Source organism: Lygodium microphyllum, chromosome 6, assembly GCF_053477565.2.
Source record: "Lygodium microphyllum isolate KBCC chromosome 6, Lygodium_microphyllum_v1.1.10, whole genome shotgun sequence".
NCBI lineage: Eukaryota > Viridiplantae > Streptophyta > Polypodiopsida > Schizaeales > Lygodiaceae > Lygodium > Lygodium microphyllum.
In genome coordinates this window covers 20,395,978-20,468,066 of record NC_141140.1, presented here as the reverse complement: position 1 = coordinate 20,468,066, position 72,089 = coordinate 20,395,978, and the positions used below count along the sequence as shown (strand labels likewise).

General features: G+C 41.6%; 2 protein-coding genes across 2 annotated transcripts; both read left to right on the top strand.

Annotated features, from left to right (window-relative positions):
- The first annotated feature begins 32,976 nt into the window (after window positions 1-32,976).
- On the top strand, window positions 32,977-33,665 carry LOC148034357 (uncharacterized). Its single transcript, XM_087680658.1, has 3 exons — window positions 32,977-33,286; window positions 33,380-33,545; window positions 33,632-33,665. Exons 1-3 carry the CDS (start codon window positions 32,977-32,979, stop codon window positions 33,663-33,665), a joined length of 510 nt encoding a protein of 169 aa, XP_087536784.1.
- LOC148034356 (uncharacterized) lies at window positions 33,618-36,567 on the top strand. The gene is made up of 6 exons (XM_087680657.1): window positions 33,618-34,285; window positions 34,382-34,623; window positions 34,702-35,293; window positions 35,373-35,456; window positions 36,076-36,155; window positions 36,252-36,567. Exons 1-6 carry the CDS (start codon window positions 33,929-33,931, stop codon window positions 36,565-36,567), a joined length of 1,671 nt encoding a protein of 556 aa, XP_087536783.1. The 5' UTR covers window positions 33,618-33,928.
- Window positions 36,568-72,089: the final 35,522 nt, after the last annotated feature.

Here is a 72,089-nt window from a genome sequence, read left to right as displayed (position 1 = left end):
CAAGACCCAGAAGACGAAGACATAGTACCACCTGCTTATCTTAGGGTCAAACTCACCGCGAAAAGAGAGCATACTATTGATGCTCTGATTGATGAAGGAGCAGATTTTAATATCTTGACCTATGAGGCATGGATCCTACTAGGCCAACCAGAGCTCACACCGACTAATGCAACTCTTAGCCCTTACAGGGGACACCCACAAGCACTCATAATGAGGTGCAAAATCCTTGCGACAATTGAGACTGAAAGCTTGCCTATCCTATTTCATGTTCCTCCAAATAGTGCTAATTACGGTAAGGAAACCCTTCTAGGAAGACCCTTCAAAAGGGCGACCAAGTGTGAGGCCGACTATGTAGCACAGAGGATACACTTGACACTATCGGGTGTGAGGATAGTCACAACCTTTAGCAAGGGTGACCACATCAAACCTCGAGGGAAAGGCAAGGAAGTTGCTGACATAACAGTCAAGCCTGCTAACAAGAGCAAGGACTTGTTGGAAGAGTTGATAGAAGCACATGTCGAACAACGAGAACCAGTGAGAGTGAAGCCATGCCTGAAACAAGAAGGTCATGAGACAATGCCGAGGACGGGCTTTGGACTTAGAAATATTGTAGAAGACCCCAAAAGAAGCCCAAGCCTTATAGATGAAGGCATTGATAGAGAGCCAATACAATGCAGAGATGGATATCCAAAGCGTTGCTACATGCTCAAGGGTATTATGCATGTAACCGATGGATTTGGGTACCAAAACCCCTTGCTAAACCACCTCTATTAGCTGAAGGCCAGATTGCATCAAAAGCAATGAGGCACAGGAGGAAATCTAAGAGAAACTCTAGTCTCGAGGCAAGAAACCAAACAAGAGTGTTCGAAAGAAAAAGCCTTAGCCTAGCATGCTTAATAAGCAGATGTCATATGTAACCATTGAGTGTGTACAAAGACTATTAGTACTCAAGGAGATTTTGACTTCCCAGGAGGATAATGAGCACCAGAGTCACAATGCTGCTCGTGAGAAGGCTAATTGCTCAACAAAGCAAATAGCACAATCATCTAATAGCCTCAAGCAAATCATTCAGCCAGTGCCAATTCCACCTAAGAGCCCTAGATCTCCTAAACTCTCTTTTCCCAAACGGACACAAGAAGCACAACAACAGTCATCAAGGGCAGCTGCTCAATCCCAATCTCTAGCTCCATCTAAGCTTCCAAATGTCCAAGAGGTGGGACATGATACCATCCGTAGCTCTCGGCCCAAGGATATGCATGTGCAACCTAATGTGACTAGATCAACTCATGCTCGATCTACATAGGTGAATGCTCAAAGGGCAACAAAAGACACGACCACTTCCGATCGCCCTAGGGACTTGACATTGCAATCCACCAAGAGTAGCCAGCCCACTGGACTAGCCGCTACTACTTCCAATCAGGGATCACAACAGTCATAGCCCTTGGCCATGACAACGCCCCTGGCGGATCGTGTCCTTAGCACTACACCTGTGGAGGAGGTGCCGCAACCAGTTTCCTTGACAACTCCAGCACTTCCAAAGTACTTAAAGCCTAGGCTGGAGGAGTTGAACAAAAGGAAAGTGGCTGAAGAGCTAGACTCTCCAAAAGGAGAGGCAGTCGTACCCTCACAACCTAGCGAGGCTATTCAGCAGGCCACGGCTATGCCCCATGAGGACACACTAGAGAAAGAGAATGTTGAGGCCTAGCCAAGCACATCAAAGACTGACCTAGTTCAAGGTCCCGAGACTTCAAGAGATATACCTCAATTGCCTAAGAAAAAGAAGAGAAAAGAAAGAAAACGACAGCGGCAGTTGCAAGTGGTTGTAGATCCCAAAAAGATTGAAACCAAGAGTGCCGAAGAGCTGAGGAATAAAGCATCGAGTCCATCCACCAATGAACCCTTTGATGTCTCTCCTAATAATGGTGAAACCTCAGACACATCCATGTGCTCTGAAAAATCAAAGCAGCCGTTACTATCAATGGTTGCTTGCAACACTCAATCCACCAACAATCGAACTTGCATTGACCAATCAAGAGTGGATAAAATGTCACAATAGGGTGAAAATTTTATACCAGTCACATCCAAGGAGAACCATGACGCAATAACAAAGCCTCAGGAGAAACATGGAAACCCCGAGAGCATAAGAAATCCTAGCATCGATCAATCTTGCTCATCTAGGCATGAGCCCCCAGCTATGCTAAAGCCTAGGGAAACTCCTAGAACCTTGCATGAGATAGCAACCGAGCAAGCCCTCGTTGAACATAGAAGTGTCGTTGAATGCTTAACTGAGTTGGATGCTAAGCTCAAAGTATTCGCACGTGTCTATGTCCTGGCAGACATGGGCACATTCCCTAGGGAGAAGCTTGAAGAATACTTGCCATTTCCCCTATCCTGGGAAGAGCAAGAACATCTTAATGAGCACTATGACAGGCTCCTGCATGAACGCATACAACTCATCTTTGACGAGGAAGCCGATGAACCACGCTTAACTTTGCCAACCAAATCTCTTAGGGATAGAGCAACTAAAGCAACAATCAGAGGGTCGAAGTCAATTTGGTTGAAAACCGCGTTGCAATGGGGCCGAGCTAGGAGCCCAAATTATGACAGTCTCAGAGGAGCAATTGGCCAAATGGCGGGGTCTCAAAGAGACCCAACCTATGTGGCACCAACTTCCTTTCGAGTGCTAACTGCCATTTGGGGTACAGACTTACTAGCCAAGAGAACTCTTTGGTTGATAAGGTTCTCACTGAGGAGGAGTTACATGTTGCCAGTAGACTCAGACAAGGTTCCATGCTACTCGATGTTGCAAAATATCTATCGTTATTGAGTAAGCTTCCACGAGTACTAGATGTGTGTGCCACACTCCAGTACAATCCGAAGTTCTACAATTGGCTTTTATCCTCGTGAAGTGACATGGATTCGTAAATATGTATATAAATAAACAGTGAATTTTGTGTCCCTGTATAGACAATATCAATACACACAAGCAATGATAGTCAAGCGCAGGGAAAAGAGTTGGGTTTGACAGGCTATGCTCCTCAGATCCTCCTCTCACCACACATTTAGAAGCTATGTGACCATTCCCGCCTCCAGGTGGAGGGCATGCAACCCTCATTATTGTCATAGGAAGCCCTGATCAACATCTCTGATGGTGTAGATGGGGCACTGTCCCTTTCTATACACCTTTCCCCTTTTTCGGTCTATCCTTCCAGGGATGAGCCTTGCTACACTCCATGACAACCAGTCCACGCAACTTAGAATGAGCCAAGATCTGCTAATGGCTGAAGGCAAAATGAACATCATCATGAGGGCCATCCTTCTACAACAAACACTGCATGCCTCACCTCTCCCCTTCTCGTCATATGCGCTTGATAACCCACTGTATAATCCCTTCCATGCGAATAGTTTTATCCTACCTCAAAGTCTAATCCTTGGTTTGCATTTTGCAAGTCCCCCTATGATAGCCGACATGGAGCACCCAGGGCAGCTGGCTTGCAAGGACGCTGTCCGCCGTCGAAGGGAGCATGCATCACAAGCTCCTCCACCGGAACACTACGTACCTACCCTTAAAAGGTATGCAAAGAAACGAGGCCCCAAGCAACACCGCCCCGAACAGAGGTCAAAAACCCCCCAGCCAAGAGGACGAGAGCTCAAGGGAGCACACTCGGCGTGGCAACACCGGTTGTGTGGGTCCCCAATAGACACTCGGGCACCAGGTGCTCGAAAGAGGAGAGGGAAGCTCGGGACAAGCAGGAATTTGATGCATTGTTTAAAAGCATTCTAGAAACAGCTGCGGCCAGGGACTACACCATCCGGGTCATAGCTGACATCTTCCCTGCCCAACCTCACACGAGCCCCGCACCAGCAGAACCTTAGTTGCCCTCGACCACCCAGACTTGCCCCGCCTCGTACAAATAGAGTAGCCCCATGTTGTATAAAAGGCTTATCAAATGGTACCTGACCATGAATTTTTGTCTTTAAATGGTTAAGTGTTAACATGTTCTCCCATTGTACAAACTTTTCATATCTGCGTTTAATATATTTCACGTCTTTAGCAAAAGAAAAAGCTAATCAAGTGCAGGTGATAAGTATCTAAGTCAACACCACGGAATTCAGATAAGTGATGTCTCCTTGCGTTGCACTAGTTTATTATAGTTGCGGCATAGGCCGTGCATGTACTCTCATGAAGTGACAAGTGGATGTAGGATGACCCAAGTCTTTGTGCAAAAGTGTTCAATGCCCAAGTCACCGCAAGACCACCGACCCCACAAAGAGCCGCGACAAAGCCACGCTGTGCCCAAAGTAAAAATCACCTGTGCGAGTGCCCATGCCGCATGGCCCAAAGCATGATCTTAACCACTTCCTCTTTTTGGGTTACACTCTACACCGGGCACTCACGGCAGATGTTACCCCAGTTGTACCAATATCACACGTTCCAAAGAGGGTTGCAATATCTCATGTGTATCTCCCCATCTCAACAACTGCTTCTCTAACAACGAGGCTAGGATACACTCATCACTGTAATATCCATTTCCTGAGCCTTCAAAGCTTGACATTTCCCAACCCACTGAGAGGGTGATAGCCTCAACATATTGCAATGGTTGTACTTAGGCAAGTCCACTAAAAAAAAAGAAAGAAAGAAAGAAAGAAAAGAACAAGAAAAAGAAACGAAAAAGAAAACGGACAAGGAAAAAAGAAAAGAAAAGAAAAGAAAAGAACGAAAAGATACAAAACACCCACAATCACAGCACAGCACCTAGGGGTCCTCAAATTAGGTACGTCCAGTGACCTTGGTCGGCTGGCTCCGTCCCTAGTCCCCTAGCCCCTTAGTATCACCCACAATTGTTCAAGGCACATCAAGGGCAAGACATACCTAGGGAGCTTGTCTCGCCTATGGTTAGACCTGTCACCCTGACCCACTCGCACGATTCCCTCTTGCACTCTGCCTTAATACCATTGCAATAAATTGTGGTAAACACCACACGAATGGCCATGAAAAGTACACTGTCCTCATCAAGAAAGTCTAATAGCTCCTAGCTACCAAAAGTGCAGTGTCCCTGAGTTCAATTAGGCTGGGTCGTGCAATCACAACGCAAAGGATGTCTCATACACCTTCACGTGTACTTCTTCTCAACATGGACAACTTTGCTTCATCCACACATTGTTACAGGAAACCAGCCCACGATCTTCTAACTACATAATATCTAAGTATGCACGAGCACTCACATAATATTTGCATCGAAGTATATACACAGTTTGGGTCCTCAAGTGCAAAACAATACTCTCAGCTTGCTTAGAGTTTGACATGTCTCCCAAACTAATTGAACTATGTCTTGTGCATGATAGAGAATACTAGCACTACCCCTAGGGAGAGACCACCTATGAGAGGTTTTCAATCGCAGGTATTGAAGACTCCAACGACAGTGTCGTTTGCTCTTCATCGACACCCAACTCTAAATTCTTATCCTTTATCGTCCTGCAAGCCCGCCAAGAATCATCATGTGCCGAATCCCCAACAAACCAACACTTGTACTGGCCATCAGTGCAATCCCCAACAACAAATAGCCCTACCACCAACTCCAATGACCCTACCACCAGCTACCAAGGCCACCAACGTGCCCCCAATGACCTTCCTCCACACCACCACCAACACTCCTCCACGGCAGCCACCAATGTCCCTTCCACCCACGTCTTCAATGCATGCCAAAGCCTGCTACCTACGACAATGAGTGCCATGGGACTGGCACTCGTCTAGGAGGGGGGTAATGTTAATCGGTAGATGAACAAGGTGGAAAATCTGGAAAAGCTAAAGCAGAAGACAAAGGCCAAGGCAAAGTGAAAGGGAAGACAAAGACGCACAAGGAAAAGAGCAAGTCAATACTCTTGTAAAAGAGCACAAGCACATCATGATTTAATTTAAGGAGTGCCAAGCTCTCACCTGTGTAATTTGTAAATGTAGATGGGCGGTAGGAAGGAAGCTAGGAAGATAGGAGGACAATGGGAAAAAGGGCCTAGGCCATGGCCGGCCATGTAAAAAAGGGGATAAGGGGGTGATCGCCCAAAAGGAATTTAGGGTTTTGTATATAAAGTTGAAAAGTGAATGAGAAGCTAATTCTTGTGTGTGGCCAAAAGTGGGTCTCCTCTTCTTCTTCTTCTTCTTCTTCTTCTTGCTTGCTTGAGCTTGTGCTTGAGAGAGGGAGTGTGAGAGTGTGAGGGAGTGAGTGTGTGAGGGTGAGGGACCGAGGAGGAGAAGCTCTCCATCTTCTCCTCTCTTCTTCTCTTCTCTTCTCTTCTCTTGTCTGGCTCGCTGCTATGGAGCTTGGAGTGTGGAGCTTGAGGATGGAGCTTGCACTTGGATCATGGAGCTACCGGAGTGCGCGGGAGAGGAGGTAACTCGATCGTCATGGAGGTAAGTTCACTACACCCATAGATATGGATGGTGTGTCGGCTATGTGAGAGGTAGCCATTAGTGCTCGGCTTGGAACGCTTGAAACAATAAGCGATCCGTGGGTTTTGGCGGTTGAGTGAAAGCTCCCACAACAGGGCTGAATTGAAATATGTAGGATGGGCTGAAAAAGAACTGAAGACATATGGTTTGATAGCTGCAAATGAAGTATTTTAGGGCTATTTTTAGGGTTGGTTGATGTTGATACAGTTGCTGAAATTTTTGTGGCAATTAATGCTGAAAACAGGGAAAAAAAAGAGGTTATTTATGTTGACACTTTAGAGATGTATGACGCCATTCAAGAGTTTGCTGAGCATGAACATAAGAATATGGAAGAAGAAGAGGTAGAAGATGAAGACATTGACATAGCAAAGGATACTTCTTCTGACACTGCAAATCCATAAGACTTTGGAACATGTTGGAGGATGTGTAGGTTAGGAGGAGATGGATGTTGTGCCGCTATGCAGTCACAATGTGAAAAACACTAGAGTGCAGCTTTCTTGTTGATATAGAGAGCCAATGCCATATTAGTCATTAGTGTCATTGTTCGTAGTGTGGATGGTTCAAAAATACTAGATTTTTGGATAAGTTTAGCCAATTTTTTATAGTTTAGATATTATCTCTTGTAAAAATCCAAAAATTGTAGACAAATTCTAGAATAACATGACATGTAAAAGAAAGCAGGTAGCTTTCAACCATTTTGGGAGGATTTTATGTAAAAAGAAGGATTGGTGAAATCGACGATGCACGATCACAATTTTCACGTAGTGAACAACACTTCGAACTAGGAGATGAAGGAGTCATCTGGCAGAATTCTGGGCAAGTGTCCTACAATTTTACCCCCCTTTCAAAGCCATGGGAAGCATTAGATTGGCAGTTTGAGTAGCATAGATGAAGTTATTGTTTTATGCACGTTTTCTGTCTACATGAGATTTATATTCTCATACTATAGAAATAAATTGATAGGCTTCAACTATGTGAGTATTCTTCTACATCTTCTATTTCTTTAAGCCCCTTCTCTTTCGTCTACTCCTCTCCCTGAATCTCCCTTCACCTTATTATCTCTTACCCCCATGGTAGACTTTCAATCCCAAACCCTTCGACACCGTGAAAGTACTCAACAAGATGACACTTCTAATTTTGTGCAGGGCACTATAAATTTGCCTTCTTCACGCCCTCATGAACCCTTAGCACTCCCCTATAGAACCTTTTTCTTTGGGGATTATCAACAAAGGCATCATTCATATGAACATACTGCATGCCCTCAATAAGAACCTCTCTAGTAGGACGTCCGCTCCAAAAAAGTAGCCTCACGTTCCTTGAGGTAGACTCATAAAGCCTTAATCCATTCCTTCACAGAGGACAATGATAGAAAATACATGGGATACTTATGGTAGTAGATGCTCTTGTCCTACTTGACCAAGGAAATCTATTAGTGAGTTTGGGAATCTCCCAATTCCTATTTTTTGAATACTAAAAAGGTGGCACCCGGATAACGTGCCAATAAGTTTCTCAAAACCATGTGATGTGACCTATCATTTGAAAGCACTTGAAAAATGCAATCTATTGAGCTATAGAGCGCTCGATTTGGAGTTATGGTGTTCAAGTTATGATAAATCCAAATATTTAACCACATCTCCCAAACTTATGGGAAATCCCCATATTCCCCAATATGGTGTTAGGGGGGAGGGTTCACAATATCGAGACTCTCCCCTCGCATTGTGTTGGTCCTTGGTGCTTGTTTTGGGACGGGGGGACTACACAATGTGAGGGGGGAGGGTCAATATCTCGAGGCCTTATCCTCACATTGTGCTAGTCCTTGGTGGTTGTTTTGAGAGGGGGGATTGCACAATGCCAACAGGGGGTGGGGGGAGGAAGGGACCTCAAGATTTTGATACCCATCTCCTTGTATTATGCAGTTCCAATCCCTAGGGGATGGAGAGGGATGCAAGCTACTATACTAAAACAATAAAAGTACAAAAGAAGGTGCAACAAGGGTGGCATTTAAGATAGAGAGAGAGAATGTACTTTCAATCAAGCAACATGAGCCAAGGGGAGGGTGGGAGAGAGAGAGAGAGTAGGGCGATAAAGGGAGGGAGTGAATGAGTGCAATAGGGGGTGAATCTACTCTTGGCTTGGCTCTCTTTATAGCCTCGGGTATTGCATACATGGTAACTACATGCACATTCATTGCCGCACATGTGAGAAGCCTTAGTGGTGGACATGTGGTGCCTCACTCATTTCTTCATATGAAAAGGAACCATGGTGGCCAACACGTGGCATGCACCTTTAATTCTCACATGTGTGGGCCCACATTCTTGTTGATGTGGCATCAAGTGATGCCAGCACATGTAAGTGTCATATATAGCACAAAATTTGAGATTCGATTGATTTTTCACTTTGCACACTGCAAGCCTCTTGAACCTACATAGCTCTCGCTGCTCATCTACAGTGGTGAGTCTCTCCCTTTGCAAAGCTTGCACAACATTATATGGTTGTAATGAGCTAAAAGTGCACCTTCCCCTCGCATTATGCCAGCCCACATATTGCACAATGTGAGGGGAGGTGTGGAAAAATATCAACCCACTCCCCTTGTATTCTGCCGCGTCCATTCCCCACCTCCAATGGGAGCTAAACAACATGAGGGGGGACCCTCCCAATGTTGCAACCCCCCCGCCCTCACATTGTGCGGTCCTTCCCTATCGTGTCAAGAGTGGCACAATGCAAGGGGGGGGGGGCTCTCAATGTTGTGATTCCCTACCCTCGCATTGTGTGGTTTCCCCCGACGACTGGGAGTTACACAACACAAGGGCAAGGGCCTCCTAATGTTGCAACCCCTTGCTCTCACAATGTGTAGTTTCCACCAGCCTTGCACAATGCGCAGGGGGCGGCTATTTTTGGACCCCGCAGTTCTACAATCTTTGGGACCGCACAACACGAGGGGGGATCCTAATTTTGGGACCCCCCCTCCCCGCACAATGCAGAGGGGGAGGGGGCTCCTAATTTTGGGACCCCCCTTCCTCATGTTGTGTGGTTCAATCTCCTTTATCCCATTTCTCTAGGTTTTCATCATTTCCTCATTGGGAGTTTTAATATTATGTTGGTACTCTTTCGTAGGTATGGCTAGAACAAAGCAAACTCTGAGGGTTGTATCATCTAAAGACCCACACATTGCATAGTAGGGAGCATCCTCTAGATAGAATGTGCAAGACGATGCATCAATCCTTGGCCCAAGCTCATATAGTAGGGATTTGGTTCTAGGAAGAGGATGACCCCCTTGCAAACTAGAGCTCATCTTGTAAGTGTTACTAGTAGCATGCCTTGGTCCTTAAAGAGCTAAGGACAATCATGAGCCACCATGATTTTGCAATTCCAAAGATGGAATTAACTAGGATTGTTAAAGATATATGTGACATAAACAACCTAGACTTCCGCTGGCATACCTCACCATTAGATTGCATGCATGAAGTTGTCAATAACTTTATGGTAGGATTGTTTTAGGACTTCTACAATTTGGCAGCTCATGCCCACAGGGTGATAGTGATTCTTAGGCACTTCACATCCCTCATGTTACTCAGGTTGAGATACAACAAGTGATGGTCCCATAAGGCATTACGAATAGGAAGATGAAGGGAATTTTAGAGATCCCCCTCCTCAAAAAGAGCAAGGAGGTGAAGATGACTAATGTCACACCCTCACATTTCCACAACATGAGGCTAAATGCCTAGAAGGTTGCCTAGGAAGAAAGAGAGGCTCATGAGATGGAGGTTAAGGAGATAAAGGCTAGGTAGCAGAGGCTGAGAGAGAAACCGTGCAAAAAAGAGAGATGCATGTTAGCATGCATGAGGATAATCGTGAGGTGCTTGAGATGCTGGGTCCATTTTTTGAGGTTGTGCTTCCTCTAAGAAGTCCACACTAGCAATAGCTCAGTGCCATTGCTTTACAAGGAGGATATTTGAGTCCTCTCAGACCTTTAAGTGAAGGAGGTCAATGATTGTGTAATGATTGATGTAATCTTAAGGTATTGTGAAACTTTGATACTTTTGCATGTTTTCTCGTATACATATGGCCTAAATCTTACTATTTCTTTACTTTTGCAGCTTAATTCTTGTAAACCTTCCCTCTGATGTTCAAGAGAAGGTTTTCGTCATAGATTCTCTCCTATCGACAGTTTTGACCTAGGGAGAACATTGTATCTAGATGTGTGCCTATGATACCAAAATTACAATTTGGATCTTGTACAACATTTGGTTATGGCATACCATGAAAGGTAAAGGTCTTTTTGGCATGTTTGTTTTAAATTATCTCAAAAAAAATTTATCGCTAGAATCTTTAATTCTCTTTACCTCTTAGATCATCTCATTGGAGCATGATTGTTCATGATATTCCCACATGAAGAAGCTTTCTAGCCAACTCAATTGAAGGATACCATGATAATGTGAAGCAGTAAGTTCCATGAGAGGGAGAGGGGGCACTAACTGTGTTTTCCTTTACCAAAACAATTCTTTGGAAAATCTAGTAAAGGGCTTCGAGGTAGTGGCTCAAGACCACAAAATGTTGGACAACACAAGAATTATTCTTTGGAGAGTGTTGGAGTAGGGTGATGCCCATAGATGTGGTTGGAGAGTTTGGTACAATGCAAAACTGCTCATGGAACATTTAGTTGGGCAACAAATGGGCGATATGAGTTTCTTTTTGTTGACCAACATTTCATGGTTCAAGACCACGAAATGTTGGACAACACAATAATTATTCTTTGGAGAGTGCAGGAGTAGGGTGACGGCCATAGTTGTGGATGGAGAGTTTGGTACAATGCAAAACTACTCCTAGAACATTTAGTTGGGCAACAAATGGGCAATATGAGTTTAATTTTTGTTAATTTGACCCTGCATGGCCTTAATAATTATGTATTTAGTCTCGTTTCTACAATTTTATGCAAGAGGGTGAGTACTTAGCAACTTATACTGATGATGACATTCTTCTATTTAGAGTAGAGATTGTTGAAAATTTAATCAACTGTGTGCTTCTCATCAAAATCTCTCAATACCACTTGCGTGTGACCCTCCAGCTCCATGCCCAAAACCCTAAAGTTGGAACGCCATATTTCCATCCCAATGCCATTGACTTAGATGATTTGTACTCGATGACAACACCGACTATCTGGACACTCTAAATATATAGAGAGAATGCCAAAATTGTAAATATGCCAAAATTATAGTATTCAAATAAAATGTTTTCCTCTTGTACATAATCTAGAGCTTTCTTAATCAAATTGCCATAATTGGAAATAGAATTCAAATAGTTTTGTATCACTTTTTGTCCCTCTTATAATTTTGTATCTATATTTTCGTTTGTACTATTGGATAGGTTGAGGCAAGAGGAAAACTTGTTAGTGCGAATGTCCTTACATAAAGTGTTTCTCTCTTTTCTCTGGGGCACTTGCACATAAGATTCACCATGATTCATGTTATTTACAAATTTAAAAAATGTATCTTAGACAATGTACCACACTTTTGGATTACATATTCTATTTAGTTTGCAACCATTGCACTTGAACAAATAAGCAACATGGATATTTAGGTCCTCATTCATTTAGGTCCATTTGCACTTGATGTAAAGAGAAGTTTGCCCTTATGCTGAGCATCGTTTATAACATCATCACAGGAATATCAACATCATCTTATAAGTCTTGATCAATTGCCACGATCTTTCCATTCACATAATGCCATATGATGTAATATAAAGTTAGAATAAAATTTTATGATGCAATTATATATTTTCAAACAATAGATTTCCTTTCCGCTTTGGATATAATCCCACACACTTCTTTTATATCCCAACTCTGACCTAGGAAGTCCGTACATTTCTCCAATTTGCATATGAACATTGATGTTATTTTTCGAACTTCCTCATCATTAAAAATCCACAAAAGCATGTAATGGCATGAATATTGTGATCTTCACCTGTCAGCTAGCTAATTAGGCCATATATATCTTTGAATATCTACATAAATCTTTAATCTATAGGATTCACATGTTTTTGCTTTTGGGATTGGCCACTCTACACTATCCAAAGCTGTGAGTGAAAGAGGGATGAGAGATCCAAATCATGTTATGTTTAATGGTGCATTGTAAAATATGCCATTTAAAAAAACCCCATCCTTAGCCAATGACCTATTAGAGGTCGCTTTGTACAACTTCTCGCCAATAGAGCCATGAATGGCATCAAAGATTCCAAGTTTGCTTTCAATAAGTTGCTAGTCTTCAAGGTTTGATGGATATATATCTACAACCCTAAACAAACTTCAATAAATTCTTGAAACATAAAAACTTGGTTTCAAGTCTATTGAAAATTTTTGAATTTATAGTTTGGTCTATGGCGTGGCATGTCAATAGGCCACTTCTACAAATGCAGTTCTGAGTGTATATATGCATGCTATATAAGTACCTCCTTGATTTTTTTCCCTGATCCTCCAACCTTGAAATCCTTGACTCGCCCCTTGTAGGTGTCAATGAATTCATTTCCACATTATCTTCTCTTTGTTGTCTACAACATAATCCAACTATCAATAGAGATGGTAGTAGGAATCCACCTATTGTTGTCAAGATCACAATTGTTGTAGATTGTGATTGCTATGATAGAAGAGCAGGGACGCCAAGGACATGAGGCTTCCATTGACATAGAAGATGAAGCAAAAGAAGACATTGAGTGAAAAGAGAGAATAGAATAGAAAATCTTAAGGAAAAATGAAGGGATGGCACACACTTTGCTAAACTGTTGAGTTTTTTGGAAAAAAGGGAGGGATACTACACTAGAGGGAAAGGTTTTGGGTGTTTTACTCAAGAATTTCAAGAAAATTGCCAGAATACTGCAAGGTTGTGTAGGATTGATAAGAAATGTCTCCATCAACTATCTTTAATTGTGCCAATACCTCTTGTTTCTTGTGCCTCCATGAACTTATGCTCCAAATATACCTAAAAATACTTCTTTTAAAAAATCTATAAAAACAAGATAAAATACTTAAAAATTGAACAAAAACTCTATTTTTACCATAATGGTAGCTCTCCTCCTATTGGTTGAGAGGCTTTCTCTCTCTAAAACTAAAAGGCCCAAACTTGAGTCCAAATCTCCCTTAATACCCCAAAATTGATAATATCCATTGTGTTGATCCATTGTGTTGAACGACATCCCTGCCATCATTGCTAATAATACCACACTTGTGACTTTTTCTTAGCCCCCGTCTTTGCATGCTCCTCCTCCACCTAGCATGCCCCATGATGGCCATCTCCATCTCTAGAGATTGTCTCCAAGTAGGCCGAGGCCCTGCCAACAACTGGTATTGGGAGTATAAAAGGTGTTTTCTCCTTAAGTCCATAAAAGTTATGGTGTTCAAACAATTTCTCAATGAGAATTAATGTATTGTTGATGAGAATGAATTTCTTGATGAGTCCTATTAGAACTGTATTGGCTCTTTCTATTGTGCCTCTAGTTTTATGGTTCATCTGCATTAAAAGTTCAATGATTTTCAAGTGATTGGGCATCCCATAGTATTAAGAATGCAGATAAGTGTAAGCATCAATATGTTGTCTTGTTAGTGTTCTCCTAAATTTGATAACCTCCATTGTGCATTTGCCTATAGATAAAGGGCTATTGGGTATGGTTAATTTAGAGCACTTTTAGTAATATGCATTGCTAGAAGAATTCACTTCGTAATAAAGAATAGGCACTTCTCCTTCACAAAGGATCAATTGGGTTTTTGGCAATAGTAAGTGCAAGAAATGGAAGATTCTTAATGTCATTATTGTCCATCCATAATTTCCATTTCTCTTTGCTTTGGGCCTTCACAAATTCTATGTGGTTCAGCCTCCTCAACCATTGAGATTAGAATAACTTAAGCCACAATGCATTCAATAAGAGCATCATGGCATTTGGAGGATATTTGGGTACAACAAGTATGCAATTACATGAATTTTTAGATGTTTCAACTCTCATGTTTGAATCCTCATAACTAGAGGCCCATCTAGATAAGGGCCCTCTCAAACTACACTTTGTAACTAGCTAAACCTTTCCTTCCCCTTCTTGATATATACGACCCTGCCACGTTTTCGAATACTAGGTTGTGTGGATTGGACAAAACATCAAAGGTGGAGATTGGGCATGACTTTTGTGTCAAATGCAACAAATATATTAAAAGTATTCTTAAATAGATTTTCTTGGGGGAGTCATAAGGCCTTTGTACATTTTTTTGCAACTAAATAAAAGTCAATTTCTCGTGCAAGGTTCCAATGAGTAGGAGAACAATTTTGTTTTCGATTGTAAGGTTTCTAATTCAAGCTCTACATTCTATTCTTATTGTCACATGTTGAGCTCCAATGCAATTAAAAATTTTTTGAGCCCATTTTCATTCAACCATTGGGATGGGCAATTAAACACTTCATGCAATACAACGATATTATCACATCAAAGTGTTGCTAGTAGTAGGTTATTTTTTCACCTCCAAAGTAGGTTATTCCTAGTGCACAATCTATTTTCCATTAATGTGTCCTTATTTTGTGAGAGAATCCATGTAGACTTTGTGTGTATTGTTTATTGGTACTTAGTACACATATATCAATATTGTTTGTTTTTAATTGTTACATATATTAGTGCATCCATTGGTCGCATGGCTCCATGCACATGTAGTAGGTCATCACACAGACACATCCTATATTGGATGCCTCCAACTCCCGCACAAACATTGATATAATCTTACTCATTCCTTGTGACTCTTGATTTAGATATGTTTTTTTCATTTTGCAAAGCATCTAAAACGCGGTATTCATTTCAAATTTCTAGGTTGCATCTCCTTCTTAACATGGTCGCAAAGGCCATGCTAGGCATGTTGGACCCCATGCACCAATGGATGTGACAAGCTTGTCGGTAAGGGTGCTTTTTTTAATATTATAAACTAGGAATGTGAAAATTGTTTTTACGTTAATATATTTGCAATGGGTTCCCTTTTGGTAGAAAACTATCTAGAATAAATTTGTGCTTGACTTTTGTTTGCATTTTGTATTGAGTAGATGTATGGTTCTTCATAGGGCACCCACTATACACGAAGGTTACATTATTTGATGGATCACTTGCACATTAGTGTTGTGTTGACATCCTTTGTCCAAAAAGACATGTGAATTTCACTAGGAGAGCTAGGATGATTCAACACTTGGTAGTCAAGCATGGCTTACATATTGATATACCATGTAGAAAGATAGGCCACCCCATTGGGACCCATCATTCTCCTATTGTGGTACATGCTTGGCAACATCAAGTAGAAAATCACTTTGTTGATTTAGAAAGAAAGTTAAACCTAGCTAGGAAAAAGTATGTGAAGGCTCAACATGACAATCCAAGTTCATTATGGGGCTTGTTGGAAGATGAAGAGAGTATCATAGCAAGGGAGGAGTACATACACACATTTGTGATGAGAGCGATGGAAAAGTATGACTAAAAAATGGAACACCGCATTGAGAAAATGCGAAAGTGCATTGCAAAGGGCTACGAGAAGCATGTAAGTATAGCGAAAGTTTCTAATTATCATTGTTATCATAAATAATGCCTTATTTTGTAAGTATATTGAAAGTTTTTTATTATCATTGTTATCATAAATAATGCCATATTTTGTAACTTTCAAGTCATGACCATCTTTGTTTGCACACACTTGTTTGTCAATCTCTTTGTAGAAATGATCGTGCACACACGAGACAAAAGAGGTGCCACAAGTTCACATTGAGAATTAGACCATGGACAATGGTCTCCAATTGCAAAGTGATGAGAGCTGTAGATGGCATACTTCGTGTTGGACCATCGATCACTCACGAGGGTATTTATGTCTTTGGTATATTGTAAAGCATTAAGATTGCAAAAGGATGAAAGGCCATGCATTTTCAAAGTCAGCACGGTGTCTCTATATTAAAATTTCATGCAATTTTTGTTTGTGTGCATTGTAGGGTGAGGGGAAACACTTTCATGGTGCTACTTCTCTCACTACATGATAATCAAGTTTGGGTGGAGAGTGCCTTACCCTAATTAGCATCTCTTTTGCTCAAGAGTCCACACCATTCACATCACACTAAGTGTTTATGATTGGCACTAATACTGTTGATGTTCTAAAAAATGGTATTAGTCCAATAAAGACAAGAGGACAAAATCAATAAACTTCATGGTAAGTAGCTACTATTTTATGTGTACAATATAGATCCATATCATTGTTAATGGTTCGTAATATGTTTTATGTCACCATAAGAATGGAGCGGGGTTCCCATGTGGATTTCATGGTGAGCTACTCCAAGCTCCATGTGGGGGGTTTGATGTGAGCTTGGTGGATACACTCTTGTATAGTGAAGAGGTGTTAGTGATAATGATGAACTTATTTTCCATGTGTGTTAATCTTTGCAATGCCTGTCATATGTTTTGCCTAACACACATCTCTCATGGTATGCCCAACACACCTCCTTCATATATTGTTTTGGTTGTCTAAATTTATTTGCTTTCAATTGGATGCAGCACGTGCTCTCTACAAAATTCCTCCATGAAGTTTGCTTTGTGGATAGCTTGGAGTATCCTTACCTCAATATGATTGAGGAAAAGGATGACAAGATATCCTTGTGTAACTACTTTGAGGGGATTGATGTTAGTTAATCCAGATTTATTTGTTTGCTAGTGGTGCTTTGGTAAGAGTGTTGTTGCTATCATTACATGTTTGTTATGATGAAACATTTATTTTTATTGAGTAGATGATATTGCAGATGTCGTTGGTGCTTTTTTGTTGTATACAATCCACAAGTGAGGGAGGTCTATCGACTACCCAATTATCGAGGGGTCATCATGTTCCTAGACTCCCTAGGACATATTGATCCCATGGAGTGCCTGCCTACTTAGGAGGTAGCTTCTTGCGGTCTCTATTTATATTGGTATTTTTAAGTAGATAGAAATATTTAATGTTATTTTCTTATTGTGACGTGGCAATCATTTCATTGTGTAAGTATTGAGTAGACATTGAAAATGTTGGGGAGTTGCGTGTTCTAGATGAGCTAAAGCGCATTGATGTAAAGGTGGAACATCAAGTGACAAATATACTACCTAGCATCCATTGATAGTGGGATTTTGTAATCTTGTTGCTCTCCTCCATTTGCAAGGGCCCCAATAGCACAATGCCATGGATTATGGCTTCTTTTTCATGGCATACATGAAAGCCATCATTGAAGGTGGCATCATTGGAGAAACATAGTAGAACAAGGTAGGGACATTGTGAACAATCTTTTATGCAATCATCATTTTCTTTGTGTTTAGATTTCAATGCTTGATAATTTTTGACACTATCATTTGTAGATGAGCAGGGTTTGGATCGATAGCATCATTTGTTCATGCCATTAAAGATGATTTGCATTGTTGGGTGATGGACCTATTGAAGGTGTGATCATGTAGTTTGTTGTTGTATATGTTGAACTTCTTTATGTGGATCTAGCTTGCTTTATGGAATTATATTTTGAAACTTTATGCAAGTATGATATTTGCACTTGTAGAACTTGTTGTTTATATGTTAGTTTTTTGTGATGTCTCGCAAAAGTGATTGGTGATTATGGTATACATCTTATGGTTTTATCTCATAAAATTCATAAGAGTTGTGGTTTCATCTTGTATCCATTTTTCATGTCCTAAGGTAAATATAACCGCACATCAAAAAATGTTTCCTTTAGTTTTTTCTTGACTTTTTTAAAGGGTGTCAGCATAGATACTTAGAAAATGTATTGTACTAGCATGTTGGTGGTAGCTTGAAAAGTGTGATTAGTAGCCTTGTGTATTTAGAGACTATTGAGAACTGATGCCAAAAATTCACTACAATTGACTGAGAACATCAGGTGTTAAATCTAAAGTGAAAACTTCTAACTTTATTCCAAGGAATAGAAGGCAACATACATTGATATTGTTTCCTTAGAGATATTATGGTATACATCTTTTGTTATACCTTGAGATTGTTGTTTGTTGTAGAGATGTTATGGTAAAAATATTTTGTCATACATCTTGTGGCTTCATCTCGTGAAATGAGTAAGAGTTGCGGTTTCGTCTCGTGGACCTATGAATTTTTCATGTTATCGTTTCACTTCGTGAAATGCCTCTAGAACTATATGAAACCATAACATTCAAAATGACAATCTAGCTTGATGAACATAAGCTCAAACTTAAACATAATATGAAATACATGAGATTCGCCATTTTTCTTATATATTGAGGCAACATTAATCTTAACCGATCATATGTGCCCCAATATTATACATATTGTGGCTTCATCTCATGAAATAAGATTTGTGGGTTTTTTCTTGTGGACCTATGAATTTTTCATGTTATCCTTTCACTTCATAAAATGCTTCTAAAACTATATGAAACTAGAACATTCAAAATGACAATCTAACTTTATGAACATAATCTCAACCTTAAACATAAGTTGAAATACATGAGATTCACCATTTTTCTTATACATTGAAGCAACATTAATCTTAACCTATTATACGTGCCTCCACCAACATCTCTTAGCCTGAATATAATACAACTTTTCTAGTCCCTAACAATTGAGATTGCTTGATTTTTAAATATCCAAATTAGGTATAGAATATCAATATCCTAACTCTAGCTGCAAGTACATGTGTAAGCACCTACCCATTGGAAAATGTAGAAGCAAATTGATGCTCCTCATTCTCATCAATATAGGTACAATCAGAAGTAGCACAAGTACCATTGTATGTCTCCTCACAGATTTGCACCATTTTTCCAATCACGATGGATGCTAATGGACAACAAGCATATCTCGCTTTGAGGGGAAGCAAGGCATGGCATGTATGGCAAGTAAACACGACCATAGGGTCCATTAAGAATGTTTTGGTGCAATAATGAGGGCAATATATGTGAGGTTTCATGTTGAACCTCACATGGACCTTAGCACACCTATGATACTAGGGAAATTTGGTTGTGATGAAGACCCCAAGCCTCCTATAGACCAATGCGAGAGTCCTTACCATGGCCTTAGCATGGTTTGAGTAACCTTTTTCTAGATCTAGCAAATTCCATCTTTCATAGGCATATCAATCTTCGATGGAGTGAATAGATAAGAGAGCATTTTGCACTTTCTAATTGTCGCATGCAAGCCTCCCTCTGAACATAGTTGTACTAGGGAATCTTGTCCTCAATCCTCTTGAGGAGGGCTCTAAAATCCTCTATAGAATACGTAAGTTTACTAATCTCCATATTGTCATCAGAGCATGATCTCTCCAAAATTCGATCCTCAGTATCACAAGAAGCAAATGGTGTGACAGTAAATGACCACACATCATCAATAATGGGAAAAACTTAGTGGAGGTGAGGAAAATGACTTGTCAGGATAAGCCTCAAGCCATTCAAGTGCTTGCAAGTAGCACCCCAATCAACACAATCACAATAATTTGATTGTATATGTTGGGGGTAAAGGCACCTCTGCCTAGCCGCCCGTGTACTACTACACTGACAATACCCGCCATTGCACAATGCAGGTGGCAATTGCCCGTCACCGTCACTTTATTCTTTATTCTTTTAGTGAAAATTTGAATAAAGGAAAGTCCAGTCACACATTGTGACTATTGGAGTTCCCATTTGTGCGTCCCTCTTTTCTTGCTCTTACTCTCTGCCATAGCTCACTTCCAAGAAAGCTTCGATCCTTCTCACCTTTCAACTAGTATCAGAGCTTTGGATTAGAGCTTGATCATGGAGCTTGGCCCAGCATTACTTCAGCCTGGATTGAAGACCTACAGCTTGGAGCTTCAATGCCAGCCATGGCTTCTTCCCCCCGAGGTAAGATTTCATCTCCCACCTCTCTCCGGCCCTCATAGACTCTTTGCAGGTGTTTCTTGGCTTCATTGGGCATCTTGTATGCCCCCATTTTCCCCCTTATCCTCAGCATAGCTAGCAGGCTCCACAGTTAGCTCATGTTTTTTTTGCGCTTGTTTCAAAATCTGGCTCAAAAATCCCATTTTTTCTCATATCTCGAGTATCCGAAACCCGATTTAGGCAAGGTAAGAGTCTAACTTGGGATTCAGGCATGCTTTGGATGTGATAGCAATATCAGATCTGCCAAATTCTGATCAATTCTGATCACAACATTTTCTATAACAGATTTGAGTTGATTTACAACAAGAAAATGTCATGCTCTTAGCATATGTGATGCTCCCGAGGCTTGGTATTTGATGCCCAGATACTTTGGGGATGTTTGCCCAATGTTTTGAGATGCTTTGGGACTTGGTTTGAGCTTCCATAGCTCAATTTATGCAGGGATTTACTACTATACATTGTTTGGGCAACAACAAGGTTTTATCAGGGACTGCTTATGCATAATGCTCTTTGTTGACATTCGGGTGTCCTGTTGAATGTATTGATGCTTGGTCATCATGGTTTATGCTCGGATATGCTATTTGAGAGCTATTGAGCCTTGATTTGGATGTGGATACTTTGTTGTTGGTTGGGATTTATGCTACCTTGGTCGACAAGTTATTTTACCTCTAATTTGGTTATGCATATTGGTTTCGGGCTATGTCTTTGGGATATGCAATGAAGTATTGACCTTCGAGGTACGACATCAAACTTGTCTTTGGTTTTGGATCTTCATTTGAGCTTGAACTCAGCTTTGGAATGCATTTGATGCTCCGTCTTGGATGTACATATGGCATGTATGTTACCTATGTCTGGCCAGTCTTGACATGCTTGGCCTATGCCACTACTACATGCTCGTTACATTGTTTGGAGCCGATTGCTACTAGTGCCTTGTCTTGGCATGCATCTGGCTTCCTGGAACTTACTTGGGATATTTCTTGGCTTGCCAAAGTTGTATTTGGGATACAGTTGATGTCTATGGATGCTCTAATTGGAGGCTACAGAGCCAATATGCTCATGATGTCTTATTGATGTCTAGCCTTGGATCTTTCATCACTAGTGCTCTCATATGCCCTTCTTGAGCTTCTTGGCTTGATCCATACAGCTTTTGTGCCATTGGGAGAATCGTTGGATGTTTGACAAACATTGAGCAGGTGGTTTATGTTATTGAGCTTTGAGTCTTTTGAGGTTGGGATCTTTTTCACTTGGATATTGCATGGTTGATATGCCATGGTCCGCATATATGTACTTGGGCTGATTTGGGCTTTGTACTTACTGAGCATACACCTCTTTGTGTCAGGTCTTGCTAGTGTTGTGTGTACATTTTTTCCTATTACACAAGGGGTATGCCGGCTTACTGACAGATTCGTTTGACATGCTTGGGTGTTTGGTCAATGTCCATACGACTGTCATATGCTCATTTATGCCCGCTTGATGCTGGTTATGCTTTGACAGTTAGTGGTTGACTCAGTGCATTGATTTTGCCTACAGTTTGCTCTCATTGTACCTGGATGTGATTTATTACAGCAAGCAGTTATATATGGACTGATGTGGAATTTTCATGCTGAATCATCCCGATTTTATGTAGTTTTGATGGTACTTGGTGGGAAGCATCATTAGCTATCATTTTGTGGTCATTTTTCCTTAGTTTTGGTGGTATCTTTGGTTTTTTACAACACAAAACAGCAAGGAGTTTTGAACTGTTTGCACTGTTTTGGACTACATTATGGGTTCTTCCTCCACTGATAGTGCTATCTTCAACATCACTGAGCTTGATGGTACGAATTATGCCTATTGGAAGAGCCAATTTTGGCAGGTATTGGTACAAAAATCGCAAATAAAGCCACTAAGGATGCATCGTGAGCAACCTGAAACTATGACTGATGACGAATGGGATGAGCTTGATGAGTTATGCAAGTCCACCCTCATCTCGTCTCTCACTGAACGGGTGCATTACAATGTGGTTGAGAAAATAGAGTGCTTGGCAACTTTGGGATAAAATTACGAACCTCTATGATAAGAAAAGTCCAACAAGTTAGATGTATTGGCTGAAGCAGCTTATACACCTACACATGAAGGAGAATATGACAATGTTTGCTCATTTGAGCCAGTTCCATGCTATTCTCAAGAACTTGACTTCGCAGGGTTTTACCTTTAATGATGAGGTTACTCCATTGTTTTTTCTTGGGACTCTAAGTGAGTCATGGGATGTATTCCGCATTGCCTTATGTGCTCCTACTACTATTTTGAACTTGCTTGATGTAGAGAGTGCTCTTCTACAGGAAGAGATCAACCATAAGAACTTGGATGCCTCTCGTGTGTCGCATGCTTTGACTGTTAGAGGCAGAGATGGTAATGGTAAGAATGACCGTGGGAATGGCCGTGGCAGAGACTCGCAGTAGTCTAGGTCTAAGTCACGTGGTAAGTCGCACAATAAGTCTCATGAGAGAAATGCTAATGTGACATGTCATCATTGCGACAAGAAGGGTCATATATGCCCACAGTGTCATGAGTTGTGCAATGAGAAGCGCAAAGAGAAGGGGAAAGACAAAGTACATGAAAAGTCCTCTGATCTCGCAGCATTATGCCTGCGAAATCCAGTGTGAAAATCAAGGAGATAAATGCCATGCAGACTGATGATTCCAATGGGAAGTACATACTTGTAGCTAGTTCTTGTGATGCTACATCATTGACCGATGTTCACTTTATGTATGCGCAATGCTGGCTTTTGGATTGTGGTGCTTCATTTCATGTTACACCATGCCGTGAGTGGTTCCACTCCTACCACAGTCTCTGGTTCAGTTCACTTGGGTGATGATAGGTCACTTGCTATTGTTGGCATTGGGGATGTACGGCTGCAATTCTCTATTGGTAGTACTTTTCTGTTACAGGATGTACATCATGTACCTGCGCTTACACGCAGTCTTATGTCTGTAGGGCAGCTTGATGATACTGGGTTCCATGTTTCATTTGGGAATTTTGCCTGAAAGATCACCCGTAGCAGACTTGTGCTTACTAGAGGTGCCAAAGCTGGCAGCCTCTATTCTCTTGTAGTTGATGGATCCTCTGTTGACCATGTTTTGTCAGTGGGTTCCATCCCACATGTATCTCTTTGGCATGCCTTTTTGGGCCATATGTCCTTGAAGGGAATGAAAATGCTTTCTTGTTTGCAGCACTTACTGCCCCTTGACTATGCATGTTTTGATTCATGTGAGCATTGTCTTTATGGGAGACAAACTAGGAATACACATAAGAAGTCTAGTAGGACACGCATGAGTGAGCCCCTGGCATTGGTACATTCGAATGTCTGTGGGCCCATATCCTGTCACTCTATGGGTGGTATTTTGTGACATTCATTGATAATTTTTCACGTAAAGTCTGGGCTTACTGGGTTCACTATATATATATTCTCTATATAACGTGTGTTCATGGCCTATTTATAAATATCCTAATTTTGTGAAATTTTTTTGAATAAAAAAACCATTTTTTATTCAATCTATAAGTAACCCCTTTATATGACACCCTTCTGTATGCAAAAAATGTATAAATATGGTGTTTTAAAAACCCCTTATTTTGAACTCATGTTATATATACATATATTCATGAGTGACCCCCCCGAGGGCTTACCCCATTAAGCTTATGTCTGATGTCTTTGCTGTATTTCAGAGATGGCTTGCATTTATTGAAAACTAGAATGGGCATAGGCTGAAATGCCTTAGGACTAACAATGGAGGAGAATATGTATCACATGCTTTTGAGTAACTATGTGATGAGAGGGGTATTAAGCATCAATTGACCGCCCCCTATACCCCACTGAGCGGATGAATAGAACTATCCAAGAGCATGTACGCAGTATTCTTAGCCGTGCAGGCTTACCACAGAGCTTTTGGGCTGAGACAGTTAGTACAGCTGTGCATATCATAAATAGATCACCTTTTAGTGGTTTGGATTTCTAGGTTGCAGAGGAGGTATGGACTGGGAAACCTCCATCTTATGCACATCTACATGTCTTTGGATATGAGGCATTCTGCCATGTGCCCAAAGACAAGCGTACTAAGTTGGATCCTAAGAGTGTCAAATGCATTTTCCTTGGCTATGGAGATGTAGGCGAGATGGGTTACCACCTCTAAGATGATCCGCAAGCACGAAAAGTCATCTGCAACCATGATGTAGTCTTCCATGAAGACAATATGCATAGGCAGCCTGAGAAAGTGGTAGAGATACGTAGGGTTATATTCTAGGAGGAGCCACGTGCTCCTGTACAACCAGTTGGACAGACTGCAATAGCAGTTGGTACACATGGCCAAGGTGTTGGACTGGTCTCGCAGAGCCTGTCTAGAGATGATTTTCTAGAGATAGACATCCACCTAATAGATTTGAGCCCTCGATGCATTATATCTTGGTTACAGATGCATGAGAGCCTCTCACCTATGATGAGGCTATGCGCAGGGGTGACAATCACTCCTTGGAGAGGGCTATGCATTCTGAGATAGACTCCATGCACAAGAATATGACTTGGGATTTGGTTGCACTGCCTCAAGGCAAGAAGGATTTTCCATGCAAATGGGTGTACAAGCTAAAAAGTAACCCTGGAAACCCCAAGCTAGCTTATAAGGCAAGACTTGTCACTAAGGGTTTTAAACAGGAGCATGGAGTTCACTTTGATGAAGTATTTTCTCCTGTGGTCAAGATGACCACCCTACACTTGGTTTTGGCCCTTAGTCACACAACCTGACTTGGACTTGTACTAGATGGATGTCAAGACTGCATTCTTGCATGGGGATTTGCATGATGAGATATACATAGAGCACCCTAAGGGCTTTGCAAAACCTAGCAGGGAGCACCTAGTGTGAAAGTTGAAAAAAAGTATTTATGGCTTGAAGTAGGCACCTAGGGAGTGGTATCATAAGTTTGATGCCTTAATGCAGTCATAGGGCTATAGCAGAAGTGCTATGGATCTGTCTTTACACGAAGAAATCCCGTGATGGCTCATTGTTTATTTTGGTACTTTATGTAGATGATATGCTAATAGCAAGGAAAGCTCATGATGAGCTGGATGCTCTTAAATTTCAGCTAAAGAAGAGCTTCGAGATGAAGGATTTGGGACAGGTCTCTCACATCCTTGGTATATGCATTAAGCGTGACAGGCATCTGGGACTACTCTACCTCTCACAGAGGGAGTACATTCATAAAGTCCTTGAGCGCTTCTGCATGCAAGACGCAAAGCTTATTAGCTATCCATTATCTTCTTATATGAAGGTTTCACAGGCCGATTGTCCGTAGAGAGATGAGCAGAAGGCCGAGATGGTCAAGATCCCTTATGCATCAACCATGGGCAGTTTGATGTATGCCATGATAGCCGCTAGTCTAGATATTTCCTTTGCAGTTTGGTGTTATGGCACGCTATATGGCTACAGGTGGCAAAAAGCATTGGGATACCGTAAAGGGTTATCATGAGATACCTGAAGGGCACAACATATATGTGTATTTGCTATGGTAGCCAAGATACAAGAGTTGTGGGCTACACAGACTCCGATTATGTAGGACATGCAGATAGTAGGAAGTCCACTTCCGGTTATCTCTTTACCTATGCTGGAGGTGTTTCTTAGATGTCTAGGGTTTAGAAGTGTACAGCTCTCTCTACCACTGAGACCGAGTATGTTGCGGCCACTAAGGCTTGTAAGGAGGCCATATGGTTGGGCCATTTGGTTCACGACCTTGGGATTGATACTATACCTACACTACATTCGGATTCTACGAGTGCTATTCAGCTAGCCAAGAATCCGGTCTTCCATGCAAAGATGAAAAACATTGAGGTGAGCTATCACTTCATACGTGGGGTCGTGAAAGACATGTCTGTTGACCTTGTCAAGATCTCCACAGACAAAAATCCTAAAAATCTGCTCACGAAAAGCCTCACTACTAAGCGCTTTGCCTTTCTCAGGAGATTGATGGGCGTTGGATGAGATGACGTTTTTTCCTCATCCTGTTGTACATGTGTTCATTGTACTGTATTTTCTTTTTCTTTTCACTCCTCACTAGGGCAAATTCACCTTTAAGTGGGAGGTTTTTGGGGGTAAAGACGACTCTACCTAGTCATTTGTGTATTACTACACTGATAATACCTGCCACTGCACACTGTAGGTGGCAGACACCCATCATCATCACTTTATTATTTATTCTTTTAGTGACATTTTGAATAAAGGAAGACCCGGTCACACATTGTGACTGTTGGAGTTCCCATTTGTGTCTCGCTCTCTTCTTGCTCTTGCTCTTCGTCATAGCTCACTTCCAAGCAAGCTTCGATCCTTCTCACCTTTCAGCATACTCACATGATACCACTTATCTTGGTTTGTCATGCTAGCCATTTTGAAGAGCATGGTTTCTTTTGCTTGGAGAGATGATGGATCCAATTCATACCGCTGAAATATCTTCTCCTTTGTTTACAATCTAGCTATATGACTCTTACTTGATCTGTAGATGTTAAAGCGCTTGGAGTCAACTACTCAAATGTAACCATGTTCAAATGATTGATACAAACTAAGAAACAAAATACTCAAATTTGAAAATGAATGGCGTTCCCTATCTCTTGCTTTTGTTTCAAAAACTGGAGTGCAGTTCCTCCCATTCTAGACCTTGAAGATGAGTCTCCCACAAGGACATGAAGCAGATCAAGTATAGATCTATTGATCCTACCATCAAGAAGAGTGTATTTGATGTATTGCTATAATCTCTCAATCAGACTAGTTGTGTCAACGTTACCATGTGAAAACATGCGACCAAAATTTGGCCATCTTCTATGCCACATACAAGTATGAAAACACTATCCATTATTTATATAACACACCACATTCAGATGGGAAGAATAACACTATACCATTTGTTGAAACATCTCCTCAAATTGCAAGTCTATCAAGTAGTGCATAAGATTAGACAAGGATGCGTAAACACCATCACACTTATTTGCAAGACCTTGACTCACAAGAAGTTGGAAACCAATCATTGCCAAAGTCATTTTAGACACACATAAAGTAACATTAAACATGAAATATAATGCTATGCATTGTGTACTTGCAGGAGAAGAACCTCAACCCAATCCTTTTTTGTATGAAAGAAACATAAGATAACATGACATGCAATTTGATACCTATCACCACCGATGAAGTCAACGGTCCAACAATGATGAGCATCATTTGCAATGACCATGGAAAGTGCTTATAGCTCCTGTTGAGACTTGTCAATCACAATAGAAGAAAACACCACACCCCACCCATTCTAGAGAGCACCGGCAATTGCATTGTGATTTGTAATGCCACAATCTCCTGGTTGGAATTGCTGTCACTTGTGCACAACATAAACCAAATAGGGATGTCCATTCCATGTTGGTTTGGTAAAACAGCTACATAAAGCGGAAGATCAAACACATTGGTCTTATATGTGCCATCAATTGCCTAGGCATTATTGTTAGAGAACCTCCTACTCATTTCTAATATCCACTCATCTTAGATAACTAGTACAAATGGTCTATTATTGTCCTCTTTGCACGTGGATTATAAGGTGAACAATACAACACCTATAGGAACAAAAAACAGTTTACCATATAAATGTAGTGATATCTATAATACCCAAATATGGATAGTATTATGATGAATACCTTGTTTTTGGTCTCATCGACAAAGAGCCTCAAGTACATCGCACTCTAGTCATCCTTGCAAAGTTTACGTACAAGTAGTGATACCATTGGCTTTCATAAGAGAAGATACCTTCATTTTGTATTTGATATGGCAATGTTTGCACTTTCTTTAGAATCAAGAGAAACGTGAAGGTGGCATAATCCAATGGAGATGCTTTTTTTCGTATAAAATTTATCTTTGGTTAGGCTCATCTTTGCAACATGCCGACACATTCCAGCATCAAACAAATCATCCTTGCAGCAATCAATAGGACATGCATGCACTAGTAAATGATACAAATCAGCTCACGAACTTGGTACACGGCCCTCATGTAGAGCATGTACTCGTACAATACAGTAACCTCTTTGCGATCATCTTTGTACTCAACTTGCACCTTGAACGGGAAACCACATTTTTTGGACGTTCTCAATCTATGAATTTGAGAGCCCTTTCAAGCTATGCTACCACCATGATGGCATGCATATTCCACTATCATCTTGGAAGTGCCATGCTTTTTGGTCAAATGAAGCATGCCCAGTCTAACTTTGTATTCAATCATTCTCTCTTCAAGCTTTGGTCTCCACATGAGATCTATTTGACACAAGCTCCAATATGGGTGTTCTTTCCACCCCTTTGATAGGAAATAGAAAGGAGCCATTAGAGGCATAAGACTTTGTAGACACATTGCAAGCACAAGCATTGATGAGCTCTTTCACATAAGAAAGAGGAATGACATCCTTTCTCATGTCAGTACACCACTTGCATTTGATAGAGTCAATTATCATATTGATACCGTCATGGGAACCTATAATCATGTTTATATGGTTTGCAAGCACAATGCTCTCCCAATCTTCCAAACATGCAATATGCAATGATGGTTCAAATTTCAAGGCTAACATCCAACATCATTTTTGCATCGGATGCAAAGACTTTTTTTTTATCCTTCTCCACTTCTTCAAGTCAAGCAACTCCCTTTTGTTGTGTTGTTTGAGTACCTCTCGTGTGATGGCTTTCTTCCCGTTCAAATCACTTAGCATTAAGCTATAGCCCTCTCTATCAAAGGAGTACTTTGAAGATGTAAAATTGAGTGGGCTTGGTGCAATGCCGCCATGCTCTTGTGATGATATAGATCCATTTGACAAACTTTCATCCATGTTGAGATCCTTAATCTTGAGATCACTCTCAATAGTCCGTAACCATTGATTATACAAGCATATGTTCCCAAAAAATCATGAAAATGGCACATTGCATCTATTGGAAATATAATGGAAAGAGAAATACCTTAATGCGAAAGCCATAGATACCGAATCATGATGATTTTTGCCCCAATAGATTGGGTGTGGTTCAAATAAGAAACTTGGAGCTTTGATGGAGACATTCACCCAACATGATGTACATACAAAGATTTTTTGCAAGCAATACTAAGAGCATTTTTGGTGCAAATAGTTTATGGTGGCTTTGAATCATAGTTCTTGGTAGTGTTTATTTAATCTAGTTGGGTTTACTTTTTCTCTAAGGCTATCCACAACCCATGATTATTGGGAGTCCATGTAGGTGTATTTAATGTGGATGTGGACCCCACAAAATTTGAGCTACCATCTGACGCCTTTCTTGGTCTCATTGGGGCCCATACAACATATGGACATAAAAAACCGATAGCCCACCCTTTTCCCAATCAGTTAGGTTTACATACTAGGTTGGGTTTACCAAATTGGGATGGGTTTACTTTGTCATAAAGTAGCGATAACAATTAGATCCTACGATTGCACACATTTGTAGCCATTGATCTCGACTCCTCGAGGGTCTTAAAGACCTAGGGGAGATTGTGTTGAGGAGAGGCAAAAGAGAGAGAGAGAGAGAGAGAGAGAGAGAAAGATCACACTTAATTTAGAGCCATATGACACAAAGTGGTCATGGTGGAGAGAGAAATCATTTAATATTCAAGTGTATTTCATATCTTCTCAAGTTTGTTAAAAGTTACATGTTTGCCATGTAGGTTTAGATGTAGGTTTGGTATTTCTTTCCATTATAGTTGTATATAGATATATAGATATACATTGAAAAGCTTTACTCAAAATAAAACCTTAAAAGGTTTAGGGCTACCTAGATTAAACTCCTAGCTCCATTTCAACAAGGTGTCAATTGAATTTATGAGCCTCCCCTAGTTGAAGCATTCAAGGCCAAGAGGTAATACTTGTAAGGGCGAAGTTGGATGGTCTAAGATGTGCACCTAACCTTTTAAGGCCAAGATGTAATAATTACTTGGGACATATTGGATGGTCTAGGATGTGCACCTAACTTACCTAATTATCATTTAGACTTAGAGCTCAACAAAGTCGAAGGACCTTCCACCATGAAAGCAAGAACCAAAATACTTGGCCAATTAAATCTCGGTATACACAAGTAAAACATAGGATACTAGTAGAATCACTATGCTTGGGTTCCTTCCCAAGACCGAAGCACCTCTCAACCAATCAATGATTACTATGAGATGAAACGAAAGCTCTTAATCAACCCAAGTCGGGCATACACACCGAATTCTTTCAATGGAATCAATACAATAATTTTGGAGAGAAACGTGTACAATTTAAGCGTACGCACCCAGGACAATACCTCTAAATCTTTTATTCGCTTGGCTCAGCATATTCATGAATATTGTGCATGAGTACCAAGCATCCCTAGTTCAATGTAAGTCAGTTCCACTGCATGGAGCCATGAGGATAGACTAACTCAATTATCTGCTTCATATGGTCTCAACATTTTGGGAATATACATAACGACACTCGTTCGCAGAGTCTGCAAGCTTTTGCCTTCAAACTTTTACTCGCATGTTCATCAGGTAGACTGTGCAAAATAGCCATAGATGCAAGTTTGCCAGGTTGGGTAGAGAATGCGACTTCCTTCTCATATGTGCACCGCCAATACGAGCAGGGGAACGAACGAACTTTCTTGTCAGTCGCATAACAGTACAAAATGGGTGTAGAGCAAACCGAAAAGTACAGATTACTGCCAAAGAGAGAGGACGAAGAAATGAGAAACAACCTTTCCTTGTAACATATAAGCCATCGAATAACTAGAAGGGTAGAGGGAAGATGAGATGCGCGTTAAGAGGAGGTCTGCATGAGTGGATGATACAGGCTCTGAATGTGAGGGTGAGAAGGGCTGAGCTGGGGGCAAAATACAGCTGGTAGATAGAGCTGACAGGAGGTCTGCATGAGTGGATGACACAGGCTGTGAATGTGAGGGTGACAGGTGCTGAGCTGGGGGCAAAATGCAGCTGGTAGATAGAGCTGCAAGGAAGTTGGCGAGAGAGAGAGAGAGAGAGAGAGAGAGAGAGAGAATGTGTGTGTGTGTGTGTGTGTGTGTGTGTGTGTGTGGGAGGCAGAGTGAGCTTTGTCGGTAGAATAATCAGAGGCCGGAGAAGGCGAAGCCGAGCATGGAGGCGAGGCAGGAGACAGCGGTAGCCAGGGTGGAGAAGGGAGAGGGAAGGGAGGAGGTGGCGCCGACGCTCTGGAGGAGGGCCAGCAGGCTGCCCGCAGCCACGTGGCTGCTCATGAGGGACGCCGCCCACGACCCGGCCACCACCCCGCCTACCCCGAAACCCACTGCATGCACCACCGCCGGCAACACCGACGTCGCCGCCATTGCCATCACAGCCATCCCCGCCCACGCCAGCACTGCCACGGCCCTCATGAGTACGCAGCCCCCTCTCTCTCTCTCTCTCTTCCTCTTTCTCTTCCTCTTCCTCGTGCCCTCTTTTATCCAAGGCTACTGCGGTCCGCCCCTACCGATAGGCCACCTATCCATAGCCTCCTCCCCCGGGCCTCCCTTCCGCCGCTATCCCGCAGGCTGCCAGCCCCGTGTCTATGGTAAGGGGGGGTCTTTAAGGAGGGGAGAGTGGTGATCGACGGCCCCCTTTTTGCCCCCATCACATCCGATCATCTGGGCCGTCGATCACGTTGACTGCGAGATATTCGAATGGATATTGGTCTTGTCGCCCAAGTGCCCGGCTCCGCGCGTGCCTTGCTCCAAATGTGCCCGGCCCCGAGCGTGCCCGGCCTCGAAAGTGCTCTGTTCCTGGGGTGCCCGGCCCCGTGCGTGCCCGGTCTCGGAAGTGCCCAGGGTCTTTGAGAACCCAGACCAGCTTCTGCTTTCAGTCACTCAGACAGACTGACAGACAGAGAGCCAAAGGTGCTCCAAAGACTCGCAAGTCAAGCAACCCTTGACAAGATTCCAGGACACTGGTTCCATGAATTCATCCTCCGTTTCATATCTCTTCATGTACTCCTCCCACTCGCGTATAGCTGCCCTATAATAGCTTGAGCAGAGTCTTTGCATTTGAACAGAGAATAAGGCCTTGCACAGTATGTCTGATCACACGAGAGAACAGGGACACTGACTCTATAAGCACAGGGAGCGGCTGATCATAGCAATTTCTTGCACCAGAGGAATATCTACCACATGTTTAATCATAACAGAAAATAGGGCCACTGGTTCTAAGCACAGAGAGTGTCTGATCTTAACAATTTCTTGCATCGAGGGAAGATTTTGGCCATTGGCATTTTCACTTATAATCGGGCAATTGAGATTTCAACTGTTGGCAGTTAACAGCGGCAGCAAGCCATGCACATGGCATCAGCACCCCCCCAAACACCCCAAGCACGCTCACCAATGAAGCTCCAATCACAAGGGCAACAATCACCATCTCCTAAGCAAGCCATGCATGTGGCCTCACCATCTCCCGACGTACCCCAAGTCCCCTCGCCAAGGAAGCTTCGATCGCAAGGGCAGCAATCACCATCTCCCAAGCAAGCCATGCATGTGGCGTCACCATCTCCCGATGTACCCCAAGTCCCCTTGCCAAGGAAGCTCCGATCGCAAGGGCAAGAAGCCATGCACGTGGCATCAACATCTCCTCAGCGAGCCATGCATGCAGCATCACCATCCCCCGAGACACCCCAAGTGCCATTGCCAAGGAAGCTCCGATCGCAAGGGGAACAAGGCATGCACGTGCCATCACCACTCTCCCCTCAGCCAGCCATGCATGTGGCATCGCCATCTCCTGAGACACCCCACGTGCCCTCACCAAGGAAGCTCCGCTCTGGCAAGTTTGTTCTTGTGCACAAATTTGTGGTGCCGCCGGCTCCCAGAAAGCAAGCAAAGGCGCAACAATCTCCAACCAAGAAACAACTGCCATTTGTTCACATCAATCGGATGCTTTCAAGGGAGTTCACTTGTAAGTTTTTATTTTTCGCATATAAGTGGTTTCAATTTATTTTTGCACCGAGGTTTAATTGCATTGCCTAAACAACAGTTAACCACGATGCAGGTACGGAAGAGCCTGCAGACGATCTTGCCCAGGAAGAGGATCCTGTCCTTGACAGGCCTTCGGCTGATCTTGCCGATGAGGAAGATCAAGCCGCTGCCAGGTCTGCCGATGATATTCGTGATGAAGAACATCAAGTCCCTGCTGCTGACTCGTTGGCCGGTTCGGGGTTAGCACCAAGTGAGTACATTGCATGCCCATTTGGGATGATTTTAAAAACGTATACTATGGATTTCTTGTTGTTCTTGTCTGCAGATCAGAAACTCGCGTCAGAAAATATTGTGTATGAATGCTGTCATCAAGTCAGATTGAATTCTGAACATTGTTGTTGTGCCATTTGATGCTTTGCCAGGCGAAACGACGACAAGTGCAGACACACATGGCATTGACCGAGGTGGTCCTAGAGCACGCCCTGGGCCTGTGCACCCCACGGATGATGGTATCGTCCGAGCCTTTGAGATTGTCTTTGACAAGAATGGTCGATTGGCTCGCCGGTGCACTTGTGACCAGTTCTGCAGCAAGCGCACACACTTCTACTATCGACGCTCAGCCATGGAGGAACATTTAAAAGCTTCGCATGGCCTGAACATTGCAGTCCCTGCTGGAGGTAGAATAGGGCCTACTGATGCACGTGTATACGGCACCCACACGGAGTACGAGGAGCATCGTAGCCGCCAGAGATTCGAGGATGTGGAATTCAAGTGGCAGAAAAATAGAAAAAAGCATGAGACTGATTCAATGGTCAAAGGATGGAGGATATACAGTGAGTTGCCAGATTCTCAGAGGATGGGAGGTCCGGAGCAATGGGTGGACGCGTATGTGGCAGAACAGATGAAAAGATACGATGCAAAGAAGGATGATCACATAAAGAGGATCCGTGCTCGCATTGCCGTAGGATTCGATAGATATGTAAGTGTATCTCTGTTCTTCAGTTTTTCTGCAGTTGACTTTGCTGGTTTCCATTGATTTTTCTGCAGTCGACTTACTTTTCTGCGTTGCCAACAGCGGAGGACTGCAAGCACAGATGTTGGGGGCCCAGCTCGGACGCAGTCATCGCACCATGCACAGTCGATAGACGCCGCAGATCAGGAGGATGCTGCTGCAGAATACATTGTTGCGGACACACCCATAGAGCTCTTATCGCCAGAGGGGCCTTCATTGTCGATCGCATCTTACGACATTACTGTTTTGCCTGGTCGTGTGCTATATGCATTTTCTGATGGTGACAGGGACACACGCAGGATCATGTTCGTATACAATTGATTCTTCTTGTGGATACCTATTTGTCTGCTTCTTTGATTTAACACTTTGATTATATTGTGCAGATATCGATTCAAGTCAACACGCCTCCAACTGGAGTTGCCAGTACAGGGGGACTTCTTTGAACAATTGAAAGATCCCGCACAGCAGGCCAGCACCTTGGACATGAACTTCTTTGCGCTGTGGATGGAGTTCAGCCTACAGGAGGAAATAAGCTGCAAATTCTGGATTGTTGATCCCTTGTGGGTTGGCTTGGCAGGCACTGCATCTACAAAGTCGAGCTTGGCCAACTTTATGTCTCCGATTGATGAGCTATGTGACATTGTTTTTTTACCCTTGGTCATGAGCGGTCATTGGACATTGTTTGTGTGCTTCAACTGTTCGGGGCATGGGGTGACTCAGTTGCATCAGAAGCCGGGGCTGCTATTCTTGGATCCTATGAACAAGCCACCCACTCCATTGATGTGTGAGATGGTTAAGCTGGCCGTGGAGCAGATATGGGCTGCGGAGCGTCGCCATGAAACCATACTAAGCAACCCTCCTGTGCAGGCGGTGATACCGTGCCAACCGAACGCCGTTGATTGCGGGTATTATGTGATGCATTGCATGCGCCTGCTAGTGGAGACTTGCTTGCAGGGAGTGGTTACGGCATCTTTTGTGAGTATATTTAGTACATGCACTAATATGGATTGATTTAGGTCGGCTCAATCTAATCTGAATCCTTGTCTTCATGCAGCTGACAAAGCGATGGTTCGAGCATGATGATGTTGTGCAGATGAGGACGACCTTGAGTCAGTGGGTTTCTCGCGTGGCTGGCAATGTCTGAGTGGGTGTTGATCTCCAGCCATAGTTTCATGGGATGTTTTTGAACTGTGGACCTGGGGATGGGTAGAATGCATTGTACATGTTAGGCCATTCTGGCGAGGCTCTTGTAAAGACTTCATGTTTGCATCAACAGCAGTTGACTGTGCATCCGCTTTCTCTTGAGGCGGATCAATTTTGGCTTTGTAAACTGTCAGCTTCCATTGACACGTTCATGTGGCTTGTAAACTGTTGACACTCATTAAGAAGATTACATATTTCTATTTGCAGCTTTGATGTCTACCCTGAGTTAATTTTGCAATTCATGGTAAATTTTGACTACGCCATTTGGGGCTGTGACACATCTATGCAAAAGTGGTCTCCATTTGAAAAAGGTGCTAGCATACGTATGTTAATAGGTTAAAACAACACGTTGTAAACATGATCCAATCTTTTAACTAAGAGTCTACCAAAATGGCAACAAGTATGAAACGTGTTTGGCAAATAGGAAATATACAACTGTTCAGGGCACCAAAATAGACATCATGCTTAATAAATGGATATCCTAGCTCTCGCATGGCCAGAGGAGGACCTTTCAGAAAAAGTTTTGTTTGTAAAATCATGATCTTCAATAACAGGAATCATCTCATGCCAAACAATTACTTTTGCAGGCAACTTTATGGTACTTAGGAATTGAAAGTTTAAAAGCCTATGCTGAGTAGATGTCTCATGAGTCGAGATTTAGCAAAATATTCAAGCACCTCAACCTACCTAATATTGCAAGCAGTACACACTTACATGGTGCCTTTGACAGTGTCAATCAACAGAATCCTTGTCAACAGCCTTTGACAGTGTCAATCAACAGAATCCTTGTCAAACAGGCTCACAGATTACCACAGGATCTTCCCAATTTGTTCCCTGTCTACAAAGAGACTTTAAAGCTAATGGACACAGCAGTTTTAATTAGGGGCAACCTAACACCACAAGGATATGGCAGGAAGGACATTGACAGAGTAGCAGCACCCATGATGCATAAAGTCTGGCATGCATCACTGAAACTGGAAGACAACAAACCGCCAAGCAAGTGTCTCTGTGAATTTATGGCTAGCTCAGAATTTAGTCTGAAATAGTACTTGTTTCTAGATCAACTACAGGTGTTATAGGCGATATCAAGCTGGAGCAGCCAGATAGATGCTAGGAACAGTAGCTCAATGATGGAAGCATAGGGACCATTTCCTATAGGTGTATCTTGTTTCAAACCTTACAATTTTTCTCATGTATGCAGTGTTTTGTCTTGCCTGCTATTTGTTTTGCCCCTACCCAGCAAAATAGGGAAAGAGCAATAAGCACATATATATTAAACAAATACACGCATGCTGACTTGTCTCAGAAAATCCACCAACACCAATCCAAATTATAAGCAAGAATCTATAAAATCACTTGTAAGAATCAATTGCTCATATATATGTTGTCATTCGACATGTTCACAAAGACAATCAAAGTTCAAATCACCTGTAAGAACCAATTAGCCATATATAGATGTTGTCATTCCACATGTACACAAATAGTCAAAGTTCAAGCTTGAATCACATGCATATTATATCCGAAATCCAAAGTTTTATGGCTAACATGTCATGAAAAATAACTCCACTGTCAAACCAAAAATTTAGACTGAAATGTAAAATAGTAAAACTCTGGAATCCCAATAGACAATCATCTTGTGTTCTTGAATTCTGACATTGTGTTCTTAAAAGCATATTTTGACAATCGGGAAAGAATTTCTGCCTTTAAGCTTTTCATTAAATGTAGAAACACTCCAGTGCATAGAGATCGACCCACAGAATATATTAAAAGATCGAAATAGACCCAAAGCCCTTCCTCAGTATCATGCTGACAAAATAGCAAGGCTTTGAAAAAATTGTGAGGCATGATACAACACTATGCTACATAGAGCTGTCAAGCAATCTGAATGCAGAAAAACAGGCTGCTGACTCACACACACAGGAGCAGCCAGCTTTAAGAAGGGCAATCAGCACTTTTGAGATTTACAAAACCAAGGCAGCAGAAACAGAAGGAATCTTAAAAGTAATTTTGGAGTTACTGTATACCAAGTCCAGCAATATATTCATAGCAACCACCTTAGCATTGCCGAATGGTTTATCTCAGCTTCCACTAAAACCATGCATAGGAGTGGACTCGAAGGAGTCTCAAGGACCCTCCCAGAAGTTCATGAGGCAGTTGAGGTCCTTCAAATTGATCAAAATCGCTTACAATAAATTTGAGAGCTCTCTAAAGGTGCAGTACTCTTGAAGTTCAAAAACAGTCAGCAGAAAATGACCTGACCATAAACATAACACTCATACTTTGATAATATTAGACTAAGATTAAATGGAGTTTTGCAAGGGGTTAACCACCAGGTTATATTAAGCAATCACCAAAGATGTGATAGATTGACATGCATTTGTGAATTCCAACATATTTGATGATCATGTGTACACTCTGTTGTGTGTCAACCCACAAACTTCACCCCTTGTCTCTAGCTTGGACTGCTAAACTTTTTTGCAGTACATGCACATATCCCAAAAGAACCTAATGTCTTAATCTTAAAATATATTTTTACTCCTGTAGGCCTTGCCTAGGTTTGAAAAGGATGCATACAAATCCAAGAGAAGCCACAAACATAGCAGCGCCACTAAAAGCATCCACAAACAGCCTCTCTGCCATAAGCATTGAGAATATATAAGCTTCTGGCAAGAGTCCCAGTAAACACTATACCGCTATCATGCATAAGACATAGACCAAGCAACAAGTACCATCAAAAGTAACTTGGCATCCAACTTTGGCGATGCTAAACAGAAGCTAGATTTTTCTTTACCAGTGTGACATAAAGCACATGCAAATACATCACCAAAGACTGACGCAAGTCTGACCTTTCCAATGCCTTTGACAACTGAGAGACATCATTGGTACATGTGACCGAACCCCCATTAGGTGTACATTTTAAGAATATAAATTGGACATACCATGATGTAATGTGCTTCACTGCTTAGAAGCAACACTATCAAAATACTTGGTAGACACGGTATCAGTGGTAGACATAACACATCATAACCAAAGGGATCATAATGATTTGCCATTTTTGATCAATCATTGCATTGAGTTCAGCACCAAGAGCAGGTCCACCATATTTTTGACATGTCCTTGCAGCAGTCGGCTAGTTTTGGTAATTTCCAGCTATTTATGTCTGGCCCAATATATTGGCAGATACATTGTCTTGCAAATTTCAGCACTCTCCGACATCCAGTGGCACTCCTCCCTCGTCCGGTGCTTCTCTCTGTCATCAGCTTCATCCAGTGCCCTCGCTCTGTTGATAAACACGGATGTAGAGCTAGTTAACTATGGTGGATGCAAATCAAACACACGATACATTATCAAAAATGAGAGATTGTAACTCAAGTGAATTAGGTTCCAAGATAGATTAGCTTGGACTCATAAACACAATCTTGAGTGAATTAGGTTCCAAGATGGCAGCCATGGAACCTTGGCCTCGAGCTCAGAAATCTCGAAGATTTTGGTCTCTCCTTGGTCCTCGGGAGTCCCTCTTGAACATTGCTCGAGATTTCAGCCATTAAGAAGAACGGGAAGAAGATCACAAGCAAGGTTTGAAAGCATGCACTTGTGGGCAGCCATGGCTATGGAGTAGGACCTCCAGAGAGCAAGAACCCTCATGAGGAGGTCCTGAACCATCCTGCCCCAAGCTTGATTTCACCCTTTCTTGAGGAAGCATACCCATTTTGGAGCCATGGAGCATTCGGGATCAAATGGAGCTCTCATGGAGGACTGAGGTGGCATCAGTGAGACTGCCTTCTTCTCCAAAGACTCAAGGTAACTGACTCTTGGCTCTCATTCTCTCCGTTTAAGCCTCTTGTTGAATCCCATCCAATTTTTTGAGAGAATGTATGAGTCCGAGTAGATAATAGGAGACCCAGACCTTGAATGCATGCTGATTCTCATGTCCCAGTCATTTCTCTTTGATCTTATAGTGCTGAAATGGATTTTACTCATGCTGAAGCTTCATTGTGATTATATTTTGCTTACCCATAACCCGTTTGGCTTTTTGTGAATTGGCTGAGCCAAGAAGTGAAAAAAAATCCATCAAAGAAGTGACCCCCCTTGCCATCAAAGATCCTGAAGGGGTGCACAACCAGGCCCGGGGGGAACTTTGCCCACCTCCCGGTGATCCGGAGCCCAAAGAATTATTGCAGGTGCAGGTACATTTGATGGAATAGCCCGAACGCTGATCACTTGAGCTTACAAACCCTTACATGCATTGGTAATGCCATAAACCGCTTGCTAATGTATGGTGGATGCAATGCAAGAAGGGTAGGGAATGCAATATGGAACTGGTCTAAGCAATAAGCTATGGATGCAAAGAATGTATGGCTTTATGGGGCATTGAGAGCCACCATTGAGGCCCTACATGTCTGGGATAAGACCCTCACCATTGGGATAAATAATGCTTCTTGAGGGAGCCTTTGCAGGATATTACAGACAGCCAGTCCTACACAGTCAGCCCACAAGAATTGATTACAGCAAAGCCTCTTTGTGTGATTGAGCACAAGCTCTATAGCTTGACTCGAAGAGGGCATTTTCCCCTTCGATCCAAGCTAAAAATCTCCACATTCCGCCCTACGGTTTGAGAGATACACTCAGTTTTGTACCCAGAGGTACTGTGGGACAGGCAGCAGTCCTACACAGTCAGCCCACAAAAAGTGATTACAGCAAAGCCTTGATCATTTACTGTCGGAGATATTTTTACATAGACTCATAGAGGGGATCGAGGGCTTTCATTTGAATCAGAAAGTTTGGCAATCGGAGTTCCCTAGCTCAAGTTATCATCATTTCTGTAACAGGGGGTCTGGTAGACTGCACTTGGGATGACAGGCCACAAGGGTAAAGCAAAGGCCAAGGAGGAATTTCAGCGTGAAATAAGGGACTCCCATGCCTCAATGAACGATCCTAGCTATGCCCAGGAGGATTGTGAAGACTTATTTGAAGAAGGTGCCCCCGAGATAGATCGCTTATCTCTGCTCAACCAAACCCTATGCCAACATGAGACCCATCATGCTGATCGACATAGAGAGATGGAGCAACGCCACAGGGAGATGGAAACCCGCCAAGATCAGTGTCATTCCGAGATGATGGCCAAGATGGACTGACTCATAGAGCACATGGGCGCCCTCATTCCCGCCATTGCCCCCCCCCTCGGATCGACCCAAGGAGTATGTCTCTCCCCGTGACGCTAATCGCCCTCCCCCCTTGGAGACCGGGCATAGCTCACAAGGTCCTGGTGGTACCCATGGCATTTCCCATAGCACTTGATCAAATGGCAAGGCCTACCAATAGAGGAAGCCTCTTGGTGCCCAGCATCTATATTGGACGAATTCCCACACCTCAAGGAGGCTATGTTGGCTGGCACCTCACCATGACCCCTGTTTTGGGCTGCAGTTTGCATCTGGACAGCCACCTGTTTTGTACCAGATTTGGTCTTGATCCACTCTCAGCCCCATCCTCCATACATGGCCAGAAATTATACCTCGAGGGCTCCATTCCGACACCTTACTTGCCCCGATCGGAGTTCCCTAGTGGAAGTTATGGCTGTTTTTCTCCAGCCATACCATCTGGGACTGCACGCTAGAAATTCCTGGACAACCCTTTATTTTGTACCAGTTTTGGTCCTGACCTGATTGCAGCCCTGCCCCAGCCACATGGGCTGAAAGTACATCTCATGGGCTCCGTAAAGACACCTCAATTGTCCCATTCGGAGTTGCCCATACAAAGTTATGGCCGATTTCCTACAGCACAATCTTACAATCCATGACTACATCCCTTGTTTTTTAGGACAAAAACTTTATGAGACGGGATGGTTTGTAATGAACGGGGATCACAGGAATATCTTGTTCAGTGGAGGATAAACCCCGCTACCTTGTTCAGTGGAGGACAAAGCTAAGGTTTGGACAAAGTTATCTTCTCTCTACAAGCTGAAGACCTTTGCCCACCGTATTACCACAGAAAAGAAGCTCTAAATGCTTCCCGTCGATAATCTGCAGTTGAAGACTTGTGTTATTTTTTCAAAGGAGCAGGAGGGGGTGAAGATGATCTGCAGTTGAAGACTTGTGTTATTTTTTCAAACAGGCTAAATGCCATTGTAAACTGAAGGTATGCATTGAGTGATTGCCTACTCTATGGGTCAAGCTGCAGGTTGTGGCTTGTTTAGAGCCTTGTGAAGGAGGTATTAAGCACTAGTGTGTGCTCCATCAGCATCAACCTCAGCAAATCGAGCTGCTAGAGCAGAGGTCAGATTTGTGTGAACTGCGCATGTTTGCTCCTATGAGTTGTTGGGCTGCACTTCATCAAATGCAACACATCTGAAAAAAAGAACAGATCAGTTGCTGGAGCAGAGGACAGATCAGAGTGGGCAGATCTGAAAAAAAGGCCAGCACTGCTGTATACACAGCATACATGGTATATGCAACACATTGAAGAGCTTTGGAAGCTCTCTGACAAGCCCAGAAGTACTCTTGGAGCATAGGTATATGCTGGAGGTCATATGTACCTGTTGTGATCCACTGCAAGCTGATTTTGGTAACTGAAATGCTCAGATGTGGAGCATTTCAGACAGGCTGAAAACTGTCATTTGACATGGACAGCAAGCATTTGTTATTTACTGAAGCATACTGTGACATTTGGTGACATCTATGAGATGTATGTACTGACATATGTATGTCAGAATGTTCATGGGTTGAGAAAAGCATTAAGTGCCATTGAATGCTGAAATTTTTGAAGCTAAAGCAAATGCAATCTCGTCTTTTGGCGTATGACTTTGCTCATTAGAGATAGACAGTCTATGGTCACTACACAGTCATGCATTGACCTTGTCATACTGGAGCACATGTATGGTTTGGTTTGAAGACACTTTGAAGTGGTTTGAAGCTGGTTATGCTGGTGTTTGGTTGATTGCAGCCTGCAAACAAAACTGTTGATACTTGTACTTGCTGATTATGCACTGTTTTGTCCTGCTATGCTCATGTCTCGAGTGACATATGTACTTGCAATCATCTGAGAAGACTTGGGACATATATGACATGTGTGCATGTTGCTTTTGGCATCAAAAGTGTCGCTGTTAATCACAGTTTACAGGTTTAGACTGCATGTTTTTGGACCCTGGCAGTGGATCTGCAGGAGTTCAATCTGAAGCAAGTACACGGCATATGTATTGACAGTTATTTCTACGAGCTGGACAACTTGATTGTGGACTATTTTGGGCTGATACTGGGCTGAAATTTACTGGGTTTTTACTGCATTTAATTGTAGAAAATTGTCATCAACTGTAGTGGACTGAACTTAGTCGGTCGGACTTATTGACTTGCAGGGAGTCAGGCATTTGACATACAGGCTGTTGCATCATGGCTAATGCACATGGGACTGATAATATCACGCAAATAGTTGGAGAAAAGCTAGACAACAAAAACTTTGCATTATGGAAATTCAGAAGGAAAAATTTTTCTGGTTGGCAGAGGATACTGGGACTTAAGCACAGGAGATGAAGCAGCTCCTGAATTGCCTGAAGCAAATGCAACAAATGAACAGAAGAAAGCTCACAGGTTATGGACTGAAAGAGCATGTAAGGTACGGCATTGGTTTTCACTATGTATATCTGATGCTATGGCTATTCAAATCATTGGCTGTGAGTCTCCGAAGGATGCTTGGGATATACTGATGAGATATTATGGAACCATGACACATGCACGGAAGATCCAGTTGAAACAACAGTTCAATAATATGTGTAGGAATGGCAGGAGCATCCAGGTGTATACCACGGAGATTAAGACCATAGCTGATCAACTTGCTACTATTGGCTCAAGTGTATCAGAAGATGATGTGATTGCTGTTGCAGTAAACGAGAGGATGTGCCAACTTTGCGAATGGGAGCCGGAGAGCAATTACAGACCTTTTCAGTATGGGATCAGAGCCAATCCCAGCCACGTCCACCCCTCCAAAGAGCAATTACAGACCACAACGAAGAGAGCCGCTCTAAATAGAAACCACAACAACAAAGAATGGGTTGCACTACATTCTTTTAAGCATGGGTGCCAGGAAGAGATGGAGATCGGAAACCTTTTACCAAGTAAGCTGAAAGCTGGACACTGTACAATTTCCCTCAAATATGCAAATTCTCAGTATCAAATTCCATTGCCGAGCATTGAGAAACTTGCATTGCATAAACTCTTGTAACAACAATCCAAAAGACTGGAACTGAGATGGCCAATGTACTATAGCGATACTAGAAAACACAGCTGACCCATCATTTTCTGCAAAGCTGTGTGCTCTGACCATGGTACTGAGTGATAGAACAACATCCTCTGTAAGGACATGTGAGACATCAATGTCATCCAAGGCAAAGAAACCAATAAGGACATGTGGGCAATCAACGAGGACGTGTGGGCAATCAATGCCATGCAAGGTAACGAAATCAGGAGAGCCTAGGCATCTCTCTCCACAAGATGGAAATTGGACTAAGGAAAGTCGAACGCTTTTGTAAATACTTTCCAACAAACCTTGGAAGCACCAAATCCTGTCACCAAGAATATGCACAGACCAGTCAAGATCTCTGAGACCAATAAGGCCTCCATTTGAGGTGAATGGTTTCATGTTTTCCTTTACAGCATCAAAGACAGCCATTCCCTCCATTTCTGCGATGTCTGCCAAGCACCATGGTCCTGCTTGGAGAGTACTGCAAGCATTGCACACAGATTCCAGAGTGTGAGTGTAGCATTCCATGTCCATTGGAAGGCTGCTTATCACCTTCTCAATAAGCTCCATTAGAAGAAGACCACATCAATCTGGACCCAAGAGAGTTCTGCGAGAACAAGACTAACAATCAAATGAGCTATGCTGCCATCTCTTATGCTGAGAACCGTCAGCACCACCCTCACAGAAACCTGACGATGGTGCCTCGCAATCTGATCAGACAAAGCCACGTCTTCGATCACAGAAACCAAACAAAGTCATCACAATCCTTTGCAAGTTCAATATATGAACAGCCCAATGGCCATCCACACACCCAAAGAATCATCTGCAAAGTTTCTATGTCAAAGAGTCCCTTCCCACCTCTAACTGTCTCCCTCCCCCACACTCAGTACATTTTATCTCGTTTCTCAATCTTGTTTTCCCTCAAAAATATGCATACAGTAGCCTTGGGGTCTGCATAGTTGCCTTTCTGCTTTTCATTAGATATCAGAATAATCAACTGCTGTAGACTGTGTCACGTTGACATGATTATCACGCAATGCCAAACAGAATATGCATACAATATGCAGTTGATTATCTCGTTTGTCAGTCTTGTTTTCCCTAAAAAATATGCATACAATAGCCTTGGGGTCTGCATAGTTGCCTTTCTGCTTTTCATTAGATATCAGAATAATCAACTGCTATATACCAGAGGTAGCCATGGAGCTGAGAGAAGACTTGGCCACAGATTGCCCCAGTATCAACTTTGCAAGAGTGAGCACCCATATATAGACAAATTCACATTTTGAACTTTGATCAGACCTACAAGCAAACAATTGGTGAAGAGCAATCAACTATTCAACAGCTTGGGGGTGTGACAATCAGAAGACCCACGTATCATCATCATTATCATCTCTCAGCAAAGTTCCCCACCAAATGCAAACGATTGCAGAGTTTTCAGAATCAGACAACAACCACAGGCCAGAAAGGCATACTAGACCTGGCACTTGCAGCCAGCTGAAATGCATGCCGTAAAAACATCAACAAAGGATATGACAAAAAGCTGTGGACTCAATGGACATCCCTGCCGCCTTAGAGATCTGTGTCCACAGAGTCCATATAGTCTGCCACAAAGAAACAAACTGACATGTTCGTCCTCAGACAAAAGTTGGGACACAGCAAGCAGTGTGTGGCCCAAGGAGCCGTGCTCTCTACTTAGAGGCCATAGCGGGGGACCAACCTGCATCTGGAGGCCCTAATTGCCTCCACTGAGCTGTCACCTGACATTTGAACAAGAAAGCTCCTTTCCCCCCCTTCAGTTGGATACGCAATGTCTGCAATTGTTCCATCCCACAACATTGCATCGCCATGGAATGCAGTGATTGTAAGACCAGTCAATGTGCTACGAGCAATCTCTGCATTGCAATCTCTAGCACCCAAAGGCAGCATTGCATCACATGTTTTGCAAGCAAATGTGGACCGGCAGTCAATGATTAATGTTTTGCTACAACAATGTGGACACTGAATACGATCTTGCTGAGGAAACCTGATTCGTTTACGGCCTCGTTGATGTTTTTTTGGCAGTCGGCCTGTCTGATTCCTTGGGCGCTTAGGTGAGATTCCAATTTTCGGATCAACATCACTCTTCTTTGCACCATGCCCGAGTCTTGTCTCCGTCACATTTGCTTGGATCTGCCGAATACTTCCCCCGGATGGCATCTCAGTGGTTCCAGGGGCAAGCAATCCAGCTATATGGCTCTGCAATGCTTTCATGTTTTCAATACAGCCCCTAACATCAGCAGCAGACAAAGAGGTTGCTACGTCCTCAAGTCTTTCCAAACTCCGACGTAGCTCGCTGATTTCAGCCTGCAGACATGCATCTTTCTGCGATTCCATGATATCCACGTCAGCATCAACATCTTCATGCACCCCAACTGCTGGCAATGCTCCTCGCATGGACATAACATGGTCAACCACAGGAAGAGCATCGCGAAGATGTGAGAATTTGGTATGTAAAATTTGTCTTAACCCAAGTAAGTGCTTGCATTCTGTGGTCTGGTCAGGGCAGTCACAGTAACTTGCTTGCACGGAAACATTGTACCAAATGTCCGAGTTTGACTCGCTTAAAACCTTGAACAGCATGGACTCCTCACTAACCACTAGGACAGTAGATGGGTCAAGTTCGAAGCGCTTGCATATACGGTATCCCCCTTGCAAGCGCTTTGCATGGTCTTTGGATGCCCCTCTGTGTGCATATCTGCCCGACTCTGCAATCCCCTGCTTCATCTTGAACCATTCAAGAGCGGTTCCACCCATCCTTGTGCCCGTCTGACTATCACCAACCAATGCATGCACAAGCTCAGTTATGGATCGATTGATCCTTCCATCTAGCAAGGTGTACTTAATGTACTGCCACAATCGCTCTACCAAGTTTGTCGTGTCAACGTTTCCATGGTAAAACAATCGCCCAAATTTGGGCCACATATATCGCCACTGGGAGCTTCTACCACACCAACCATGAGAAATGTAGCTTGTGACATCTGGAAACTGTGAGTACTCGCGCATGGTTGCATCAAACAATGTGTCAAAGTCTTTCTCACTTGTGCAATGCATTAATTGACTCATTCTCTGGTACAGGCAGTTTCTATCAGCGCTTCCAACCTTTGGCAACAAGTTTTCTACCCAAGCTTTCTTGACATGAAACCAGCATAGTAAAATTCTGCATGCTACCAGCTGTCTTTCAGCATCATGGGACTGCCAGCAGTGTGGATCTTCAGCAATGACATTAAGAAGGGCAGAGTACTCTGTAGGAGACTTGTCGATAACAATAGCCGCTGGTCTCACGTGATCCATTCTTGCGAATACAGCTTTGATGGTTACTGTTAGTGCAGCAATCTCCTGTGCAGTCCCCGGATCAGCCGAACACAGCATGAGCCATAGAGGAATCCCATGCCCAATATGGTTTGGTGCGACGGCTGCGTACAACGGAAGACCAAACATATTGGTTTTGAAAGTGCTATCTAGAGCCCATGCATTGTTAGGAGACAGACGCTTGCACATTTCCAACATCCACTCGTCTTGCAGTATCAAAATAAATGGTTGCTTTGCCACATTTTCAGCAGTTGGATCATATGGCTGCACATACAACACCTTGCCAGCCTCCTTCAACTTATATGCCTCGTGCATCATTGAAACCCAATCATTGTCAGACACCTGACTTCCCATCCGCAACTTGTATGCCAGTTGAGCAACCTCTTTTGGTATCATAAAGAATCTATGTCTTGCCCTATCCAAAAGAGGAACTCTGGACATCTGCCATGTTTCTTTCTTTGAGCTCATTTTTGCTACGTGTTTAACTGAACCCACGTCAAACAAATCATCCACACAACAACGCATTACATTCTCGTGCACGGGTAGATTGTATCTGTCACTACGAGTACCCGGCTGATGCCCTTTGTGATCTGCGTATAGAAATATTGTAGCCCTGTCAAGCGCTGTTTTGTAAACCACATTCACGCGAAAGGGACAGCCACATCGCTTGGATTGTTTAGGTCTTCGCACAGTTGTGCCTCTTCTGTTGGGCTTACCGCTACGATGGCAATCGTACCGTTCATACCTGACATCCGGGCAGCTTCTCTTCCATGGCCTGCCCTTTCTTAGCCGACTATTGTGCTTGATCTGAATTTCTGCCAACACTTCTTGCACCTCGTCTATCCGACACTGAAATGTCTCAGTCGCATTCTCTTGGGCCAGCAAAGTATGTTTAAACTCTTCAGCAGATACACGGCGCACTTTTTGACAAGCACAAGCAAGCACCAGGGCAGTCACATAGCCTGTTGGAATCCCATGATGCAAGATATCTGTACACCAATGCTTTTTCAAAAAGCTCAGAGTTTCAGCCAAGCTCCTATGACATCCGTGATCTCTATCAAAGTGAGCATCCCAAACAATATTAGACCATTCTTCGACCCATGCAATGTAAAGCTTGTCTTTTGACTTCAAGCACAAACGGCCGTTCGCAGCAATGCATACATTCTCTTTTATTTTTCGCCATCTTCGTATATCAATGCTCTTGTATGGACATGCATGCCTCAAGCTCTCGATGGTTGCATGATTTGTGCCAGTAATATCCTGAGTCATTGTCTCATACAGCGGCCTTGTAAAGGCTAAATATTTGGATGACAGGAAATCTTGCGCGTTAGGCACATTTGTGTGTGGCCATTTGCGGTTATCACTTGAAGCATCATGGTCGTTTGTGAAGGAGTTGTTCTCTCCATTGGATTCCTCGCTGCTTTCAGAAACAGAAACAGAATCAGCATCTGAGGAGTATACATCTAAAGACATGCAATCTTCTCCACTGCTGTCAATGATGTCTGCTGGAATTTGATCCTCTCCAAAAGCATATGCCATGGAGCCTGCCATTTGCAAGGAATGTGTTTACTTAGCAGGGGGGTTGCCTTCTTTGCAGAACGCTTGATTCTATGCATCGCCAATCAGACCTTATCCATTCTGTGCATCCAGATCAAGCACGAATTCCGTTGCACTAATCCATTGCCATGCAAACATTCAAAAGTACCTTATCCAGTCAGTGCATCCAGATCAAGTACGAATTCAGTTGCATTTTGCATTTAAATGTACCTTATCCCTTCAGTGCATACAGAACAAGCACGATTTCAGTTGCATTCTCCATCCAGATCACACACGAATCCAAATCAAGGCATGAATTCTCCGTGCATGTCGCATATTGGGTGCTTCGAAGGTGGTGCAGGCATTCAAATGTACCTTGTTCATTCATTCAGTGCATCCAAATCAAGGCACGAATTCTCCATGCATGTTGGGTGCTTCGAAGGTGGTGCGAGCTTTCAAATATACCTTATCCATTCATTCAGTGCATCGAGCTGGATCAAGTACGAATTCAGTTAACTGCATTCTCCATCTCTGTAGATCAAGCACGAATCTAGCTGGATCAAGCTTGGCACGATTTCTCCATGCATATCGCGCACGTACTGGGTTGCTTCAAAGGTGGTGCAAGCCCGGTTTTTTCATTCGAATTTAAACTCTGTTCCCTTTTTTAAAAAAATAAAAAAGCAGGGTCGGGCACCCCAGGATCCGGGCACTTCCGAGACCGGGCACGCTCGGGGCCGGGCACCCCAGGATCCGGGCACTTTCGAGGCCGGGCACGCTCGGGGCCGGGCACATTTGGAGCCGGGCACATTTTGGGCCGGGCACATTCGGAGCCGGGCACTTGGGCGACAAGACAGATATCTCGCAGTCAACGTGATCGACGGCCCAGATGATCGGATGTGATGGGGGCAAAAAGGGGGCCGTCGATCACCACTCTCCCCTCCTTAAAGACCCCCCCTTACCATAGACACGAGGGGCTGCCAGGAATGCGCGGCTTCCAAAGTTCCACTCTCTACAGTGATGGCTGTGTTCAGAAGGAAATCTAAAGATTGGATTGCTCATTGGGTAAAGGGCCCAATACCGGGACCCTTCCGAAAGCAAAACTTACCCTAATCGAGTGACAATTGTTGTCGTGTATGCAATGGCGTTTATATCCTTCATTGTTGGTGATACACGTAATAGTCCCCCTAGAAACAAGCTTCTTATTTTTTTTGTGAATCGCATACTGCTATAGAAGTGGTGACAAAACTATAGAAGTGGTGGTCAACCTGCTCCTGCATTATGTGTTTCAAGCCAAGATTATTCAAGACTTTGATAACTTTTGGACCCTATTTGACACTGAGAAGAATGTTGTACGCAAGATTAGTATCACCATCCAACATAACCACTAGACCGATGCCTCTTGAAACTCTTCATCACCTTGAGTTCGCAAAGTACACTTACTCATTGATGACACACCTCTGGAGGTAGTCTTAAACCAAGTCCAAATGTGCATCTCCCTTACCACATTTGAACAGGAGCCTCAAATGATCAAGAATTGCACAAGTACTTGCTATCATACTTAGAGGAGCTAGCATAGTCTAAAGAAATTATGTCAGTGTTAACTTTGAGTATTCCATGATATGTCTACATTATCAATGCTGTTGCATCTCATCCCAATGGCATCCGCTTCAAATGACGGAATCTAACCTGCATAGTCACACATGTAAAGAAAAGCCATTTATTAGCATATCACCCGCATATCAAAGGGTGCAACTCATCGTACCATAGCAAATATTGCCATTTCACAAGCTATTTTGGCACCTTTACACATTTTTCATATTGTAAATGACCACATTTAGGCATAATCACAAATTAACATGATCAATTTGAATATATAACAAAAAATGTGAACGATTAGATTTAGGCAAACTCCTTCACAAGTTAACATGACCAATTTGAATATAGAAAAAAAAAAGAAACACTATGTAGTCTTGCATGGGTTTCCTAGTTGGCATGGTATTAGCATACACAACACAAGTGAGGACCATAACTGTAGGCATCTCCTTTGTTCACATAGGCAAGCCACTCCCTATGCGCTTGCCTTGTAGCTCCAATTGCTCATCTACGCTACAAGGAAAGATTTTAACATGATACCTAGGGGAAACTACAAGGATAGTGCCTATCAAATGCTCACTTTTGCAACTATAAAACTAGCTCATATTCTCCTTCCACCTCCTTAGCAATGACCATATCAATCTACAATAGAAAAATGACCACATTTTAGCACCTCATAGAAAAGATGGAGTGTTGAGGCCTTAATGGTACACTATTAACCTTAGTCTACACATTGTAGGTGTAAGGTTGTTTGTAATATTCATGTGGCATGTAAGTTGCAAGATGGATCTCTTGAGAGCACAACATGATGTTGGTGTGTGTGTGGGCTGACTATGTGGAATTCCACAAAGAATCGAAGATCATTCTTATCACATTCTATCATGGTTTTTCCAATGGTCTTCTATTCTTTGTGGTTTATGGTTCAGATTTATAGGTTTCCAATCCTTGATTGTGTGATGTATTTGTTTCTGAGTAATGATATGTCTTTGTGTAGTGCTTGCTATGTGTTAGATTTGATACCAGGAGGCATATTCCACGGTGGATTCCATAAAACTAGAGGCATATTCCATAGTGGATTTCGTGAGGTTTTTCGATGGATTCTGTAAAACTATATGTATTTGCGGAGGCTTGTACACAAGGTGGATTCCTTCTGCGAGAAATTGACGGGGACGCCTAACCTTTTCGGGCATCATATTAATTTAATGTGCACGTGGGTGATTCCACAAAATACATATCAAATTAATAGATGTTTATGAGTTTAGAGTGTACACTCAAATTAAATTAAGGTTAGGACAGTGTTCCAACCTATTTTAATTATTTGTAGCTGAAGACTGTTAGGTATTCACTATTGTTTGTTTATTTTATTTATAAACAATTGTGAATGCTTTAGTTGATGTGTAGAGCAAGTAGTGGTGGCTTTAGATAGCACTAGACGTTAGTGTAAGTCCAAGCGTAAATTTCATAATTATGATTAGTTATCTTAAGTATAGTATATAATATTATGTATTTATATGATACTGTATTATTAAAATTATTACTCTATTGGTAAGTTATAAGTTTAAACTTCTTTAGTAATAATTAGATCATTGTTCTTAATACTATTAATTTATTTATTTTTAATATAGATTATTTTAGAATATGAGATTTAAGATATGCTTTTATTGAAATAAGCTTTCTTTATGGAATACCTTGCTATTTTCTTAATGTGGTTAAGTTTAGAAGGCTTTTCTAGCTTTCTTTATAAAAGCAACAGAATCATGCGCAAAACAGGAGAAGCGGGTGAAAACTGAGTTTTTTCGTTTCTCCCTCATCTAGAATTGAAATTCATAGCTTCAAGAGTCGTTTTGGGGGTTTTGGCATGCCTCGGACGTGATGGTGATATCAGAACGTCAAGATTCAGAGCACAAATTTTTTTGCAGCAACTATAGTATGTTACACGATACCTCTTGACTCTTAAAACTCTGTATTTCAATTTATATTTACACTTTCTTTGTAATTATATGTAAGATATGAATGCAAATATCCATGTAAAACTATAATATATAATTAAGGATGGCAAACCATGGCTTTTATCATGGGGGAGGTTGGGCCTAATCGTACGTTTTTCTCTTGTCTTTCTCAATCTATTGAGTTATTCAAATCCTCTTATGTATTGCAATGTTGTTTGTATTTAATAGTTGCGATGTTTGATTTATTAGAATTTTTCACTAAGTTCTATTATGTGTGTCATAAAGTTGCTTATAATTGAGATTTGATTTGCTAGATTTGCCACATATTCCGCTTCATAACAAGATTAGACAATTACACTTAGTGATCATACTAGGGGTTGAACCTAGAATCTCCATGTAGGTAGATAAGATCTCTATGCTTGTCATCGTTGATTTTAGGAGCACACGGCTTGATGGTTGCCTTGTTTTGCAATCAATTTACACTTGTAAAATTTGTTTTTGATGCGTATGGGATCATTCCTCAATAAGCAAAGAAGGAAAGTCTAATTTACCTTTGTGTAACATCTCCTATAGTGCCTTAACAATAAGTTTTTTTTTGGTTGCCTATTTTCATAGACTTTGCCTCTTTAAACTTCTTTGTGGCTAAAGGTAACTCACATCTAAGAGCATATAAGAAATTTGGTGTTTGAGAAATCAATTTATTTACACTTTTCCACATAGACTAGTGAGATTGCTCCAAGAAGTAAAAACACATTTGCTTGATGATGGGGTCTCTACTTTTGTGCTTTGTAGAGATCTAAAGTGGGAATGTTCTTTATTTACAAACTTCACCTTCTTTGTAGTAGTGCATGTGAGCCATATGGCTAGCTTAGAAGCCTCCAATTTGTGTAATGGTACTATCAAAGTGACTTTCTCTCTATCTCTCTTCGATGCATTCTTATGTAGATTTGGCCCATACTTTTGGTTATTTGGATTTCTTTGAAAAATCTTCTAGTGGATGGGCATAACATCTTGATAAAGCCCTTCATGGAGAGATTGCACTTTACATGAGAATCATTTGGGTCCTTAGGATGGATGAATACTAATAGTTAGTCCACCTTTGATAAATTAGAGTCCTTAAATGCCTTGAGGTCTATGCCTACAATAAAAAGACTCATATCATGAAAAATGCATTTTGAATTGCCTAATTGGTGTCAACCATAAGTTGTACATGCAATACATAGCAATACTCAATGAATGAAAGCACACCTTACTTTGTGAGGACATTCGCAACTTGGTAATTAAATCAACACATGCATGCATGCTTTCCTTAGTAGTTAATTAGGCATAGACTAGGACTAAGTACTAGATTATTATCAAATGTCAATTAATTAGCACATACTTGCAAACTTTTGCATATATTGGGTGGTAAAAGATACATTTAGGAATTTGGTACTCATTTAAGTGCCATTTTTTAAACAAATTAAAAAATTGGAACAATATTTGATTCTAGTATAACGATTTATTCAAAAATTCTTTAAAATTCCTTTATTCATGGCAGTCATAATTCAATTTAAAGAGGCTAAATAAGATATGTCTTTCTATTTTATACCCTAGTTTGTTAGTACAATAAAGAAATTTACCCATTATTTTAGTTCTATGTGTACAAGATTATGTGATATACTTCTCAATATAGTATTTATTATTGGTTGTATTCCATGTCCTTTCAAGGTATATTTTTAAAAACTAAATTCTTGTTACATAGAGACTCCAAGCTTTATCTACCCAAATTATAATACATCTTACAAATGTTTAGGCTAAAATATGATAAAAACTTCAATACGGAGAAAAATGACCAAGGAACTTAATCTTGCTAATGCATCTTCATTACGATTATCATTAAGAAATTTGATGACTCATTGTAGAGATTGCCCTCCCTTAAAGATTTAGCTTGAGCTTATGGAGTAAAAATCTCATGAAAAGAGCAATTGTGTTTCAAACTTGATATTACATCTTATAGATAAGATAGTATTTGTAATATGGTTGTATGAGGTGAGGATTAATCTTAAAATTGAGCCTTATGTCTCATATCAAGTGATCAATACTGCTACTCATGTCCATTTAAATTAAGGATCATACCAAGTGGTCACAAATGGTCAAACTTAAGATTAAGGCAACAATCTTCATGAGCATTTAGATTGAGACTCATGTTAAGAGATCAACAATAGTACATGTGCATTTAGATTAAGACTCATGTCAAGGGGTCAATAATATTAGAGGCTCGATTTTAAAATTGAGCCTCTACACGACTATTGTGTAGAGGCTCAATTTTAAGATTGAGACTCATGTAATATTATTAATGACTAGAGAATGCGACATGAGTCTTAACATAAATGAACATGAGGCTGAATTTTAACATAAGACACAGTATATTAAGGCATTGATAGCTGCCAAATAGTTTTGTGGGGAGAGAGAGAGAGAGAGAGAGAGAGAGAGAGAGAGAGAGAGAGAGAGAGCGAGAGAGAGAGAGAGAGAGAGAGAGAGAGAGAGAGAGAGAGAGAGAGAGAGAGAGAGAGAGAGAAGATGTGTGAACTCCAAAAGTCACAATGTGTGACCAACCTTCTCTTTATTCAAATGTCACTAAAAGAATAAAGAATGAAGTGATAGTGAGTGATGGACACCTGCTACATGATGCATGGCGAGTTAGTTTTCAAATAAGTGGATGTTTAGCAATAGGTGCTTCTACCCATGTAAATGTGAAACGATATCCCTTCTAGGTCATGCAAGTTGATGCAAGATAGGACCACATGATCATGAATGGCATGCATGATAAATGCAAGTAGACACAATGAAGATGAAGTGGTATAACATCCACGGTGTCACTGCTAGACATGATGCCACATCACAGTAGCATGCCATCCATGCCATTAAAATAAAAAAGTCAATTATCCAATTTCCAAACATGGATTTGTTCTATGCTTCGATGTTGAGAGAGAATACAAAGGTAACATATGAGATGTGGAGTCCCACAGTTGTGTTGTGGGATCCATTGGCATGCTGTAAGGTTTGAGAGCATAAGTGATGAGCTCCTAGTTGGAGAATATTAGTTTGCATGGTTAAACAATGAGGAAGAAGGCTACAACATGATGTAAAAGGCTATGACAAAGGCGCTAAGGCTAGTGTGGAAAGCTTTGCTAGGATCCAAGACCCTCTCCATCTAGATGGATCGCATGAGCAATTTCATTTGCAGTACAAACACCCTTATTTGGGGCTTCTTTAAGATCTACTCATCCATTCTTGTTTGTTTCCCTATTATCTCACATGTATCATCGCAAATGGCTTTGTCATGATGGAGATTAGGGTACTTGAGCCTTTGCGCACCTAGCTTCATCTCAAGAAAGTCTTTCTTTGTTGGTCGATCCTTTGACGAAATTCTTCTTAGTCCTTTGATCCATTTTTAGATGGTCTTCATGCTCTCTAAAAGTTGAAATTGATGGTCCCATTGCAAATTCAAAAATTGACAGTCCATTACAAGTTTGACAACTAAAACTCATATTTTGATGGTGCCATCATAGAAAGAGAAGTAGGCAAGTGAAGATGCTCAAAAGAGCCTCAATTTGAAAATTGAGAATGATAGCGATATGTCTAAAACATGGATGCTCAACCTAAAAGACACCTCAAGAGCAAGGCTCAGTATTGTCTTTTGCAATTTGGATGCGGTAATTCAAGGCTTGAAAAGCCATCCTCCACAATAAGTGTGAGGATCATGATATCACGTTGATAAGCACATCCACTTAAAAAAAAATCTTCCAGAGTGAGCCTATGATAAATATTTATAGCTTTCTTTAACTCAAAAAGTGAGTATTAAAAGTATGAGCCCAATAAGGGCAATTTGAGTGACTCAAAACTAGTCATGTGTCTTCAAACTTTTCTTATTGTTCTTCTTTCTTTCAAGTGTAGTTCTATTTGGTTTTAACATAGTAAGCCCTATATTATGGTCCATTTATTTTAAAAGGAGGTGCCAAAACAACTATAGTAGAACATCATGCTCTTCATTATTAAGGGTATGAAGTACTTAATGTCCATGCATGCACGAGTGTATGGGAGGCCCATGAAAGAATCGTAGTCCAACTTCCCATGTTGTATTGATGTCATTTATCCTAATATCCACAAAATACAACTATTTAGGATTCTCAAAAAAGCCTTAATATCATGACTTTCTCCAATTGGTAAATCCCAAAGTTATGTTAACAATTGGAAGTCTTTTGAGCTCAAGTCATAAGCTTTAGACATGCCATATCCATTTGGAAATTTTTCTTATTTGTAAGAGTTGGAGGTAAAGGTATTTGTGTCTATGTCACCCTATATTTACTACACATGTTCATGATCGTATACCTTTTCATTGCAGGTGATGGGTGCCCATTACTACCACTTTATTCTTTATTATTTTAGTGACAATTGAATAAGGGAAGTTCGGTCACACATTTTGATTGTTGGAGTTCCCACATCTTGTGTCTCTCCCTCTTGCTCTATTCCACCATAGCTTGTATATGTCTTGCTTTTGCTTACTCACGCTTTCACTTGGGATATCCACATTTCAATTGGTATCAGAGTAGCTTGGATTAGGAAGAGCTCATCATTCAGTTCAACCGATGAGACAAAGCTTCAATTCAAGTTCATGGCAACCATTGCTTTAGCCCTTCAAGGTAACCATTGATACTCATCTATCTTTCAGTTTCTAAGTGCTTATTCAAGACCTCAAGGGGATGCATTGAGCATAGTAGTGTGCCCTTTGACCTTTAGACTAGCCAGCCAGATTTGATGTGATTGTGCTTGCTACCACTCTTTCCTTTCGTGCTCCCATTACACCTCTACTCCAACTCCCGAACCCCTTGGAAAATTGGTTAAACACTTGTGAATCACTTTGGAATTCCTTGGTTGCAATTAGATCCTTCCTTGAAGTGAAATACCTTAGCCATTGATTGTAGAACAATGCAAGCATGTTTTTAAATACTCCAAGACAACATGTATTGAGATTCGTGTTGCTTATGTGATGCCTATGGAGCTTGGCATTAATGCTCAAATGTTATGGTAATGTATTGAGGTGCTTATTGACTTCATTTGAGCTCAACTAACTTAGTTTGTGCAAGATTTTAGTATTGTATACTTTTTTTATAGTAATCTTTTAATTATGAAGGTTATGCCTATTGAAGTTTGATGCCATTCAGGTATATAACTTGGATATATTAATGTTTAGTATTGGTACTTGGAACCAGATATGATTATGGAATGCTTTGGGACTCAGATTTTAGCTATACTCGATGCCTTGGAGCCTTAGCTATATGATTTAGTTGCTTTAGTGATTTTCATTTTACAAGTTTGAAGAATTATTGGGTTTTATACCCCTAGATGCATTGATTGATGCCTTTGGGCACTCAGATGTTATATACTTGATGTACTAAGCCTTGCATTGCTCTTTTACACTTTGGATATGCTTTAGTGTATACACTTTCAGATATTTACTTTTACTTGGACGCTTTGCCTTAGATATTTGAATCTGTTATGTAGTTGAACTTGGTTTATTAAGACAATGGGACTCTTGCCTTATGTACATGCTCTCTTGGATACTCTTGGATGTTGTTATACCTACTAGTAGGCTGATTTGATTTACATGCTTTGGACACTAGGACTTACCATTGTTAGTAGGATATCAGTGATCTATACATGTTTCTTGGTTATTCAATTGTGTATTTGACATATCTTTGCACTTGATCTTGAGTTCTCTTACATACACGATGTCTATGCCTATGGGATGTATTGGTTACTAACTCTCTTGAGTTTATGATAGACTTTAGTATTGGTTCTATGCCTATTCACTGCTAGTTTCTTTTACATATCCCTGTTGTTTTCCAAATATTCCTATAAGTGGGAGTTTGCTATTTCTTGATTATTTGCCCGCAATGCTCTTGGTCATACTATCGCATTTAGGACAACAATGTTGTAACTACAGTTTTTTAGCATTATCTAAAGAGCATACATGTTGCTTTGGTAGTCTATTGCTTGCAATTGATGGACAACCCTATACTTTGGTGTCCCCTCCTATTTTACCCTTGTTTTGGGTGAGTTTTGGGGCTGATTTGAAGTCATTTACAGCAGGCCATTCTCTTGGATTTTGTAGTGGTATACTATCATTTTATGGCTGGTTCTTGAAATGATACTGCTATCTTTTCTTATTGGAAGATGCAAATATCATTATGGCTAGTTTTTCAAATGATACTAGTATCTTCAATATTGATAAACTTACTGGCACAAATTTTTATTATTGGAAGATGCAAATATGTCAGGTATTGGTGTAGAAGCATCAAATTAAGCCATTGAAAACCAAGAGTGTTAAGCCCAAGGGCATAGATCAAGATGACTGGGATGAGTTGAATGAGCTATGTAAACCCACTCTTATATCGCCATTGTCTAAACATGTTTATTTTAATGTTGTAATACCTAAAGATAATGATTGGCAATCATGGGAAAAGATATACAATATTTATGACAAAAGTAAAGTCCTGCATCACAAATGCATTGGTTAAAACAACTTATGGACCTTCACATGAAGGAAGAAACTTATCTGTTTGCTTACTTGACAAAATTTTATTCGATTTTTACCCAATTGACTTTGCAGGGCATTGAGTTTAGAGATAACCTATCTCCCTTGTTCTCACTTATTATATTTCCCAAGTTATGGGATACTTTTTGTACAACCTTATATGCTAATACTCCTAAAGACGGTTTGAAACTCTAGGATGTTGAGGATGCTTTACTATAGAGGGGAGAAATAGAAAGAATGCGGATGCCTTTTGCTGCATAGCTTCTCATGCATTGACTCTTAGGGGGGGACATGATGGTAAGAGTAGTAATGACATGGTAGAGAGTCATAGAGGTGTTAGTCTCCAAGTAGTCTCGTAATAAGTCCCATGGTTGTAAGTCCTTTCTAACATGTCATTACTGTGGGAAGTAGGTTCATATTTGAATGTAATGCCAGAAGATGTGCAATGATGGCATAAAGAGAAAGGAAATGGTAAAGTTTAGGAAAAGTGTGATGATTTTATCATTGTCCCTAGTAAGTCTAGTGTAAATATTGAAGAGATAAATGTAGTGTAGCCAAAGTCAGATGATGAGTACTTCTTAGCAACTTCATCTCTTGATGCTTCTCAATGGACTAATGCTTCATCTACATATTCTTAGTGTTGGCTGCTTGATTAGGGGGGCTTTCTTTCATGCTACCTACATAGGGATTGGTTTTAGTTCTATTACAGCACGATAGGTTCTATGTGACAAGAAAATAGCTTGGCATTATATATTATTGAAATTGAGGATGTAAGGTTATAGTTTCCCTCATGTAACTCTTTTACTTTGCATAATGTATGCCATGTATTGGCTTTGACCAAATGCCTTCTATTTGCTGGATAGTTGGATGATGCAGGCTATTATGTATCTTTTGGTGATTCCACATGGAAAATTACCAGTGTGGGAATCTTCTCTTTGCTTAAGGTGCTAAGGCTAGCAACCTCTATCCTTTATTTGTATATGGGTCTCTTGACCATATTTTGGTTGTGGTTGACATACAACATGTATCTTTATGACATTATTGCCTTGGGTACATGTCCTTATAAAAGGAATGAATATGCTTACTCGTTTGTAGTATCTTTTGTCTCTTGATTATAAATGTTTTGATTATTGTGATCATTGTCTTTATGGCAGGTAGACATGTAGTTCTCATAAGAAGTCTGACATTACATGCATGGGTGAGCCTCTGGCTCTTGTGAATTCTAATGTATGTGATCCCATGTCCTTTCAATCATCATTGGGTGGCATGAAGTACTTTGGTATATTTATTGATGATCATTCGCATAGCAAAAATTGTATGTCTTATATATCTTTCAGCATTAGTTTTCTCTTGTTGTGAGAACTTATAGTCTTTGGACGTGAGGCTTTCTACCATGTATCCAAGGATAAACATAATAAGCTAAATCTTGCATCAATGAAATGGATATTTCTTGGTTATGGAGATGTAGGGGAGATGGTCTATTGCTTAAGGGATCCAAAGACTTGTAATGTTCTCTACAACCCTGATGCTTTTTTCCATAAGGAGAAGATGCACAAGCAACCTAAGTAAGAAGTTGAGATACATAGGGTGATATTTTAGAAGGATCCTTGTGTTACAATACTATTAGCTAGATAGCCTACCAACAGCTGATGTTCTAGTGGCCCATGATCATGATTTTGGACATAAGGTATATAGGTCCCACATCTTGCTTTGAGATGGTCTACTAGAGATAGATATCAATTAGATTGGTTTGAGCCCTCCATGGACTATGTTATGGTGATAGATTTTGGTGAACCCCTTGCTTTTGAGGAGGCCATGCATAGAGGTAATAGTTACTCTTGGGAGAGAACCATATAGTCTGAGTTTTATTCTCTGCAGAAAAACCATAACTAGGATTTGGTTCCTTTACCTAGTGAAAAACATGCATTGCCATGGATGTAGGTGTACAAGTTGAAGAGTACCCTTGGATGCCCTAAGCTAGCATATAAGGGTAGATTTGTTGCTAAGGGTTTTAAGCAGGAGCATGGTGTTGACTTTGATGAATTGTTTCCTCCTATAGTCAAGATGACTACCCTATGCTTGGTTTTGGCCTTGGTTGTAGAGCTAGATTTGGACCTTATTAGATAGATATGAAAATGGCTTTTCTTCATGGGCATGTATATGAGGGTATCTATATGTAGCAACCTAAGGGCTTTATGAAAAATGGCAAGGAACACCTCGTGTCCAAGTTGAGAAAGAGTATTTATGGCCTTAAGTAGGCACCTAAAGAATGGTACCATATACATACGATGATTTCATGTATTTATAGGAATATACTTCAGTGATATGGATCCATGTTTATGCACAAAGACGGCTTGTGATAATAGCCTTATTATTTTGATGCTTTATGTTGATGATATGCTTATACTTAGGAGTGCTCATAATGAGCTTGATGCCTTAAAGACTTATATCAAGAAGATCTTTGAGATAAAGACTATGGGACATGCCTCACATATCCTTAGTATGTGCATCACACATAATCATCTCATGGGTTTCTTTACATGTCATATTAAGCATACATACAGAAGGTGCTTGAGTGATTCCATATGTGTTCAAAGAGTAGAGAGAGAGAAAGGGAAAGACTCCATATCCATGAGCCTTCAGGCTCTCAAGCTCATTCCTTCATTTCCACACACACTACAAGATAAAGTGACCTAGTCTAAACGTAGACTAGACTGACTAACTCTAGTCAGGTCACTGACTGACTACTAACCCGACTTATTTAATGTAGTCACATGTAGTCAGTTGTACACATTAGCTGTCATAGATGTCGGTCATAGACGAAGACACACTAACGGTGAGCTTGATTTCTAACACTCCCCCTCAAGCTCAAAAACAAAACTCAAATCATCTGCATCACTCCAAGTAGTTGTCTAAAGTGAATGAACTTATCTTTACCAAGTGATTTGGTAAAGATGTCTGCTACCTGGTCTTCAGTCTTCACATGCTCCAAGTCAATCTGATCTGCTAAAACCATTTCCCTGATGAAATGGTAGTGAACCTCAATGTGTTTTGATCTTGCATGATAAACAGGATTGCTTGCTAACATAACACTGCTCAAATTGTCACAATACAGCTCGACTTTGCTGTCCAAGTGTACTCCCAAGTCATTCAGTAACTTTTGTAACCACTTAGCTTCACAGGCCACTAAGGCCGCACCACGATACTCTACTTCCGTACTGGACAATGCAACTGTAGGATGTTTCTTACTCTGCCAACTGATCATGCTACTTCCCAATCCAAATGCATAGCCGCTGGTTGACCTCCTGTCATACGTGCAACCAGCCCAGTCAGCATCAGTGTACCCCATCAAGTCAAGGGTTTTCCCATATGCATAAAACAGCCCATGATCTGTGGTACCCTTTACATATCTCAGAATTCTTCTGACTGCATCCAAGTGTGGTTTGTGAGGCTTCTGCATGAACTGACTGATCAGCCCCACAGCATAACTCAAGTCAGGTCTAGTGATCGTGAGATAGATCAAGCTGCCTACCATCTGTCTGTACATAGTAACATTCTCAATCTCTGTCCCAACATCAATCTGCAGCTTGACATTCTGCTCCAAAGGCGTATCCATAGGCTTGCAATCAGCCATACCATATTTCTGTAACATGTCATGAGCATACTGCTTCTGTAGCAGCCATATGCCTTGAGGTGTAGAGACAACCTCAATCCCCAAAAAGTATTTCAACTCTCCAAGGTCCATGACCTTAAATTCAGTCTGTAAACATGTCTTTATTTCAGCAATCCCATTTTCATCATCTCCTGTAATGATTAAGTCATCAACATAGACAACTAGGAAAACATATCCATTATCTGCCTTTTTCACAAACAGACTATGATCAGCATCTCCCAATCGGAAACCATGTTGCTGTAAATAACTGCTGATGCAAGCATTCCATGCTCTGGGTGCCTGTTTCAACCCATATAATGCCTTTTTCAGCCGACATACATGTGCTAGAAATTCTGGATGTACATAACCTTCAGGCTGTTCCATGTAAACCTCTTCCTGTAATTCTCCATTGAGAAATGCATTCTTTACATCCATCTTCCATAGTTTCCAGCCTCTAGCTGCTGCCAAAGCAATCACAGTTCTAACTGTAGCCATCTTTGCTACAGGGCTGAAAGTCTCCTCATAATCAAGACCATACTGCTGCGCATACCCTTTTGCAACCAGCCTGGCCTTTATCTTTCCAATGATCCATCTGATTTACATTTTACCTTATACATCCACTTGCATCCAATAGGTGTTTTGCCCTCAGGCAACTGTACCAAATCCCATGTACAATTTTCAGCCAAAGCTGAATATTCCTCATCCATAGCAGCACGCCAATTCTCATCTGAAACTGCCTCATCAAACTTACTTGGTTCTCTAAAACCTGTTACTTTCGTCATATAAGCATAATGATGGGCTGAATATCCAGTGTAAGTATATCTATCAACAGGTCATGTGACCCTCTTTGATCTCCTGAGCTGTGGCTCACTGTGAGCTTGCCTCTCATGAGGCGGCACATAACGGCTCTGTCTAGCACCTGGCGTCATAACAGACGGAATCCCCAATTCACTATCTAAGCTGTCACTGCTAGATGAATCATAACCTGCAGTGAGTGGACCTGTTACATCTTCAAAAACCTTTTCTTTTCCCTTATCTGTTCTCCCCCTCACTGACATATCCGTGTCAGTGGATACAGTAGTGCGACTCCGTAATCGTCCTGTCCAAGGACTCACTGTAGATGATACATCACCTGTCTGACCAGTCATGGAAGTACTCTCTGCAGGAGTATTTTCAGCATGACTCATATTGGGTGAGCCATCAGTAGGCACTGCAATAGGATTCCCATACCAAGATGCTAACTCATCAAATACCACATCTCTGCTTATGAGTGTCTCATGCGTAGAAGGTACATAACACTTATAAGCTTTCCGTTCCTCTGCATATCCAATAAACACACTTTTCACTACCTTAGGATCCAATTTCTTCCTCTTCTCATCCGGTATATGCACATATGCAATGCTGCCAAATACCTTCAAGTGTGAAATATCAGGTTTATGACCATACAGCCATTCATACGGAGTGACATCATGAATCCCTGCTGTAGGGGTTCGATTCAGCACATATACAGCAGTCACCACTGCTTCAGCCCAATAACCATTTGGCAGACATTTTTCATTCAGCATAGCTCTAGCTGACTCCATCAAAACCCTGTTTTTCCTCTCTGCAACACCGTTTTGTTGCGGTGTATAACTGCATGTGAACTGTCTTCTGATCCCATGTCAAAGTAGTTTGAGACATATTCACCTCCTCCATCTGATCTCAAACATGATATGTAACAGCCCAATTCATTTTCAGCATGTTTCTTGAAGTCTTTGAATGCATCAAACACATCATCCTTATGTTTCAAGATATAAAGCCAAGTGTACCTGTTGAAATCATCAATAAATGAGACATAATATCGTGCACCGCCAAAAGAAGCATTATGTGAAGGACCCCAAACATCAGAGTGTACCATCTGTAAAGGCCTAGTGTTGTTTTTTACATGTCTCATGAAAGGAAACCGTGCTTGCTTCCCAAACTGACATGCAGGGCATACATGACCAAAATCATTATACTTGAATTTAGGTAATCCAAGTACTACTTCTTTCTGCTGCATAGATTTCAGCTTTTGTACATTGACATGTCCGATTCTCTTGTGCCAGATCTCTACATCTCTGATGGCACTCTCATCATGTGCAAACATAGCTGCTTTAAGTTCAGGAATGGTCGCTTCCAAAGTAAACATCCTGCCATCCCTTCTGCCCTTGGCAATTAGCTTGCAGCCATTTCCATACTCCTCAATGAAACATCCATCCTTGTTAAACCTCACTTGCAGATTCTGTTCTGCCATTTGACCCACAGACAACAAATTCTTTGTTATGGTCGGTACATGTAAGACATCATGCAGGCCTTTCTTCTTGCCATCAGGCATCATCAATGGAACAATCCCTTTATGCTTTATGTCATGTTGGGTATCATCCCCAGTACATACATGACCATGTGTACCTGCAACCATCTCATCAAACCACTCTCCATGCGGGGTCATGTCATTTGACGCTCCAGAGTCAATGTACCATCTGTCATCTCTATCATGTCTCGATGCATTTTTAGATACATGCTGCATGGAAAAGAGTCTATCAAAACTGACTCATCATGAGCACCACTGGAAGATGCATAGTGCCCATGCTGTCTGCTCGTTGCCTTCATATCTCCTTGCTTCTTGTAACAATCCTTTGCAATATGCCCATACCGGCCACAATAATGGCAGTCCTTGTCCCTGTTGGACTGACCAGACGACTGCCATGAACCAGAACCACCACCTCTACCTCGGGGGATCTCCCCATGCCTCTAAACCCACCAGATCCACGCTGGCCTTGTGTATTTGTACCATGCCAATTACTCTGCTGCTGCTGTTGTCCATAAGTATTACGAGTGTCACCACAACCTCGAAATGAACCACGACCTCTAGATCCTTTGCCACGCTGGCTAGAGTATAACACAGTGTCTCTACTCTGAGATGCACTAGAACCTGTATTCAAACCAAGTTTGACTTCCTCATGCAGCAACAAAGCAACTAGCTCTTCCTAGCTAGGGGGCTCTTCTCTGATAGAAATGGAAGTGTCAAAAGCTTTGTACTCTTTGCCTAAGCCATTCAAAGCAACATCAATTATATCATCTTCTGATACCCTTGAACCAATAGTAGCAAGTTGATCAGCTATGGTCTTAATCTCCGTGGTATACGTCTGGATGCTCTTGCCATTCCTAGACATGTTGTTGAACTGCTGTTTTAACTGGATCTTTCTTGCATGTGTCATGGTTCCATAATTTTTCATCAGTATGTCCCAAGCATCCTTCGGAGTCTCACATCCAGTGATTTGAATTACCATAGCATCAGATATACATAAGGAAAACCAATGCAGCACCTTGCATGCTCTTTCATTCCATAGCATGTAGGCTCTTTTCTGTTCATTTGTTGGATTGTGTGCAGGCAACTCAGGAGCAACTTCATCTCCTGTACATAAATCCCAATAACCTCTGCCAACCAGAAAGTTTTTCATTCTAAATTTCCATAATGTAAAGTTCTTATTATCTAACTTCTCTCCAACTATCTGAGTGATATTGTCAATCCCATGTGCATTAGCCATGATGCAATAGACTGTCTATCAAGTGTCTGACTCCCTGCAGTCCAATAAGTATGACTGACTAAGTTCAGTCCGTAACAGTTTATGACAATTTTCTGCACTAAATTGCAGAAAAAAACCAGGGTATTTCAGCCCACTGACACCCCAAAACAACCCACAAACAAGTGGTCTCAACTGTAGATATAACTATCAATACATAAGCTATGTGTTTGCTTCAGCTTAAGCTTATGTAACCTCACTGCCAGGGTACATACATGCAGTTTGAAAACTGTAAACTGTGAGTAATCAACAGCAATTTCAAGTCCAAAACTGAGTGTGTCAACAAATTCAGTTTCAGGTTGCAGTCAACCAGAATTCAACATACCAAGCTCCAAGCAGCTCCAAAATGTCTTTTGACCATGTCATACATTTACTTTGTAGTGGCAAGTTCAATACATGAGCTGTTTGTAATTAACCAGGATAGTGTAACTGCATTTATTCCAGCTTCAAAACTCAGTTTTCAATGATGCTCATTGCTTGCTTCAATTCTCCATGCATTCAGCATGTATAGGTCAGTTCATATAGATGATGGAACCCCCAAGATGACCTGTATTGCTTCAGTAATGCACAGTACTTGTCATTGACTGTGTATGACAGTTTTCAGCCTGTCATTGATTTTCAGATCTGAGTATTCTGTCATTGACTGTGTATGACAGTTTTCAGCCTGTCATTGATTTTCAAATCTGAGTATTCTGAGCAAGAGATCTCAGCTCCAAGACATTTGATCCAATGTATACATGCTTTGACACATTCTTGTGCTCCAAAGATGCTTTCTGAGTGTAGTACAAGGCTCCTGTGTGTCAGTAATGAATGCTGTCCATTCATGTTTACAGCAGTTCAGAAATGATTACAGGTCTATGTCTGTCACTCCAGCTCATAACAGAGCTCCCACACAAGCATTTACTTCTTGCACACTTCAAATACCTTCAATAGTGAGCATATATGCTCTATGAACCTTGTCCAGGTGCCCCACTGAAGATTGACAGGTTGCTGTCCACTCAGATCAGCAGGCGTAGATTTTCAGACCAGGGGGCGCAGATTTTTCAGGCACAGGTTGCTGTCCACTCACATCAGCAGGCGCAGATTTTCAGATACAGGTTGCTGTTTTTCAGGAGGCAGTCCACGATTTTCAGACACAGGTTGCAGTCCACAATTTCAGGACACAGGTTTCAGGAGGCAGTCCACGATTTTCAAACTCAGGAGGTGACACGATTTTCAGAAGGCAATCCACACTGATTCCTTCCTTTGACTATGGCTTCATTTGCAAGTGTCCAGCTTCTTCCTCATTCCTTACTTCCATCTCCTTTGCACTGCAAGTTGTCATGCCCATTCTCCCACAGCCTCATGGATGAAGCTCTGATACCATGTTCAAAGAGTAGAGAGAGAGAAAGGGAAAGACTCCATATCCATGAGCCTTCAGGCTCTCAAGCTCATTCCTTCATTTCCACACACACTACAAGATAAAGTGACCTAGTGTAAACGTAGACTAGACTAACTAACTCTAAGTCAGGTCACTGACTGACTACTAACCCGACTTATTTAATGTAGTCACATGTAGACAGTTGTACACACTAGCTGTCATAGATGTCGGTCATAGACGAAGACACACTGACGGTGAGCTTGATTTCTAACAATATGTAGGATGTTAAGCCTAGTGGTTATCCTTTATCTTTCCATGTGAAGGCCAATCAATCTCATTATCCAAAGTTAGATGAGAAAAAGGCCGACAGCAAAAGGCTAAGATGGCCAAGATCCCTTATGCATTTGCAATGGGTAGTTTGATGTATGTTATGATAGCTACTCAACTTGACATAGCATTTGTAGTGGAATTTTTGACACGATATATGGTTACACTTGGCTGATGACATTGGGATGTCCTAAAGGGTAGCATGAGGAACTTGAAAGGAATTATAGATATGTGTTTTTGCTATGGTGGCCATGATACTATAGTCGTGGGTTACACTTATTCCAACTATATAGGACATATGTAGATAGTAGAAAGTCCACCTATAGGTATGTCTTTGTAATATCCCCATTACTTAGTTTATTTTAATAAACAATGTGCATATACATTCCAAAAAGTGATTTATGTTGAAAAAAAATTGCACATTTTTAAAACTAGCTCTAAATATGAAGATAATTGTTATTATTAATGAGGTATTATATGTCGATTCATGGAAGAAAGACTTGGGAAACTCTCCCAAGACAAACTTATTAAAACTATGTTTGTAGTATAGAATAACAAAAAGAACTAGCCTAGTGGATAATCACTTGGTAGTTAAGTGCACTTGGGTGACAACAATGTCGGGATGGGTGACCTCCCAAGAATATTTTTCTATAAGCTAGTGGGAGCTTCTCACGTGCAGCCAATGGTGCCAACAAAGCCTTCATAATCCGTTTCCAAGTATGACAAGGCCAAGATGCCAAGGACTATGCCTTGGTCGCCGCCTTGGAGCGATGCCCGCCCGACAACACGACGTGGATGCTCACCCATATATTCATAAATTTTTATCTTGGCGCTACAAAAATGGAGCCCCTAATGGTAAAAATCAAGTGTTCTCTCTTTACCCCCCTCCCCCCCCCCCCCCCACACACACACACACACATACACATTACTATATAAACAGGCATGAGAGCCACGTAAAAAACAGAACAACCCATGCAGAATTCCCTCTATTGTTGACATGACGAAGCTCTGCTGCAATCAATTGCATGAAGATGATGGCAGCTGATCACTAGAGGTTGTAGGAAGCTCGGTGACAATAGAGGAAGGTGAAGATGATACTAATTAGGCCTTGCATTGCAGTAAATGCAAGCTGTATGATGCTCGGGAAGAGGCTAGACAGCAAGGCTGTAGCAATGAACAAGGTGCCAGGGGTTGGTAATGATGTTGCCAGTTGCAATTGGCTGGACAGCCATTGGAGGGAGAGCTGATGGTATTTGATTTGGTTGGTTATGTTGAGAATATGCCACATTGGTCTTGTTTTCTTGATGTGTGTTCATGTAAATACAAATTGTCATACTATTTTAGTAATAATAAAGAATTATAATTTTATTTTTATGTCACTTCATGTCTATAGTTTGTATGATTATGAATCAGTAATCATGCTATGAATGTATGTTGCACGAAAAAGCTCAAAAAACGAGATTGATTGCAAAAGAATGAAAATGAAAGCTCACAAAAATAAAATCCCTTGATTGATGGGATGAGAAGTTGTTTATGATACATGACAGCATATTGTACTTGAATACATATCTTGTGATTGCTTGTACAGTCAATAAAACAAGCTTGATTTAAGTTAGATCTTATGAGGTAATACTCTTGTGATCTTTGCTGAGTACATGCAGTTGGAAGCTCTAATAACATCTTTGAGAACTCGGCTTGAAACCTTCAACCCTTCTCTTATCTCTACCATCTCTGGAGTCTAAGCTCTTGAACCCTCATACCTTCTTCTCTCTCAAACCCCTGTGGTTGACCTTCAACCCTACACGCTCCGACAACGGATGCATCCAAGGGCACGAGGTGTCGAAGAACAACATTGCCATGGACTTCTCAAAAGTCAAGATTATTGTTGATCTTCCACCCCCATCCGATTATAAGGGAGTTCAATGCTTCTTAGGCCACACAGGATACTATCAACACTTTGTGCTGAACTATGCATTGATTGCTAGACCTCTATACACATAGGTGATTATATTCGAGTGGACAGAGGAATGCCAACATGCATATGAGGAATTGAAAAAGGCTATAACCACTACACCAATTCTACGAGCTCTAGAGACTGGACAATCACCTTTCATGTCCACATCGACACTTCGAAATTCGTTGTGGGAGCTGTGTTGTGCCAGCTTGGTGAACACAATCTAGACTATTCAGTGAGCTTTTCTAGCAGACAAATCATGGATACAGAAATGAATTACTCAATGACGGAAAGAGAGGGCTTAGCCTTGGTATTTGCTGTAAAGAAATTTCGACACTATCTGTTGGCTATGCCTTTTACATTCTTTGTTGACCATCAAACATTGCTTTATCTTGTTAATAAACCTTGCGCTATGAGACGCATTGCTCGATGGTTGCTTCTACTTTTAGAATTTGACTTCTCTATGGTGGTATGCAAGGGGAAGCAGCACTACATGGCTGACCATATGTCCCACATACCCACAAGACGATGTTGGACAAGGTATCTTGCCAGATGAACATCTATTTCGCCTATCCAGCACAATGGATTTATTTAGAACTGATTTGATGCCATACAGGGCAGATGACATAGTCCAAGTGCTCAAGCATGGACTCCCTGATCGGCCCATTGAGAAGTCCAACTTAAAATCCAACTCTATCAATTGATAGCAAGTCAACTCTATAAATTGGGGCAAGATGGGTTGCTATGAAGATGTGTGTGTGAACATGAAATGCATGACGTACTAGCAGAGGCACATGGTGGGATTGTAGGAGGACACTTCAGCGGAGACATGACAGCTTGCAAGTTGTTGCAGTCTCAACTGTGGTGGCCTATCCTCTTCCACGATGTAGCACAATTCGTAAAATACTACCACAAGTCCCAACAAACCAAAGTCCCTATTCTCAAGGATCAAATGGAGCTAACCCTTATAATTGTAAGATAGCCATTCAAGAGATGGGGAATTGACTTCATTGGGCCCATTAGTCATGTGGCACAATATTCATAGGCCAAATACATCATCATTGCCACCATGCATTATCTCACGAAGTGGGCTAAAGCACGAGTAACTTGCAAGAATGACGCTAGGACCGCTACCAAGTTCTTATGGGAGCAGGTGATCTCACAATTCAACTACCCCATTGAATTGGTGAGTGACCAAGGCACGCACTTCATTAATGAAGTGATTGCTCACCTCTTGTTTGCCTTCCTAATCATCCACGGAACTCTTCACCTTACTATCCTCAGGCGAATGGCTAGGCCAAGTCTACTAATAAATTCTTAGTGAATGTCTTGACCAAAGTAGTCTCTGATTCACGCAGCAACTAGGATAACAAGTTGATGGTAACCTTGTGGACCTACTATATAGCCTATAAAATGGCTGTATGAAAAACTCCCTTTAAGTTGACCTATGGCACTGAAGCAATTATGCCTATAGAGTTCTTCGTTCCTAGCTTGAGAGTCACTCTTCAAGAAAGATGGGATGGGCAAAAGCAAGGGCAGAGCACCTAATTGAGCTCGAATGCCTATCGAAAACTCGACTCCTAGCCACCTATGCGCTAATCTATGGGAAGACAAGACACAAAAGCTCATCTGACAAGCATGTCAAACAATGAGAAGTCGAACAGGGAGACTTAGTGCTCTTGTACTCAGTCAAGGGACATAATTAAAAGATGAAGTTTAGAGGGCTAGGGCCTTTCAAAGTCCGCACCATTAGTAGAACTGGTATTTTGGAGCTCAAAACCTTAGAGGGAGAGGGCATATGCTTCTTCAACGGAAGTCGCATTAAGAAGTACTACCCTCCCACGCACCCATTATTACATGAACCCCCAATGCTAGAGTCTCCTATCAATGTGCGAGTGGCCACAATCACGAAGATTGAAGATGAAGATTAGGAAAAAATAGAACCAGGCTATCTAAGCATAACGGTCACTACCAAGCACACAACCACCCTCAATGTACTGATCGATGAGGGAGCTGACTTTAATGTCTTAACTCCTCATGAGCATTGGATCCAAATTGGCAAACCACAGTTACAGCCCACTAATGCCAAACTTAGCCCATTCGGGGGCCATTCATATGCACTCTTGGGAAAGTGCAAAGTATCAATCTCTATCGAGTCTATGAGCATACCAATGATCTTTTGCTGCCAAACATGAAAGATGCAAGTACAATATCGATGTTAGGACTCATGTTTAAGAAGTAAAATAATTGCAATGTCGACTACGAGTTCAAGCACATTCACCTCGCCATAGGCAACACATGTATATTCACCACTTTCAGCAAGGGCTACGCAACTCCTTCAAAGTTTGCAAAGCCACTGATAGAGAAACCCATCATCAAGTCTAAGGAGGGGGGTCGTGACATATCACAACCTGCCAAACCTCAAGACAAAGCAAATC

Excerpts from the sequence above, each read along its gene's own strand:
- LOC148034357 (XM_087680658.1), top strand. The coding sequence starts at position 32,977 with ATGCATGCAGCATCACCATCCCCCGAGACACCCCAAGTGCCATTGCCA. Across the intron at positions 33,287-33,379 it reads GCTTTCAAGGGAGTTCACTT|GTACGGAAGAGCCTGCAGAC; the intron begins GTAAGTTTTTAT and ends ACCACGATGCAG. Across the intron at positions 33,546-33,631 it reads GACTCGTTGGCCGGTTCGGG|ATCAGAAACTCGCGTCAGAA; the intron begins GTTAGCACCAAG and ends TCTTGTCTGCAG.
- LOC148034356 (XM_087680657.1), top strand. The coding sequence starts at position 33,929 with ATGGAGGAACATTTAAAAGCTTCGCATGGCCTGAACATTGCAGTCCCT. Across the intron at positions 35,457-36,075 it reads TTTCTCGCGTGGCTGGCAAT|GAATCATCTCATGCCAAACA; the intron begins GTCTGAGTGGGT and ends CTTCAATAACAG. Across the intron at positions 36,156-36,251 it reads AGTTTAAAAGCCTATGCTGA|TGTCAATCAACAGAATCCTT; the intron begins GTAGATGTCTCA and ends TGCCTTTGACAG.